General features: G+C 45.0%; 1 long non-coding RNA gene across 2 annotated transcripts; it reads right to left on the bottom strand.

The window, feature by feature from the left end:
* Positions 1 to 25,085: 25,085 nt before the first annotated feature.
* On the bottom strand, positions 25,086 to 52,797 carry LOC307070099. 2 transcript variants are annotated; one of them, XR_013811530.1, is made up of 5 exons: positions 52,473 to 52,797; positions 39,491 to 39,602; positions 28,002 to 28,132; positions 26,987 to 27,075; positions 25,086 to 25,484 (listed from the first exon to the last, which is right to left on the bottom strand). It is a non-coding gene; the product is annotated as an uncharacterized lncRNA (long non-coding RNA). The 2 variants fall into 2 exon arrangements; XR_013811531.1 differs by lacking the exon at positions 26,987 to 27,075.
* Between the last annotated feature and the right edge of the window lie 19,292 nt (positions 52,798 to 72,089).

Raw genomic sequence — 72,089 nt, 5'->3', positions numbered from 1 at the left:
GGATTCACACAGTGAGGACTCTTTTATCTGGCTTCTTTTACTCAATGTAATCATTTTGAGAGTAATTCATATTTTTGTGGCTATCAATAGTTTATCACTTTGTTTTGCTGAGTAGTGTTTCACTGTATGAGTATACCACAGTACGTTTATTCATTCGCCTGTTGATGCGTGCTTGAGGTTGTTACAATTCTGTCTATTAAAAATAAAGATGCTGTGATGATCCATGTACAAGTCTTTGTATGAACATATACTTTCATTTTTCTTGCATAAATATCTAGGTGCAGAAAGGCTGGATCATACGGTAGGTGTATGTTCAACTTATAAAGAAACAGCCAAACTGTTGACTGAAGTGACTATGCCACTTTCCTTCCCACTGGCAGTGTAAAAGACTTCCAGTTCCTACACTGCCTCACCAATACGTGGTGTGGTTGGACTTTTCTAATTTTAGACATTCAATAGGAATGTAGTGCTATCTCCTGGGGCTTTCACTTTCATTTAGCTAATAATTGATTACAGTGAGCAACTTCCTGTGCTTATTTGCATCCGTACACCTCCTTGGCAGGATCTCTTTTAAAATATTTTTACCCATACTGTTAATTTTTAAAATTTTTTCTAATTACTGAGTTTTGAGAGTTCTATATGTGTTAGAGATACAAGTCTTTTCATGTATATAATTTGTAAATATTTTTTTCCAACCTGTGGCTTTTCTTTTATTAATAATGGCTTCCAAAGATGAAACCCAATTTATCACTTTTTTTCCTTTATGGATCTTGTTTCTGGTATCATCTGTAGGAAATCTTCGCTTAACTCAAGGTCAAAAAGATTCTGTCCATGTTTTAGAGATTCATGTTTTCATCTTAATTCTTTATATGGTGTGAAGTAGGGATCAGAGGTCATTAATTTTGCATATGGCTATCTATGCACAATATCCGTGTACTACATGCTTCCAGCATCATTTGTCAAAAAGACTATCCTTTCTCCTCTAAATTGGCTTTGAACCTCTGTTGAAAATTCAATTGTCCTTATACGTGTGGATATGCTTCTGGGATCTACATTCTATTTGATTGACCTATTATATCTGACTCTTGGTTATAATATATTCTTCCACTGATTTCTTTTCACTTGCTCATGTAAATAGTCTCCCAGTAATATAGCCTTTCCATTTGACTGGACATATCTAGGTATACCTGAAATGCATTTGATAAATCGATGGAATTTGCACTCAAACTAGGGTTACTTTCCAAAAACACTTAAAATGTTGAGGTGTATAAACGATGTATTCTACAGCCTTCCTGCCTCAACCAAGTGTATGTTAACACATCCCCACAAGCTATTTTGCATGTGTATGGGGCTGTAGAGTCTGGGGAGTATGAGAGCGGTATGTGCTGTCTATCCCAAAAGATCATCATAGGAGGCAAAGGAAACATTAAGGAAATAGATAGGAATAGTCAAATGCCAAATGTCAAAATATTTCTCATGTGTTTTTAATATTTACATTGAGATAAATAAGCAAATTATAAAATACAAAACTTCAGAGAATATTTCAAAATGCTCTTTTTGGCCAGATGCAACAAGATACTAGGAATAAATAGAGGAATTTTCTGGAAACAGCTTGTCTTTCCTTTTTTTATCACCATCGAGTGATGGGGTTGTATTTTATTCAGTGTCTTGTACATGTGGGTGCGAATAAAAAGGAACTTCTCTCAAAAAGAGAAATGAGCAAAGAATATGTGTTGTCAACTTGTCTAAAGCATTTTTTCATGTTCTGACTCATTTTTCTTTGTATTGGCATTTCAAGGGATTTTGGTCTTTAATTTGACTATTCAAAAACCTTGATAACTTCAGTGAAACTCCATGAAGATAATATAAACAACTGTAATGGAAAATGAAAAGATGATAATAGCAACCAGCACTGTGATATTTCTTGTCAGTGTTCTTTACTATTTAGAATAGTAACAAATCCCATATTAATTTGTCTTTTCGAACTCTGGCCTTTACTTTGGTGGAATAAGTTCCTTTTGCTTTATTATCTGTTTGCAATTAAAAACAATTAATGACCATACTTTGATATGATCATCTTAGAGTTGTATAGAGGGAGGATAGTTATGCAACTACTTATATATCTATGGGTTCAAAGAAGTTTAAAGGCTTGTTATTTGAATCCTGTGGAATGCAGCCTCCTTTCCCAGGGGGAAATGAACATATACATGTACTTAATGTAGTTTAAAATAAAGCAACACCTGTTCGTAGAGGCACCTTCTATTCCAGGCATGTTTAGGCATAGGGAAGGGGAACAACAGCTATAAAATATAATTCTTGTCTATAAGGAGTTTACAGTTTAGGGGGGTTGAGGGCACTCAATGACTCAATGAGGATGAGCCTGATGCACGTGGCTACAAGGTCACTCTTGAATAAAGTCTGCTTTAGGAAAGACCAGCCTACTCTTATTCTGTTAACCTCTTTAATGCGGTGTCCAATAAACCTGAATATCAAGCTCAAATGCCACTTTAGAAATGTTTCCAGGGGTGCTAACAGCCAAGAAGTCAATATGATTCCTATACACTTGACACAACTCACCAGAGGTCTTGAATTCGGTGAGCATATTGACCTCTTTTAAGAAGGATCACCACTTAAACTTCGAATGCTAAACTTCTAAGAGAATGAAGTAAGTAATAAGTGATATTCAGGTTCAGAGGTGGAAGAGAAAAGAGGTCTCACCTTGAGTAGAACATTTTGTTGGATTCTCCAAAGTGGCAAACAATAAGGAGAACATTAACCAACTAAGACTCTGAATAAGTTGATAATTAAGATGAAAGCCTCAGATGGAGGTCATAATGTCCCCTAGATTTAAGGATACACTTAGGCTGAAAGGGAAACTATTGAAAAAGATATAGAAAATGCTAAATATTTCACAAAAAATTTATTAGAATAAAACTTAGCAAAGTTTGCAGAGTAAGAAATCAACATATACACATCACTTGCATTTCTGTACATTAACAATGAACAATCTGAAAAAGAAATTAGGAGAACAATTCCATTTACAATACCATCAAAAAGAAGAAAATACTTAGGAATAAGCTTAACGAAAGACATGAAAGACTTGTACACTGAAATCTACAGCATTGGGCTTCCCTGGTGGCGCAGTGGTTGAGAGTCTGCCTGCCGATGCAGGGGACGCGGGTTTGTGCCCCGGTCTGGGAAGATCCCACATGCCGCGGAGCGGCTGGGCCCGTGAGCCATGGCCACTGAGCCTGCGCGTCCGGAGCCTGTGCTCAGCAACAGGAGAGGCCACAACAGTGAGAGGCCCACGTACCACAAAAAAAAAAACCAAACAAACAAAAACTACAGCATTATTGAAAGAAATTAAGGAAGACATAAATAAATGGAAAGATACCCCATGTTCATGAACTATTGTTAAAATGTCCATATTATACAAAGCTATCTACAGATTTAATACAATGCCTATCAAAATCCCCTATTTTTGCAGAAATAGAAGAAACGACCCCAAAATTGATATGTAACCACAAAGGACCCTCAATAACCAGAGCAAACTTGAAGACCTCACACTTTCTTTTGAAATGAAGTTTTCTTGTTATTGTGGGTTAAAAATCCAAAGTCCTAAATGTCCATAAATTATCCTCCCAAATTTATATTTTGGTTCATTCTCAGTGACAGGGCTTTCGGTACCTGAGCGGCATTGAGGGCTCCTTCAATATCTGTAGCTTGGACTTCTGTCACTGACGTGGTGTGGGTATCTCAGAGCCTTGGTTGTTTTATCAGTTTATCACGTCCCTCATGAACCATGCTCAGGAAGGCCCCACGCTTGCTTGGTTTCATGCTCTGCTACTGCTGTCTTGAAATTCTTAATAATTTTATCTTTGAACTTACGTTTTGTAAGGAACGTTTATGGGACAATAAAATGTACGCATGAGCAGAGGAGACACGTGCAATATGTGTGCCTGCCACCATTCCTGCTGCCCCTGCACATATAGTTTTTACCCTGCTTATGGTGTGCTTTCCATGACATGCTGACTTGCTACCATTTGGAGTCTTACTGAGTTCCACCAGAGTTCTGTGCTACTGGTCACATCCAAGACTAAGTGAACATGTTAACAGCTTCGGGAAGCCACGCTTTCCATCTGAATATGAAATTACTTCTAACACAGAAAGGAAGCAGTTCTTTTTTAAGAAACAAGAATGTCTAAGGAATCTTATCATATCCTTTCTTACTCGTGTTACCTCCCAATATTAGCCAAACACATCTGCTGAAAAAGATGACATATATGAAAAAGAGAAGAGAGAAAAATATGCTAACGGATTCCTAATTACCCAAATGCCCCATATCTGTTTCAGTAAGTATCATTATATATTATGGAAATTTTTCTCAGTGACAGAGAAAGACATCCTGGCTGAACATCCCTCTGCCCATGACACAGAGATGATGGTCTCCAGCTACCTTGAAGGTGCTGGAGCCCACTTTACCCATCACTAATATTAATTGAGGACAAAACTTCATATTCCGTTTGCTCTGTATTTGTTACAGCACTTCTTCCCTTCATTAAAATGGATGGCCCATAATTCAGTCTGTAGTGTGTGTATCATTGGAAATTGAACAAATTTTTGTTGGTTTTATTAATGCCATAGGTTTCTAGGGAGGGTCTACTCAATAACTAAGTCTAGTTTCACAGTTACAAATAAATTATGATGTAACTTTGCATAAATTAAGTTCATCATAAAGGAAGGATACTGAGAGCTGCTACTACCCCTTCACTGAGGGGCTCTTGTAAAGCACTAAATTAAGTAACAGAGGTGTATATGAGTGCATATATTTTCTATATTTGTACACACTTAAAAAGAACTCTTACAAAATGCATTATAAAAACCTTGATGCTGTGTGTCCCTAGTTCCCAGCTCTCTCATTAAAACTATTTAAATGAACAAAATGTTATCTATTAGGATAGCTATCAGAGTACTCCAAATACTACTTCTGCCCTGAGCAGGTAGTCAACGTTAGGAATCCGGTACCATCCAGTCACCTCCCACTTCCTTCCCCAAAGGAGAGGGAGGTGAAGGTCCCACCCCATGCCATGGTGTTCTCTGCCCCAACCGCATGCTGCTCCCTGCTGCTGGAGAGGCCAACAAAAGAAGTGCTGGGTGAAGACCACCGGCCCAAATCACCAGGCTCACTGATGGCTGGGGAGGAGCTGCAGCGTGAAAAGTCTTCACACATCCCATCAAAAAGCTCCTCTTCCCTGGTATCTACCAGCAGTAGGCCCTGCAAGGGGGATTCCCCTGCCGCTTTTTCTGCCGCTGCCAGGGCTGAGGTCGCCCCCGTCAGGGATCGAGGCACTGACATGGGATCGAGGTGAGCTGCCCCTTCCTAAGCTTCCGCGCTTAGCTGCTGCCAAAAACCCAGGCACCTTGGAGAAGAACACTGACTGTCAGTGGAACAAGATCCTGAACCATATAAGGACGGTCAAGGAAGACTGCAGTGCCCCTCAGCCTGCCCCTTCTCTCTCCCCACCTGCCTCACAGACTGCAGACTCCCTGCCCACGGCCACTCACACTTTGCAGGTCCCTGCTGCTACCACCGCCTTGGCCGACCTATATTCCACGTCCCTCATCCTGTCTGCCCCTCCACCTTCCCCAACACCTAACATTGATCAGGAAACAAGATACACAGTCCCTAAGCTGCCAGTCCTGCTGATTCTCTTCCTCCTTCAGCTTCTGATCCCATTTTGGGAATTCCACTAAAGAAGAATGAAGGCCCTTTTCATTCAGTCACGGCCACACACCTCTTATTTCTGACCTCCCCACACCTCCTAGCATCCAGGCTTTCTCCTTCCAGCCACCATCCCACGAAAAGGAACCCCCAACACCCATTTGTGTAGATTCTAGCCCCCCTTTATACTTACTTACCCCTCTTCCAGTCCCTACCATCAATCCCCCTATTTTAACTGGGCGGCCAATAACTTCCATGGCAATCCCTTCCACCAGCATGGCCACGGCATCTGGAAGTTTCACCTTCCAGTCTACTGCACACTCTGATTTCTACATGACAGCCCCTTCCCAAGCTGTAATTTTTAGGTCTCTCCCAGGTTTCAGGGTGGAGCACAGGCACCCTGCAGGGGTAACAGTGTCCATCACCGCACCTCTGCCGGAGGTCCCCTAGGCCACCCCAATTTTAACCATCCTTTTGGCCCCCAAACCAACCCACAGCCCATATTTGGGACATCTCATGGGCAGCAGAGGGCCTCTCTCCCTGGTGTTCCTGTTTTCCCAAGCTGCCCATTTACAGCCTCAGCAGGAAAAGCTCTGAAAAACAACCTATGGACAACATACCTCCTTCCCAGGTTGTCATTTTTCATTTGACTCCTGTTTTCTCAGTCCCACATTTACGGCTTCAGCAAACAGAAGCTTTGACACTGAACCTACGGACAACACACCTCCTTCCCAAGCTGTCATTTTCCATCCAGCTGCTCTTTTCCCCAGCCACCCATTTAGGGCTTCAGCAGGCAGAAGCTCTGACACTGAACTTATGGACAACACACCTCATTCCCAAGCTGTCATTTTCCATTAGGATCCTGTTTTCCCCAGTTGCCCATTTACGGCTTCAGGAGGTAGAAACTCTGACACTGAACTTATGGACACCACACCCCCTTCCCAGGCTGTCATTTTCTATTCGGCTCCTATTTTCCCCAGCCCTCTATTAACAGCTTCAGCAGGCCGAAGCTTTGACACTGAAGCTATAGACAACACACTTCCTTCCAAGGCGGGCATTTTCCATTTGGCTCCTGATCACCCCTGCCCCCCATTTACGGCTTCAGCAGGCAAAAGCTCTGACACTGAACCTATGGACGACACACCTCCTTCTCAGGCTGTCTTCTTACATTGGTCTCCTGTTTCCACCAGCGCCCCTTTTCCGGGTTCAGCAGGCAGAAGCTCTGACAATGAACCTGTGGACACCAAACCTCCTTCACAGGATCTCATTTTCCATTCGTCTCTTGTTTTCCACAGACCCCCATTTACGGCTTCAGCAGGCAGAAGCTCTGAAAGGAACCAATGGACAACACACCTCCTTCCCAAGCAGTCATTTGCCATTAGGTTCCTGTTTTCTCAAGCCCCCATTTACGGCTTCAGCAGGCAGAAGCTCTGACACTGAACCTATGGAAAACACACCTCTTACCCAGGCTTTCAATTTCCATTTGGCTCCTGTTTTCCCCAGCCCCCCATTTGTGGCTTCAGCAGGCAGAAGCTCAGACAGTGAACCTATGGACAACACACCTCCTTCCAGGCTCTCATTTTCCACTCGGCTCCTGTTTCCACAAGCCCCCCATTTCTGGGTTCAGCAAGCAGAAGCTCAGACACTGAAACCATGGACAACAAACCTCCTTCCCAGGCTGTCATTTTCCATTCGGCTCCTGTTTTCCCAGTCCCCCATTTACGGCTTCAGCAGGAAAAGCTCTGACAAAGAACCTATGGACAACATACCTCCTTCCCAGGTTGTCATTTTTCATTCGACTCCTGTTTTCTCAGTCCCGCATTTATGCCTTCAGCCAACAGAAGCTTTGACACTGAACCTATGGACACCACACCTCCTTCCCAGGATGTCATTTTCATTCAGCTCCTGTTTTCCCCAGTCCCCCATTTATGCCTCCGAGGGCAGTAGCTGTGACACTGAACCTATGGACACCACACCTCCTTACAGGCTGTCATTTTCCAGTCGGCTCCTGTTTTCCCCAGCCCCCCATTTACCGCTTCAGCAGGCAGAAGTTCTGACACTGAACCTATGGAAAACACACCTCCTAGCCAGGCTATCATTTTCCAATCGTCTCCTGCTTTCACCAGACCCACCTTTAAGGATTCAGTAGGCAGAAGCTCTGACACTGAACCTACGGAAAACACACCTGCTTCCCAGGCTGTCATTTTCCATCTAGCTCCTCTTTTCCCCAGCCACCCATTTACGGCTTCAGCAGGCAGAAGCTCCCACACTGAACCTATGGACAACACACCTCATTCCCAAGCTGTTATTTTCCATTAGGTTACTGTTTACCCCAGCCTCCCATTTACGGCTTCAGCAGGCATAAGGTCTGATACTGAACCTATGGACAACACACCTCCTTCCCAGGCTGTCTTCTTACATTGGGCTCCTGTTTTCCACAGCCCCCCATTTAGGGCTACAGCAGGCAGAAGCTCTGACACTGAACCTATGGACAACACACTGCCGTCACAGGCTGTCATTTTCATTGGGCTCCTGTTTTCCCCAGCCCCCCATTTCCAACTTCAGGAGGCAGAAACTCTGACACTGAACTTATGCACACCACATCGCCTTCCCAGGCTGTCATTTTCGATTCGGCTCCTGCTTCCCCCAGCCCTCTATTTACAGCTTCAGCAGGCAGAAGTTCTGACGCTGAACCTAGAGACACCACACATCCTTCCCAGGCTGTCATTTTCCATTCGGCTCCCGTTTTCCGCAGCCCCCCATTTACAGCTTCAGCAGGAAGAAGCTCAGATACTGAACCTATGGAGAACACACCTCTTCCCAGGCTGTCACTTTCCATTCGGCTACTGTTTTCCCAGCCCCCCATTTACAGCTTCAGCAGGCAGAAGCTCTGACCATGAACCTATGGACAACACACCTGCTTCCAGGCTGTCATTTTCCATTCGGCTCCAGTTGTCCCAGTCCCCCATTTAAGGCTTAAGCAGGCAGAAGCTTTGACACTGAACCTATAGATAACACACCTCCTTCCCAGGCTGTCATTTTCCATTTGGCTCTTGTTTTCCCAATGCCCCATTTACAGATGCAAAAGGCAGAAGCTCTGACACTGAACCTATGAACACCACACCTCCTTCACAGGCTGTCATTTTCTCTTCGGCCCCTCTTTTCCCCTGGCCCCCATTTAGGCTTCAGCAGGCAGAAGGTCTGACATTAAACCTATGGAAAACACACCTCCTTCGGAGGCTGTCATTTTCCATTGGGCTCCTGTTTTCCCCAGCCCCCCATTTCCAGCTTCAGGAGGCAGAAACTCAGACACTGAACTTATGGACACCACACCCCCTTCCAAGGCTGTCATTTTCTATTCGGCTCCTATTTTCCCCAGCCCTCTATTTACAGCTTCAGCAGGCAGAAGCTCTGACACTGAAGCGATGGACAACACACATCCTTCCCAGGCGGTCATTTTCCATTGGGCTCCTGATCACCCCTGCCCCCCATCTACGGCTTCAGCAGGCAGAAGCTCTGACACTGAACCTATGGACAACACACTTCCTTCTCAGGCTATCTTCTTAGCTTGGTCTCCTGTTTCCGCCAGGCCCCCATTTCCGGCTTCAGCAGGCAGAAGCTCTGACACTGATCTATGGACAACACACCTCCTTCACAGGCTATCATTTTCCACTCGGCTCCTGTTTTCACCAGCCCTGCCTTTACGGCTTCAGCAGGCAGAAGCTCTGACACTGAACCTATGGACAACAAACCTCCTTCCCAGGCTGTCATTTTCCATTCGGCTCCTGTTTTCCTAGCCCCCCATTTACGGCTTAAGCAGGAAAAGCTCTGACAAAGAACCTATGGACAACATACCTCCTTCCCAGGTTGTCATTTTTCATTCGACTCCTGTTTTCTCAGTCCCCCATTTATGACTTCAGCCAACAGAAGCTTTGACACTGAACCTATGGACAGCATACCTCCTTCGCATGATGTCATTTTCATTCCGCTCCTGTTTTCCCCAGTCCCCCATTTATGGCTCAGAGGGTAGTAGCTGTGACACTGAACCTATGGACACCACACCTCCTTCCAGGCTGTCATTTTCCAGTCGGCTCCTGTTTTCACCAGCCCCCCATTTACCGCTTCAGCAGGCAGAAGTTCTGACACTGAACCTATGGACAACACATCTCACCTCCTAGCAAGGCTATCATTTTCCAATCGTCTCCTGTTTTCACCAGACCCACCTTTAAGGATTCAGTAGGCAGAAGTTCTGACACTGAACCTACGGAAAACACACCTCCTTCCCAAGCTGTCATTTTCCATCGAGCTCCTCTTTTCCCCAGCCACCCATTTAGGGCTTCAGCAGGCAGAAGCTCTGACACTGAACTTATGGACAACACACCTCATTCCCAAGCTGTCATTTTCCATTAGGATCCTGTTTTCCCCAGTTGCCCATTTACGGCTTCAGGAGGCAGAAACTCTGACACTGAACTTATGGACTCCACACCCCCTTCCCAGGCTGTCAGTTTCTATTCGGCTCCTATTTTCCCCAGCCCTCTATTTACAGCTTCAGCAGACCGAAGCTTTGACACTGAAGCTATAGACAACACACTTCCTTCCAAGGCGGGCATTTTCCATTTGGCTCCTGATCACCCCTGCCCCCCATTTACGGCTTCAGCAGGCAAAAGCTCTGACACTGAACCTATGGACGACACACCTCCTTCTCAGGCTGTCTTCTTACATTGGTCTCCTGTTTCCGCCAGCCCCCCTTTTCCGGGTTCAGCAGGCAGAAGCTCTGACAATGAACCTGTGGACACCAAACCTCCTTCACAGGATCTCATTTTCCATTCGTCTCTTGTTTTCCACAGACCCCCATTTACGGCTTCAGCAGGCAGAAGCTCTGAAAGGAACCAATGGACAACACACCTCCTTCCCAAGCAGTCATTTGCCATTAGGTTCCTGTTTTCTCAAGCCCCCATTTACGGCTTCAGCAGGCAGAAGCTCTGACACTGAACCTATGGAAAACACACCTCTTACCCAGGCTTTCAATCTCCATTTGGCTCCTGTTTTCCCCAGCCCCCCATTTGTGGCTTCAGCAGGCAGAAGCTCAGACAGTGAACCTATGGACAACACACCTCCTTCCAGGCTCTCATTTTCCACTCGGCTCCTGTTTCCACAAGCCCCCCCATTTCTGGGTTCAGCAAGCAGAAGCTCAGACACTGAAACCATGGACAACAAACCTCCTTCCCAGGCTGTCATTTTCCATTCGGCTCCTGTTTTCCCAGTCCCCCATTTACGGCTTCAGCAGGAAAAGCTCTGACAAAGAACCTATGGACAACATACCTCCTTCCCAGGTTGTCATTTTTCATTCGACTCCTGTATTCTCAGTCCCGCATTTATGCCTTCAGCCAACAGAAGCTTTGACACTGAACCTATGGACACCACACCTCCTTCCCAGGATGTCATTTTCATTCAGCTCCTGTTTTCCCCAGTCCCCCATTTATGGCTCCGAGGGAAGTAGCTGTGACACTGAACCTATGGACACCACACCTCCTTACAGGCTGTCATTTTCCAGTCGGCTCCTGTTTTCCCCAGCCCCCCATTTACCGCTTCAGCAGGCAGAAGTTCTGACACTGAACCTATGGAAAACACACCTCCTAGCCAGGCTATCATTTTCCAATCGTCTCCTGCTTTCACCAGACCCACCTTTAAGGATTCAGTAGGCAGAAGCTCTGACACTGAACCTACGGAAAACACACCTGCTTCCCAGGCTGTCATTTTCCATCTAGCTCCTCTTTTCCCCAGCCACCCATTTAGGGCTTCAGCAGGCAGAAGCTCTGACACTGAACCTACGGACAACACACCTCCTTCCCAGGCTGTCTTCTTACATTGGGCTCCTGTTTTCCACAGCCCCCTATTTAGGGCTACAGCAGGCAGAAGCTCTGACACTGAACCTATGGACAACACACTGCCGTCCCAGGCTGTCATTTTCATTGGGCTCCTGTTTTCCCCAGCCCCCCATTTCCAACTTCAGGAGGCAGAAACTCTGACACTGAACTTATGCACACCACATCGCCTTCCCAGGCTGTCATTTTCGATTCGGCTCCTGCTTCCCCCAGCCCTCTATTTACAGCTTCAGCAGGCAGAAGTTCTGACGCTGAACCTAGAGACACCACACATCCTTCCCAGGCTGTCATTTTCCATTCGGCTCCCATTTTCCGCAGCCCCCCATTTACAGCTTCAGCAGGAAGAAGCTCAGATACTGAACCTATGGAGAACACACCTCTTCCCAGGCTGTCACTTTCCATTCGGCTACTGTTTTCCCAGCCCCCCATTTACAGCTTCAGCAGGCAGAAGCTCTGACCATGAACCTATGGACAACACACCTGCTTCCAGGCTGTCATTTTCCATTCGGCTCCAGTTGTCCTAGTCCCCCATTTAAGGCTTAAGCAGGCAGAAGCTTTGACACTGAACCTATAGATAACACACCTCCTTCCCAGGCTGTCATTTTCCATTTGGCTCTTGTTTTCCCAATGCCCCATTTACAGCTGCAAAAGGCAGAAGCTCTGACACTGAACCTATGAACACCACACCTCCTTCACAGGCTGTCATTTTCTCTTTGGCCCCTCTTTTCCCCTGGCCCCCATTTAGGCTTCAGCAGGCAGAAGGTCTGACATTAAACCTATGGAAAACACACCTCCTTCGGAGGCTGTCATTTTCCATTGGGCTCCTGTTTCCCCCAGCCCCCCATTTCCAGCTTCAGGAGGCAGAAACTCAGACACTGAACTTATGGACACCACACCCCCTTCCAAGGCTGTCATTTTCTATTCGGCTCCTATTTTCCCCAGCCCTCTATTTACAGCTTCAGCAGGCAGAAGCTCTGACACTGAACCTATGGACAACACACTTCCTTCTCAGGCTATCTTCTTAGCTTGGTCTCCTGTTTCCGCCAGGCCCCCATTTCCGGCTTCAGCAGGCAGAAGCTCTGACACTGATCTATGGACAACACACCTCCTTCACAGGCTATCATTTTCCACTCGGCTCCTGTTTTCACCAGCCCTGCCTTTACGGATTCAGCAGGCAGAAGCTGTGACACTGAACCTATGGACAACAAACCTCCTTCCCAGGCTGTCATTTTCCATTCGGCTCCTGTTTTCCTAGCCCCCCATTTACGGCTTAAGCAGGAAAAGCTCTGACAAAGAACCTATGGACAACATACCTCCTTCCCAGGTTGTCATTTTTCATTCGACTCCTGTTTTCTCAGTCCCCCATTTATGACTTCAGCCAACAGAAGCTTTGACACTGAACCTATGGACAGCATACCTCCTTCGCATGATGTCATTTTCATTCCGCTCCTGTTTTCCCCAGTCCCCCATTTATGGCTCAGAGGGTAGTAGCTGTGACACTGAACCTATGGACACCACACCTCCTTCCAGGCTGTCATTTTCCAGTCGGCTCCTGTTTTCACCAGCCCCCCATTTACCGCTTCAGCAGGCAGAAGCTCTGACACTGAACCTACGGAAAACACACCTCCTTCCCAGGCTGTCATTTTCCATCGAGCTCCTCTTTTCCCCAGCCACCCATTTAGGGCTTCAGCAGGCAGAAGCTCTGACACTGAACTTATGGACAACACACCTCATTCCCAAGCTGTCATTTTCCATTAGGATCCTGTTTTCCCCAGTTGCCCATTTACGGCTTCAGGAGGCAGAAACTCTGACACTGAACTTATGGACTCCACACCCCCTTCCCAGGCTGTCAGTTTCTATTCGGCTCCTATTTTCCCCAGCCCTCTATTTACAGCTTCAGCAGACCGAAGCTTTGACACTGAAGCTATAGACAACACACTTCCTTCCAAGGCGGGCATTTTCCATTTGGCTCCTGATCACCCCTGCCCCCCATTTACGGCTTCAGCAGGCAAAAGCTCTGACACTGAACCTATGGACGACACACCTCCTTCTCAGGCTGTCTTCTTACATTGGTCTCCTGTTTCCGCCAGCCCCCCTTTTCCGGGTTCAGCAGGCAGAAGCTCTGACAATGAACCTGTGGACACCAAACCTCCTTCACAGGATCTCATTTTCCATTCGTCTCTTGTTTTCCACAGACCCCCATTTACGGCTTCAGCAGGCAGAAGCTCTGAAAGGAACCAATGGACAACACACCTCCTTCCCAAGCAGTCATTTGCCATTAGGTTCCTGTTTTCTCAAGCCCCCATTTACGGCTTCAGCAGGCAGAAGCTCTGACACTGAACCTATGGAAAACACACCTCTTACCCAGGCTTTCAATTTCCATTTGGCTCCTGTTTTCCCCAGCCCCCCATTTGTGGCTTCAGCAGGCAGAAGCTCAGACAGTGAACCTATGGACAACACACCTCCTTCCAGGCTCTCATTTTCCACTCGGCTCCTGTTTCCACAAGCCCCCCCATTTCTGGGTTCAGCAAGCAGAAGCTCAGACACTGAAACTATGGACAACAAACCTCCTTCCCAGGCTGTCATTTTCCATTCGGCTCCTGTTTTCCCAGTCCCCCATTTACGGCTTCAGCAGGAAAAGCTCTGACAAAGAACCTATGGACAACATACCTCCTTCCCAGGTTGTCATTTTTCATTCGACTCCTGTTTTCTCAGTCCCGCATTTATGCCTTCAGCCAACAGAAGCTTTGACACTGAACCTATGGACACCACACCTCCTTCCCAGGATGTCATTTTCATTCAGCTCCTGTTTTCCCCAGTCCCCCATTTATGGCTCCGAGGGCAGTAGCTGTGACACTGAACCTATGGACACCACACCTCCTTCCAGGCTTTCAATTTCCATTTGGCTCCTGTTTTCCCCAGCCCCCCATTTGTGGCTTCAGCAGGCAGAAGCTCAGACAGTGAACCTATGGACAACACACCTCCTTCCAGGCTCTCATTTTCCACTCGGCTCCTGTTTCCACAAGCCCCCCCATTTCTGGGTTCAGCAAGCAGAAGCTCAGACACTGGAACTATGGACAACAAACCTCCTTCCCAGGCTGTCATTTTCCATTCGGCTCCTGTTTTCCCAGTCCCCCATTTACGGCTTCAGCAGGAAAAGCACTGACAAAGAACCTATGGACAACATACCTCCTTCCCAGGTTGTCATTTTTCATTCGACTCCTGTTTTCTCAGTCCCGCATTTATGCCTTCAGCCAACAGAAGCTTTGACACTGAACCTATGGACACCACACCTCCTTCCCAGGATGTCATTTTCATTCAGCTCCTGTTTTCCCCAGTCCCCCATTTATGCCTCCGAGGGCAGTAGCTGTGACACTGAACCTATGGACACCACACCTCCTTACAGGCTGTCATTTTCCAGTCGGCTCCTGTTTTCCCCAGCCCCCCATTTACCGCTTCAGCAGGCAGAAGTTCTGACACTGAACCTATGGAAAACACACCTCCTAGCCAGGCTATCATTTTCCAATCGTCTCCTGCTTTCACCAGACCCACCTTTAAGGATTCAGTAGGCAGAAGCTCTGACACTGAACCTATGGAAAACACACCTCCTTCCCAGGCTGTCATTTTCCATCTAGCTCCTCTTTTCCCCAGCCACCCATTTAGGGCTTCAGCAGGCAGAAGCTCTGACACTGAACTTATGAACAACACACCTCATTCCCAAGCTCTCATTTTCCATTAGGATCCTGTTTTCCCCAGCTGCCCATTTACGGCTTCAGGAGGCAGAAACTCTGACACTGAACTTATGGACTCCACACCCCCTTCCCAGGCTGTCAGTTTCTATTCGGCTCCTATTTTCCCCAGCCCTCTATTTACAGCTTCAGCAGGCCGAAGCTTTGACACTGAAGCTATAGACAACACACTTCCTTCCAAGGCAGGCATTTTCCATTTGGCTCCTGATCACCCTTGCCCCCCATTTATGGCTTCAGCAGGCAAAAGCTCTGACACTGAACCTATGGACGACACACCTCCTTCTCAGGCTGTCTTCTTACATTGGTCTCCTGTTTCCACCAGCCCCCCTTTTCCGGGTTCAGCAGGCAGAAGCTCTGACAATGAACCTGTGGACACCAAACCTCCTTCACAGATCTCATTTTCCATTCGTCTCTTGTTTTCCACAGACCCCCATTTACGGCTTCAGCAGGCAGAAGCTCTGAAAGGAACCAATGGACAACACACCTCCTTCCCAAGCAGTCATTTGCCATTAGGTTCCTGTTTTCTCAAGCCCCCATTTACGGCTTCAGCAGGCAGAAGCTCTGACACTGAACCTATGGAAAACACACCTCTTACCCAGGCTTTCAATTTCCATTTGGCTCCTGTTTTCCCCAGCCCCCCATTTGTGGCTTCAGCAGGCAGAAGCTCAGACAGTGAACCTATGGACAACACACCTCCTTCCAGGCTCTCATTTTCCACTCGGCTCCTGTTTCCACAAGCCCCCCCATTTCTGGGTTCAGCAAGCAGAAGCTCAGACACTGAAACTATGGACAACAAACCTCCTTCCCAGGCTGTCATTTTCCATTCGGCTCCTGTCTTCCCAGTCCCCCATTTACGGCTTCAGCAGGAAAAGCTCTGACAAAGAACCTATGGACAACATACCTCCTTCCCAGGTTGTCATTTTTCATTTGACTCCTGTTTTCTCAGTCCCGCATTTATGCCTTCAGCCAACAGAAGCTTTGACACTGAACCTATGGACACCACACCTCCTTCCCAGGATGTCATTTTCATTCAGCTCCTGTTTTCCCCAGTCCCCCATTTATGGCTCTGAGGGCAGTAGCTGTGACACTGAACCTATGGACACCACACCTCCTTCCAGGCTGTCATTTTCCAGTCGGCTCCTGTTTTCCCCAGCCCCCCATTTACCGCTTCAGCAGGCAGAAGTTCTAACACTGAACCTATGGAAAATACACCTCCTAGCCAGGCTATCATTTTCCAATCGTCTCCTGTTTTCACCAGACCCACCTTTAAGGATTCAGTAGGCAGAAGCTCTGACACTGAACCTACGGAAAACACACCTCCTTCCCAGGCTGTCATTTTCCATCTAGCTCCTCTTTTCCCCAGCCACCCATTTAGGGCTTCAGCAGGCAGAAGCTCTCATACTGAACCTATGGACAACACACCTCATTCCCAAGCTGTCATTTTCCATTAGGGTCCAGTTTTCCCCAGCCGCCCATTTAAGGCTTCGGCAGGCAGAAGCTCTGACACTGAAACTGTGGATAACACATCTCCTTCCCAGGCTATCATTTACCACTCGGTTTCTGTTTTCCCCAACGCCGATTTACGACTTCAGCAGGCAGAAGCTCCCACATTGAACCTATGGACAACACACCTCATTCCCAAGCTGTTATTTTCCATTAGGTTACTGTTTACCCCAGCCTCCCATTTACGGCTTCAGCAGGCATAAGGTCTGATACTGAACCTATGGACAACACACCTCCTTCCCAGGCTGTCTTCTTACATTGGGCTCCTGTTTTCCACAGCCCCCCATTTAGGGCTACAGCAGGCAGAAGCTCTGACACTGAACCTATGGACAACACACTGCCCTCCCACGCTGTCATTTTCATTGGGCTCCTGTTTTCCCCAGCCCCCCATTTCCAACTTTAGGAGGCAGAAACTCTGACACTGAACTTATGCACCCCACACCGCCTTCCCAGGCTGTCATTTTCAATTCGGCTCCTGCTTCCCCCAGCCCTCTATTTACGGCTTCAGCAGTTGGAAGTTCTGACGCTGAACCTAGAGACACCACACATCCTTCCCAGGCTGTCATTTTCCATTCGGCTCCCGTTTTCCGCAGCCCCGCATTTACAACTTCAGCAGGAAGAAGCTCAGATACTGAACCTATGGAGAACACACCTCTTCCCAGGCTGCCACTTTCCATTCGGCTACTGTTTTCCCAGCCCCCCATTTACGGCTTCAACAGGCAGAATCTCTGACCATGAAACTACGGACAACACACCTGCTTCCAGGCTGTCATTTTCCATTCGGCTCCAGTTTTCCCAGTCCCCCATTTAAGGCTTAAGCAGGCAGAAGCTTTGACACTGAACCTATAGATAACACACCTCCTTCCAGGCTGTCATTTTCTAGTCGGCTCCTGTTTTCACCAGCCCCCCATTTACCGCTTCAGCAGGCAGAAGCTTTGACACTGAACCTATGGATAACACACCTCCTTCCCAGGCTGTCATTTTACATTCGGCTCCTGTTTTCCCAACGCCCCATTTACAGCTGCAAAAGGCAGAAGCTCTGACACTGAAACTATGAACACCACACCTCCTTCGCAGGCTGTCCTTTTCTCTTCGGCCCCTGTTTTCCCCTGGCCCCCATTTAGGCGTCAGCAGACAGAAGGTCTGACATTAAACCTATGGAAAACACACCTCCTTCGGAGGCTGTCATTTTCCATTGGGCTCCTGTTTTCCCCAGCCCCCCATTTCCAGCTTCAGGAGGCAGAAACTCTGACACTGAACTTATGGACACCACACCCCCTTCCCAGGCTGTCATTTTCTATTCGGCTCCTATTTTCCCCAGCACTCTATTTACAGCTTCAGCAGGCAGAGGCGCTGACACTGAAGCGATGGACAACGCACTGCCATCCCAGGCTGTCATTTTCCAATTGACTCCTGATCACCCCTGCCCCCCATTTACGGCTTCAGCAGGCAGAAGCTCTGACACTGAACCTATGGACACCACACCCCCTTCCCAGGCTGTCATTTTCTATTCGGCTCCTATTTTCCCCAGCCCTCTATTTACAGCTTCAGCAGGCAGAGGCGCTGACACTGAAGCGATGGACAACGCACTGCCATCCCAGGCTGTCATTTTCCAATTGACTCCTGATCACCCCTGCCCCCCATTTACGGCTTCAGCAGGCAGAAGCTCTGACACTGAACCTATGGACAACACACCTCCTTCTCAGGCTGTCTTCTTACATTGGTCTCCTGTTTCTGCCAGCCCCCCATTTACGGCTTCAGCAGGCAGAAACTCTGACACTGAACCTATGGACAACAAACCTCCTTCCCAGGCTGTCATTTTCCATTCGGCTCCTGTTTTCCTAGCCCCCCATTTACGGCTTCAGCAGGAAAAGCTCTGACAAAGAACCTATGGACAACATACCTCCTTCCCAGGTTGTCATTTTTCATTCGACTCCTGTTTTCTCAGTCCTGCATTTATGCCTTCAGCCAACAAAAGCTTTGACACTGAACCTATGGACACCACACCTCCTTCCCAGGATGTCATTTTCATTCAGCTCCTGTTTTCCCCAGTCCCCCATTTATGGCTCCGAGGGTAGTAGCTCTGACACTGAACCTATGGACAACACACCTCCTTCCCAGGCTGTCTTCTTACATTGGGCTCCTGTTTTCCACAGTCCCCCATTTAGGGCTTCAGCAGGCAGAAGCTCTGACACTGAACCTACGGACAACACACCGCCTTCCCAGGCTGTCATTTTCCATTAGGCTCCTGTTTTCCCCAGCCCCCCATTTCCATCTTCAGGAGGCAGAAACTCTGACACTGAACTTATGCACACCACACCCCCTTCCCAGGCTGTCATTTTCGATTTGGCTCCAGTTTCCCCCATCCCTCTATTTACGGCTTTAGCAGGCCGAAGCTCTGACACTGAAGCTATGGACAACACACTTCCTTCCCAGGCGGTCATTTTCGATTGGGCTCCTTTTCTGCCCAGCCCCCCATTTACGGCTTCAGCAGGCAGAAGCTCAGACACTGAACCTATGGACCACACACCTCTTCCCAGGCTGTCACTTTCCATTCAGCTACTGTTTTCCCAATGCCCCATTTACAGCTGCAAAAGGCAGAAGCTCTGACACTGAACCTATGAACACCACACCCCCTTCCCAGGCTGTCATTTTCGATTTGGCTCCAGTTTCCCCCATCCCTCTATTTACGGCTTTAGCAGGCCGAAGCTCTGACACTGAAGCGATGGACAACACACATCCTTCCCAGGCGGTCATTTTCCATTGGGCTCCTGATCACCCCTGCTCCCCATTTACGGCTTCAGCAGGCAGAAACTCTGACACTGAACCTATGGAAAACACCCTTCCTTCCCAGGCTGTCATTTTCCATTGGGCTCCTGTTTTCCCCAGCCCCCCATTTACCGCTTCAGCAGGCAGAAGTTCCGACACTGAACCTATGGACAACACACCTCCTTCTCAGGCTGTCATTTTCCACTGGGCTCCTGTTTTCCCCAGCCCCCCATTTACCGCTTTAGTAGGCAGAAGTTTTGACACCGAACCTATGGACAACACACCTCCTAGCCAGGCTATCATTTTCCACTCGTCTCCTGTTTTCACCAGACCCACATTTAAGGATTCAGTACGCAGAAGCTCTCACACTGAACCTATGGACAACACACCTCTTTCCCAGGCTTTCAATTTCCATTTGGCTCCTGATCACCCCTGCCCCCCATGTACGGCTTCAGCAGGCAGAAGCTCTGACACTGAACCTATAGACACCAAACCTCCTTCCCAGGCTGTCATTTTCCATTAGGGCCCTGCTTTCCCCAGCCCCCCAATTTACGGCTTCAGCAGGCAAAAGCTCTGACACTGAACCTATGGACAATACACCTCATTCTCAGGTTGTCTTCTTCCATTGGTCTCCTGTTTCCGCCAGCCCCCCATTTCTGGCTTCAGCAGGCAGAAGTTCTGACACTGAACCTACGGACAACACACCTACATCCTAGGCTGTCATTTTGCATTCGGCACCTGCTTTCCCAGCCCCCCATTTACGGCTTCAGCAGGCAGAAGCTCTGACACTGAACCTATGGACACCACACCTCCTTCACAGTACGTCATTTTCCATTCATCTCTTGTTTTCCACAGACCCCCATTTACGGCTCCAGCAGGCAGAAGCTCTGAAACGGACCTATGGACAATACACCTCCTTCCCAAGCAGTCATTTGCTATTAGGTTCCTGTTTTCTCAAGCCCCCATTCACGGCTTCAGCAGGCAGAAGCTCTCACACTGAACCTATGGACAACACACCTCTTTCCCAGGCTTTCAATTTCCATTTGGCTCCTGTTTTCCCCAGCCCCCCATTTATGGCTTCAGCGGTCAGAACCTCGACACGGAACCTATGCACAACACACCTCCTTCCCAGGGTGTCATGTTCCACTAGGCTCTTGTTTTCACCAGCCCCGCATTTACGGCTTCAGGAGGCCGAAGCTCTGACAGTGAATCTATGGACAACACACCTCCTTCAAAGGCTGTCATTGTCCATTTGGCTCCTGTTTTCCCCCGTCTACCATTTATGGTGTCAGCAGGCATGAGCTCTGAAACTGAACCTATGAACACCACACCTCCTCCACAGGCTGTCATCTTCCAGTCGGCTCCTGTTTTTCACAGTGCCCCATTTATGTCTTCAACCGGCAGAAGCTCTGACACTGAAACTACGGACAACACACCTCCTTCCCAGGCTGTCATTTAACCTTCGGCTCCTGTTTTCCTAAGCCCCCCATTTACAGCTTCAGCAGGCAGAAGCTCTGACACTGAACCTACGGACAACACACCTGCTTCCACGCTGTCGTTTTTCATTCGGCTCCTGTTTTCCCCAGACCAACATTTCCGGCTTTAGCAGGTAACGCTCTGACACTGAACCTATGGACAACACACCTCCCTCCCAGGATATCATTTTCTTTCGGCTCCTGTTTTCCCAAGCCCCACATTTATGGCTTCAGCAGGCAGAAGCTCTGACACTGAATCTATGACTATCAGCCCTCCCTCATGGCTGTCATTTTCCCTTAGGCTCCTGATTTCCCCAGCCCCCCATTTATGGCTTTAGCGGGCAGAACCTCTGACACTGAACCTATGAACAACACACCTCCTTCCCAGGCTGTCATGTTCCACTCAGCTCCTGTTCTCACCAGCCCCACATTTAAGGCTTCAGGAGGCAGAAGCTCTGACACTAACCCTATGGACAACATACCTCCTTCCCAGGTTGTCATTTTCATTCGACTCCTGTTTTCCTAGTCCCGCATTTATGCCTTCAGCCAACAGAAGCTTTGACACTGAACCTATGGACACCACACCTCCTTCCCAGGATGTCATTTTCATTCAGCTCCTGTTTTCCCCAGTCCCCCATTTTTGGCTCAGAGGGCAGTAGCTGTGACACTGAACCTATGGACACCACACCTCCTTCCAGGCTGTCATTTTCCATTGGGCTCCTGTTTTCCCCAGTCCCCCATTTACCGCTTCAGCAGGCAGAAGTTCTGACACTGAACCTATGGAAAACACACCTCCTTCCCAGGCTGTCATTTTCCAATTGTCTCCTGTTTTCACCAGACCCACCTTTAAGGATTCAGCAGGCAGAAGCTCTGACACTGAACCTATGGACAACACACCTCATTCCCAAGCTGTCATTTTCCATTAGGGTCCAGTTTTCCCCAGCCGCCCATTTAAGGCTTCGGCAGGCAGAAGCTCTGACACTGAAACTGTGGATAACATACCTCCTTCCCAGGCTATCATTTACCACTCGGTTTCTGTTTTCCCCAACGCCGACTTACGGCTTCAGCAGGCAGAAGCTCCCACACTGAACCTATGGACAACACACCTCATTCCCAAGCTGTTATTTTCCATTAGATTACTGTTTACCCCAGCCCCCCATTTATGGCTTCAGCAGGCATAAGGTCTGATACTGAACCTATGGACAACACACCTCCTTCCCAGGCTGTCTTCTTACATTGGGCTCCTGTTTTCCATAGCCCCCCATTTATGGCTTCAGCATACAGAAACTTTGACAGGGAACCTATGGACACCACACCTCCTTCCCAGGATGTCATTTTCATTCAGCTCCTGTTTTCGCCAGCCCCCCAATCATAGCTCAGAGGGCAGTAGCTGTGACACTGAAGCTATGGACACCACACCTCCTTCCAGTCTGTCATTTTCCACTCGGCTCCTATTTTCATCAGCCCCACACTTACGGATTCAGTATGCAGAAGCTCTGACACTGAACCTATGAAAAACAGACCTCTTTCTCAGGCTGTCATTTTCCATTTGGCTTCTGTATTCCCCAGCCCCCCATTTACGGCTTCAACAAGCAGAAGCTCTGACACTGAACCTATGGACACCACACCTCCTTCCTAGGCTGTCATTTTCCATTTGACGTTTGTTTTCCCCAGCCCCCCATTTACGGCTTCAGCAGGCAGAAGCTGTGACAGTGAGTCTATGGACAGCACACCTCATTTCCAAGCTGTCATTTTCCATTCGGTTCCTGTTTTCCCAGACCCCTATTTACGGCTTCAGCAGGCAGAAGCTCTGACACGGAGCCTATGGACAACTCAGCTCCTTCCCAAGCTGTGATTTTGCATTAGGTTCCTGTTTTCTCTAGCCCCCCGTTTACTGCTTCAGCAGGCAGAAGCTCTGACACTGAACCTATGGACAATACACCTGTTTCACAGGCTTTCAATTTCCATTTGGCTCTTGTTTTCCTCAGCCCCCCATTTCCTGCTTCAGCAAGCAGGAGCTCGTACACTGAACCTATGGACAACACACCTCCTTCTAAGGCTGTCATTTTCCACTGGGGTCCTGTTTTCCCCAGCCCCCCATTTTAGCTTCAGGAGGCAGAAACTCTGACACTGAGCCTATGGACAGTGTACCCCCTTCCCAGGCTGTCATTTTCTATTCGGATCCTGTTTTCCCCAGCCCTCTTTTTACAGCTTCAGCAGGCAGAAGCTCTGACACTAAACCTATGGACAACACATCTCCTTCCCAGGCTGTCATTTTCCATTCGGCTCCTGTTTTCCCAGCCCCCCACTTACGGCTTCAGCAGGCAGAAGCTCTGCCAGTGAACCTATGGACAACACACCTCCTTCCCAGGCTGTCATTTTCCATTCGGCTCCTGTTTTCCCAGCCCCCCACTTACGGCTTCAGCAGGCAGAAGCTCTGCCAGTGAACCTATGGACACCACACCTCCTTCCCAAGCTGTCATTTTCCAATCTGCCCCTGTCTCCTGGCAGAACTAACAGCCATTTCACTGGGCTGTTCCTAGTCTGGGAACACACCACCCATTGGTAGCCTCAGTCTATGCCTCAACACATTTACCTGCAATGCGACCAACAGATAGCCCAACACTTCAAGCTTCCTTGCACCCAGGTCTCCCGTCTCAGGCCAAACTGGGGCACAATGATGGGCAGAGGCCTAACGAGTATTTTCTATTGGAAAACCCAGCAGCCTCAGCACAAGATGAAGTCCTAGCCGCTCCTGCAGCCTAGCCACCGCGAGTCAGCCTCCTGCAGTCAGCTTTGCCCTCTTCCCTATTCGCCACCACCAGCAACACGCAGCGGGCCTTTGGCAAAAACCCAGGCATTCTCCCCAGGGCTGTGTCCATTGCTACTGGCTTTGGAGTTGCCACCAGGATGCCCAGTACTGGGACGGTAGCTCGCTCTTTGCCTACACCACACCGGGCCCACTGTTCATGTGACCTGCAACCCCTACGGCCGGTGGGAGCCTTGGAGTTGGTGTGTCAGCCCCAGGCCTCACTCATTCAGAGGCATCCAGACCACTTAACTTTCGGGCAGGACTAAGTGGGGCACCCAGCACCGCTTCTCTTCCTACTTTGGGCCAGACAACCTGCCATCTACCTACCACGGCAAGGCTGCTGCAGTAGGAGGGGCAGGCACCATCCCAGCATTTGGGAACATGCTGGAAAAGGGCATCGAGTGGGCCGCACGTATCTCAGAAGAATGTTTTTCTCAGGCTGATGAAGAGAAGCAACAGGACTTGCCTGTGGTGATGCCAGTTTTTGACAGAAATACCTGCAGCATCCCCAAATCCCAAGTCTCTTTCATTGACTATTTCATCACAGACATGTTTGTTGCTTGGGACACCTTTGTAGACCTGCCTGAGTTAATGCAGCATCTTGACAACAATTTTAAATACTGGAAGGGACTGGACAAACTGAAGCTGCGGAGCCTCCGCCCACCTCCTGAATAGCGGGCGACACTGCCTGGGGCCCTGACGCTGTGTCCCTCCAGTCACTTGGGATTCCTGAGGGCACAGTTTCTTGGTCCTTTCGTCCCCCGGTCTGCAGAGCCTGTAAGAGCACACAGGGACGTCGGCAACCTTCTGTAGCCACCATCTGATGCCACTGCCGTAAAGTGAGACTTAGTCCACTCAAGGTACCTGGGCCTGATGCGGGGGCTCTTCAGAAAGTCACGTGAGAACCACGGTTTGCATTTGCGTCCATTAAAACACGAGCTCGGGACTGCCCCCGCAAAGGACGGAGATGCATTTCCTGCCAGTGACAGAGAGTGTCTTGTTAAAATTTCTCTCAGTTATGTTCAGCACTTAAGAACAGCTAATGGCAATCGGATCTCTTTTCATATCATAGAAGGTGCGATCACTCACTTTGGAACACTACTGAAAGCGACTTCTCTTTTAAAATTGAACAGAAAATGCAGACAAAGAAATTTTGAAGTTGATTATTAATATCAATTATTAAAATGTTTTATTTATTTTATTAGAAGTTCAATATTTTCTATGAATTTAAAAATAATTCAAAGCCAAGGCCAACTTTAAATGCCATGACCAAATTTACATGATTCATATTCATTCAATATGCATTACTTCGTGTACAGACTTATTTTCATAATGCAAATTTAAAATATAAAATGACACGTTTTTACTGCAAAAAAAAAAAAAAAACCCACACTGGAGGCTAGATAATCCCTGATGTGTGATAAGGAACCACACTTTATGATTGTACTCTTCGATAATGCTGAAATGTCTTTTGGGGCATCTTTTTATTCAATTGAGACTTAGGCCAGTCATCTTCATACATTCCCACTACACCCAGAGAGGATGGATTTGGCATCCAGGTTCATGTGTCTGGAGAAACAAAGGAAGAGTTCGTACCTGCTCTGTAATTATGGAAAATTTAAGTTGACCTCAAATGTACCAAGCTGCTTAAAATAGCAGAAAAGATCCTCTTTAATAACTGGCTTGGCTCTGAGCTAACCCACTAAAATATCATATCACAAGAGTTATAATTGTGCCCAGTTCTGGCTGACCCTAGAGTTCTGCTGGGCCTCCACTAGGTTTCATAATGGCAAAATTCCTGAGTCTGTGGAGGGGAGAACAGAAACCCATGTGCATTATCTGGTAGGTCTGCCAGTAATAAATGCTATGGAGATTAAGCAGTATATGGTGAGATGAGATTGTGGGCAGAGTGAAGCAAGGCTTTCAACTTAAACGGTAGACAGGATATGTCTTATTGGGAAGGTGGAATCTGAACAGTCTAGAGAGAGGCAGATGAGTCAGACATCTGAGGGAAAAGCATTCCAGATCATGGGAATAACCTCTGCAAGGCCCAGAGGAAGGATGCCAGTGTCCTCAGGGAAGAGTTAGTAAATAATGTGGCTGGAATAGAGTCAGCAAGTAGGAGGGAGGGAAGGAGGAAAGGAGGACAGAGAAGATGTGTGTGGAATTCCATGCACACCATTTACTGATTGAGTGATCACAAACAGTTAATTCAACCTTCAAGTGTTTAAGTGGACTCAGTGCTTTTTCCTGTGGCCTATTGACCTCTCAAGAGTTTTGGAAGGATAAAATAATGTAGGGAAGTGACATATAAGCCATTGTTACTGTTCTTTACATAAGGATAGATGGATAGACAGGTAGATATAGATAGATACAAAGATAGATAGATACATAGATAGAGAGATGGTAGAGAGATAGAGAGAGAGAGAGATAGATACAAAGATAGATAGATACATAGATAGAGAGCTGATAGAGAGATAGCGAGAGCGAGAGCAAGAGCGAGAGCGAGAGCGAGAGCAAGAGAGAGAGAGAGAGAGAGAGAGAGACAAAGATAGATACATAGATAGATAGATAGATAGATTCCCAGATAGATACACAGATAGATAAACAGAGTTAAGGACTGAATTTCTGTGCCCACCCACCCACCAAATTCATATGTTGAAACCCTATCCCTTTATGTATGATGGAATTAGGAGGTGGGGCCTTTAGGAGGTAATTAGGTTTAGAAGAGGTCATGAGGATGAAGCTGCCATGATGTGATTAGCTCTTATAAGAAGAGGAAGACACACCAGAGTTTTCCCTCTCCACCATGTGAAGAGACAGCAAGAATGTGGCCCTCTACAAGCCAAAAAAGGAGGACTCACCAGGAACTGGATTTGCCTTGATCTTGGACTTCCCAGACTCTAGAACTGTGTGAAACTTCTGTTGTTTAAACCACTCAGTCTATGATATTTTGTTATAGCAGCCTAAGCAGACTGATACAGATAGGTAAACAGGGAGATAATGATTGATAGATGATAGATAGATAAATAGATAGATAGACAGATATACATACATACATTCATACTCACTTCAATGACAGATGGAGATACTGCACATATCTGTATGCTTAATGAATTCCTTAGAAAGCTTTCACTTGGCAATTCAGCTGGGAGATCCCCTTTTTAAAGGGAGCATAAAAGTGCTTACTTTTATGAAGTACACACGTGGAAAAATATAACTCAGCCTAAAAATGCACAGCACTGAGCCTAGTGCAACATTTATGAGATTAGACCTGTAAAAACAAAGAACACCATCACAGAAAGGCTTCCAGACTCCTCCAGGCACCCAGGCGCCTGATTCATTTACTCTGAGTTGTTTGTTGCGGTTCCAGAGGATCAAAACTCCTGCTCCCGAACCTTTTTTGTTTGTTTTCTTTTTTGAGATTCCATATATACCTGTTAGCACACGGTATTTGTTTTTCTCTTTCTGACTTACTTCACTCTATATGACAGACTCTAGGTCCATCCACCTCACTACAAATAACTCAATTTCATTTCCTTTTAAGGTTCAGTAATATTCCATTGTATATATGTGCCACATCTTCCTTATCCATTCATCTGTCGATGGACACTTAGGTTGCTTCCATGTCCCGGCTATTGTAAATAGAGCTGCAATGAACATATTGGTACATGACTCTTTTTGAATTATGGTTTTCTCAGGGCATATGCCCAGTAGTGGGATTGCTGGGGCAGGACAGGAATAAAGATGCAGACATAGAGAATGGACTTGAGGACACGGGGAGGGGGAAGGGGAAGCTGGGACAAAGTGAGAGAGTGGCATGGACATATATACACTACCAAATGTAAAATAGATAGCTAGTGGGAAGCAGCCACATAGCACAGGGACATCAGCTCAGGGTTTTCTGACCACCTAGAGGGGTGGGATAGGGAGGGTGGGAGGGAGACGCAAGAGGGAGGGGATATGGGGATATATGTATATGTATAGCTGATTCACTTTGTTATAAAACAGAAACTAACACACCATTGTAAAGCAACTATACTCCAATAAAGATGTTAAAACAAAAAACAAAAAAACTCCTGCTACCTGGCTTCAGAGAATCTCCTGCCCTTGTAGTCAGAACTGCCTCCCAGAAGCAGGGTTGATATCCAGGTTGCTTCTAATAGTTCCACACCTTCTGTCTGTGGTGCCTGGCAATATTACCAGGGAAGTTATTTCTAAATAAATAATAAAAGTATTTTTTATGAAAATAATACATCAACATGATAGCAACTCAAATAATACTGAAATTCAACCCGTCTAACCCCAGTTCCCCTCTCCAGAGACAGGTTTTCACTACTTCAATGTCACCCCCATAATTCTAAACATTATGTTTATCCTGCTATATCCATTTTAGATCCATTTTAACACCCTAACGTGAAGGAGGAAGATAAACTCCTACCCCCATTACTACTCATCACTCTTCTTTTCCAATACATCATATTCATGTCATTACTCATACTACTTCTCTTTTGTAACTTCATGTAGTTTTCCTAGCTTTATTGATGGGAGAAGTGCTAGCATAGTAGCTAAAAGCACTGGATCTGGACATGGACCACCTGGCTTGGAAGCTTTCTTCCTCAGTTAATTAGCTCTGCAATCCTGAGTAATTTATATAACCTTTCTGGGCCTCTGTTTCCTCACCAGTAAACCGAGCAAATAGATGATACCCATCACACGGAGTTGCTCATGATGATGCAAATAATAATAAGGCATTTGCAGTCTTTAGTATCCAACATGCAGAAGCTCTCCAGAAATATTAGCTATACTATCAACTTTCTTATGGTATCAACTTTCCCCCTAATCTCATCATTTTCTTTCTGCATGAGACTATTTGCGCACCCACAGCTCTCTGTCTTTCCTCTACAGTTGTACAACTCACCTTCTGTCAATACCATGTTTGTTTCATTTGTCTGTGTGGATCACATTCACATTTTCTTATGCAATCACAGCAAAGATTCCTGTGTTTTATCTACAGGTTGACAACAAGGGTTGAAAACCAAGAAGTTATATTAACTATTTAAGTTCTGCTCAGTCCTGGGGACAAGAGAATGGTAGGACTGTATTTTCTTCTCTCTAGGTATGGCACCCCTACTTCTGTCGTTATCAATTATTTAAACTCATGCTATATTTTAGTTTGCTTTTTACTTCAACTACTACCTTCTCACAAGATTTCATTACTTCTCCCAAAATTTCACCCACCTTCTTTTTTTCCTCCCTGCACTATTTGCCCATAATAAATTATTTTTTTAATTTTCAAATTCAGGATCGTTTCCTTGGCTGGGTCCCATCCTTTGCCAGAATGCTTCTCCCTCTCCTCTCAGTTTGGAAGCTGTAAGACCAAAGTAAGGATAAGATCTTAAAAGAAAGGGGACCAACTTGCTTTTAGGCTAGGCCATAAATAATGACTAATTACTAATTATGGAAAATGCATAATTCTGGCCCCATCATCCTAATTTCCTTGCTTTGTGGGAGAGCTAACCATCTGGATTTCAACTGGCACTCCAGGTTATTATGAGGCAGGTAGTCCTTATTCCATATTGAGCCAAATACTGCTCTAGGCCATCAGTGAGATTTCACCAAGGGGGCCTCATGTATCTTGGAAGATTAAAAATTTTTAAGGCACTTCAGGCTAAAACTCTGATTAGTAATAAGCAGGTATTTTCCCTGCATATGTCTCTCAAGAATTAGAAGGTGGCTTGGGGAAGATTTGAGAATTTCAGACTCACGGATGCATGTCTTTCTTGTCCTAAATATTTTCCTTTTAGAGATCCAGAAACAGCCCTTGACTGTTATGAGACTGCCCAGGCCCTCCCTGAGCCAGTCACTGCCGTGAACCCAGGTTGATGTGATGTAGTGAGGCTGCCTGACCAGCAGTTCACACTTTACCTGAGACAGACCTGGGCGTGGTCCTCTCAGCAGTCCCAGGACAGGAACTTTCTCTAATTCTTGAGAGACACATGCAGGGAAAATACCCTGCTTATTACTGACCAGAGTTTTAGCCTGAAGTAGTGCCATACAAAATTCTTAATCTTACAAGATACATGAGACCCTTGGTGAGATCTCACTGATGGCCTAAACCAGTATTTGGCTCAATATGGAATAAGGACTACCTGCCTCAGAATTACCTGGAGTACTGGTTGAAATCCAGATGGTTTTCAGATGCCCCTCCCAGGTAGGAAAACCGAGGCTCGGAGAATCCCACAGGTGCTAAGTGGTAGAGCCATAATACGCACCTCCTGGATTTGTCCAGTGCTGAGGAGCTGGGAGAGACAGAAAAACCGAACCAAACAAAACCACTCTTGAAAAGTTGTCTCTCTGAGGTAAACAGTACTTCTGTCTTAAATTCACGCTAAGTTGGAGGATCAGAGACTTTCTTAGAAGTAGGTTTTCACAAGACAGAGGACAAATGAAAGTTTATGTCTAAAGATATGGGGATTGGTTGGGGTTGGGGGGGACATTGAGATAAAGGGTTCAAAACACGAGCTCCATCAATTTCTAGTTTGCTACAGGGCTCGCCCAGGCTGTTGTATAGACACTTGGAAACACTGACTGTGGTGAAATATCTAAGCTAGCCACGTGGACAATCGCTCAAAAATACTTTTCTGTTTCCCTTGAAACACGATCTTATGGATTACACCAAATAAATATCTCAAAGTTATGACAGAAAGTTGAGTAAGTTATACTCTTGGAATTGCATTTATTATTAATAAGCACAACTGTAGTGCTTGGACTATAACAAGTACTATTCTAAGTGCTTTGCAAATATTAACTCACTTAATCCTCATAATGGCAACCCTATAGGTAGGTATTATTCGTAATATTCACCTGTTTTGGAGGAAACTGAGGCCCAGAGAGGTTGAAAAGCTTGTCTAATGCCACACAATAAGTAGGTGGCAAAAACCCAGGATTAAAACCAGACCGTCTAGACTTTCATCACTTTGCTGTGTCACCTTATTATAAGTTGTGTTTAGGGAAGGGACGAAATTGACAAGACTGAACTAAAAGGAGGAGGGAGAAATGAGAAAATGAGTGATCCTAGAAACTAAAGAGGATTTAGGCTCAGAAATTTCTAGTGATGTGACCCGGAAGAACAAGAACTTGGTGGGTATATTAACTTGGGGTAGTATCTGAATCCACTGAGAAATGGTTTTGTTTTCTTTAAAATTTAGAAAGGCCACTTGGATGAAGATTAATGAAAAAAAAAGTAGAAAGGAAAAGAAGAAGGTGCCTTAAGTGAGACATAACTTCTTCCCTCTAAGTAACAGGGGTGGGGTTCCTGTGGGAAAGGATGAAGCTCTCTCTAAAGGTTTGTCACCAGGATGAACAAGGAGAAACATGGCAACCATTGTACTGGTTTTGATGATCCCTCAAAACCACGGCTCCAGTTTCCAAGAACAACCTACGGTAGCATAACTACTGTGTGTCAGACATGCCACTAAGTGTGTTTCCAGTCACACATTTTAATTGGAGAAATAGTTCCTAGAGCTACGCATTAGTTCCCTATGGCTGCTGTAACAAATTACTACAAATGAGCTTGCGTAAAACAAAACACACTTATTTTCTTATGGTTCTGGAAGACAGAGGTCCAAAACCAGTTTCCCTGGGCTGAAACTAGGAGTTGACAGGCCCATCCATCCTCCTTCCACAGGCTCTAGGGAGAATCTGTTTCCTTGCCAGCATTCCTTGACTTCTGGCCACATCAATCCAACCCCCACTTCATCATCACATTCTCTTTGGAGTAAACATTCCCTCTGCCTCTCTCCCATGAGAACACCAGTGGTTACATTTCAGCCCATCCAGGTAGTCCAGGAAAATCTCCCCATCCCAAGACCCTTACTTTCATCCCATTGGCAAAATCCCTTCTGCCATTTAAGGTGACATTCACAGGTTCTGGGGATTAGAACGTGGACATTTGGGGGCAATGGTATTATTCAGTCTACTACAAGGTAGATACTATTATCTTTCTCAGATGCAGGAAATGAAGTTTAGGGAAGCAATCTGTCTTGGGTCTACAACTTCCAGCGTAGAGATTTAAATTCTACCAGTGAGACTTTAGGACACACTCTAAACAACTTTCATCTGTGTCCTTAACTACTGCATAATCCTTGGTTAAGAGTCACACTTAGGTATCAAGAGCCAATTGAATAAAACACTATGTACTGTCTCATCTTTCACTTTATTTACCTGGTGTATTTGTGACTCTTGCCCAGAGCAGAAGAGTTCAGAAAATTGTTATGCAGGTTTACTAAGAGAAAGCATTTACTGTTTGATGTGCACGGAGTAATGGAAGCTTTTTTAAAATAAAATATGCCACCAAATAGTGTTAGCACCATTTTAGGTATTTAAACAACCAGACAACAAGATCGAAAAGCTACAGACGCAAAGGTGTCAGGGACATGTCTAAAGGCAACCTGCCAAAAAAAGGGCTGGTACCAGATGCCAGATGCCCAGGCCTGAATTCATCCTATCCAGTCCTGATTACGCACCTGTTCAGAGGGCTTGTGGCTCATCACCCAACACCTGAGTCTTTATATCCCAGCTTCAAGACGGAAATTAGCCCAGGGATCACAGATACTGTACTAATCACTAATTCGTAATCTGCTATCCCCATCTTTGGTGGGACACAACTGGGCACGTCTAAAATCCTTTTCTGCTTGAGAAAGAGCAGAGCAGCCTTTGCTCCCCTGGCTGTGACCTACTGTGCTTTGCAAAGGTGATTTGGCAAGTGCAGCTGCAAACCCAAATCCAGTATCACACATCTATGGAAAATTCCAGTCAAGTTTTAGACACAGTCACAGTGCATTTTTCTGAGGATCAGTAATGATTTGCTGAGAATCAGTAATGCTCTCCGTATGCTATCTGACAAGGGCATGATCTCTGAGCTTACTCTACTCCCTTCGTCAGCTCCGCTCTGACACAGTCGTCCGCGGGATTCCTTAGGAGTATTGGACGTATTTAGGCAGGAGCTGCTCTTGCCTGTATCCTCTCATTTCTTAGTCAACATTTCCCAGTCGAGACTATAAATAATTCACCTTGGGTGGGTTATCAGATGCATTCTTCCCTACTCTACTCCATTTGAATCGCTGTGCTCTTTAAGTTTCACATACGTGGCATCACATATTTCCCATCACCACCATTTTCAACAGTCAGGGCTACAAAGGTAATTGGCACATTCATTAGCCTTTCCATTTCTTTCCCCCTTGATTGTTTAAGAGTGATTTGCTAAAGACTGTGCGTTTCCATGTTTTGCAAAGCTCAGTGCTACAGAGACAATATTGGATTTCTGCCCTGGAGAAACAGACATTCTGTTCATTGTTCTCCTCCTCTTTTAGAACAGAAAAGAGATTCATCTATCATCTAGTTACTCAAGGTTTCTCTACTTGCATTGCCAAGGATCTGGATAAGACTGGTAATACTCCATTGTCTGTTGGCAGGTACTTTGCATTCCATAAAATTAAATCCACACCATATGAGGACTTTAGTCTAACCTCTCCTCTATTGATTCATGAGGTCTGCCTCACTGAGAGTTCCCCTCCTCATACCATTGTGAAGAAAAGGAAATGTTGGCCAAATCCATGGTCAAATATTTATATTATGTTTCCCTGTTTGTCAGTTATCTTTATGTTTGGGTTGCCTTTTGCTGTGCAGAATTCTTTAATTTTTATGAAGTCAAATCAACTCTCCTTCTTCTTTATGATATCTCAGTTTCATGTTCTGCTTAGGGACAGACTTCCTCATAACAAGAATTTGATTTCTCATCCTATTTTACATTCTTGTAGGTATTTGTTTCTTGCAATGGAACATTACCAAATGTATGCTGCACAAGCAGCCCTCGCTCTGAACGGTTCGCCCATGCATGAATTTCAGTTACCATGATTTAGTTAAATAATCCCAGGACCCCAACAAAACCATCAAATTTCAGTTACTGCCATATTAACTGTGAGGAAGGGCATAAAGTACAAACTTCACAGCTAGTTCTTAACTCCACAAATCACCAGGGATATAACAGACGTGTATCATGATCAGTGAACCATCAGGTCACTTCTTTCAAAGTCTGTAGGTGCTTGGCCACTGTGCATGTTATTCAGTTCTCATACAGACAGCAGGATCCATGTATTGCTTCGAAATGAACCGTTTAATCTTCAAGTATTTTGGAATTTTCCAGCTTTGTTTTTGTTATTGATTTCCAGTTTCACCTCACTGCAGTCTGAGAACAGACCTTATATGATTTCTGATGTTTCAAATTTATTAGAGTGTGTTTTATGGCCCAGAATGTGGTCTGTCTTGGTGTATACTTCATGTGAGCTTGAGACAATGTGTATTCTGCTGTTGTTGGATGAAGTCGTCTGTACATGTTTATCATACCCATTTGGTCGATGGTGTTGTTAAATTCAGCTTTGTCTGTACTGACTTTCTGCCTGATAGATTTGTCCATTTATGATAGAGGGGTATAAAAATCTCCAACTATGATAGTGGATTTATCTCTTTCTCCTTGCGGTTCTATCCATTGTTGTGTCACGAATTTTGATGCTTCGGTGACAGGCACATAAACATGAAGAACTGTGATGTCTCTTGGAGAACCGACCCCTTTATCACTATGGAATGATAATGCCCTCTTTGTGCCTGATGATTTCCTTTGCTCTTAACTCTGTCTGAAATTGAGACAGCTTCTCAAACTTTCTTTTAATTAGTGTTAGCATGATGCAGCTTTCCCCAACCCTTTACTTTTAAGCTATAAGTTCCTTCATATTTAAAGCAGATTTCTTATATTTGGATCTTGTTTATCGATGCTCTGTGACAATCTCTGTCTTTTAACTGGTGTATTTACACCATTGGTATTTAGAATGATTCTTGATGTCACTGACTTAACATCCACCATATTTGTTACTGTTTCATATTTATTGCCATTGTTCTCTGTTCCTTTTTTACATTCCACTCTTTTTCTGCCACTTCTGGTTTTAATCAAACATTTTATATGACTCGCTTTTCTCTTCCTTGAAAATCCAGACACAATGTGCTGGTGAAATTCACTGCAGTCCATAGTCCTTTAGAGATGTGGTGTTATAGAAGCATACCTAGTCTTATGATTAGGTCTCAGTCTTGTAATGAGCATGTGCTCCTTAGCTATGAATGTCACAAGTGCCTCTCAGTATTTTCGCTCACCTTAGGTGAAACACAAAGGCCGGCAGGGGTCAGGGTAGGATATTTCCCTTCCCCCAGGTCAGTTAGGCTCTGATAAATCCCCATAGGTTAGGCCTCTGGTAAAACAGTTTCTCCTGAGGGCAGGCCTTATGAAGAAGAGCAGAATGCTCTGGTGTATTTCAAAATTGCTCCTTTCACCCTCCCCCTGCCAGAATTCCAAGGGGATTTTCCTTTCACCTTCACCTGGTGGTCACAACCTGGTAGAGCTCAAGAGACAAAACTCACAAAAGGATAGGGGCTTCCCTGGAGTTTTGACCTCACAGACTTTTCCACACAAGCCTCCAGCAATCTGTCAAATACAGTTCAGGTTTTCCTACCTCACTACTGCTTTCCACAGAGATTTCTGCTCTTGGGTTTCTGTTCCAGTAAGTTGTTATTCTCTGTATCTGCTCTGTGCCTCTCCAATTTGGGTCATGGTGATTTTTCCTGTGACCTCACTTCTCTAATGAATCTAAGAAGAATCGTTGATTTTTCAGTGTGTTCAGATATTTCCTGTTAGGACAGAGTGGCAACTTCTAAGCTCCTTCCATGCTGGACTCAAAACTAGAAGTCTCATAAGGTTTTTTGTTTTTTTTTTTACTTTTCTTTTTTTGCGGTACGCGGGCCTCTCACTGTTGTGGCCTCTCCCGTTGCAGAGCACAGGCTCTGGACGCGCAGGCTCAGTGGCCATGGTTCATGGGCCCAGCCGCTCCACGGCATGTGGGATCTTCCTGGACCGGGGCACGAACCCGTGTCCCCTGCATCAGCAGGTGGACTCTCAACCACTGTGCCACCAGGGAAGCCCTCTCATAAGCTTTTTACAATGGAATAAAACATGTTAATTCTCAATATTTCTAATGTTTTTTATGGCACTGTATTAACTAAATAGAAGAGTTACTAATTTTTTAAGTCTATCTGTAATTTTACAACCAACAAGAAAGTTTTTAGTGTTTTTGTCAGAAAGATTTTAAGGTCATAGAACAATAATATTTTCCCCATTGATCATCATTAAGATCAACTTTGCACAGTTCAGCTTGGATGATCATTTTTGTAGTTCCACAGTGAGGACAGCCTGTACTTTATTGACCCTATATTTTATTTCTCATATACACCTGGGTTCCTATTCTGCTTTAATAATATACTGATGTACTGTTATAGCTTATTACATTTTTTTAAACTACTGAAATCTGGAGTGTTTTGATATTGGATACGGACATTTCTTTCCTCATTCCAACTTTCCCCTACTTTAAAAAATCTGCTTTATGGCGGTAAATCCCTCTTGATCACAATGACTTTTTAAATATTTGTTGCTGGAATCTATTTGCTAATATGAGTTCGAACTTAAGATCTTAAAAGAAATGTACTTCTATTTACTTTTTGGGTAAATTTCCATATCTCATTTTTGTATTAGGACTCTTCTAGCTTTTTTAATACATTGGAAAATAACTGATGTCTTTCTAAGGTGTATATCTTTGATTATATTTTCTAATTTCATAAAGCTACTTGTATTCTCTACTCAAATTGAAGTAAATATTGGCTGCATATAACTTATCAATAATCAGCCATTTTGTCCAGATTTTCAAATGTGTTGGTAAAAAGCTACCACAGTATTCTTTTGTAATAAAAAAAAATTCTCTCTGTTTTATAACGAGTCCCATCTCTATCATATTTGCCAAATATTGCTTATTTTACTGTTCTTTCTAAAGGACAAGGTTTTGGTTTTACTTGCCAAGTTGACTGCTTTTCTTCTCTATTTTTGACTTTGCTCTTGATGAATTTTGTCCTTCCACTCTTTTGCATTTACCTTGTTCTTTTTCTACGACTCCTGTCCAATTCCTGTAGCTTCAAGAGCCATTTTCAACAACTCAACCAGCTCTGCCGGCTGTGTCGTGGCCACTTCATCATGTGCCATTAAAGCTTCATCTCCTACACTGGGTGAAGATTCAGCAGCCTTATTTTGCTTTCAAAATTGTTCTATGGCCTTGGATCCTTCTTCTTCTCCTAAATTACCACTATCATCAGGGAAAATTCTAGTGGTCCTCATGCTGCTTACAAGGCTTGCCTTTCCTCCCGTTTCATAATAAAAGAAAAAACATTTCCACCCTTTTTTTGATGTTGATGGAAAATTTAGCAACACTTCTTTGCACTGTATTCAAATCCTGAAATATAAGCAAGCCTGCATGCATACAGTTTCACTGAAATGTCATAATTTTAAACTATGTATGACCATGAACAATGTCTTTTCCAAATACTCCATGCTCCCCCTTTCTTCCTAGGTGTTCGGAGTTTTTCATTCCTACAACATCTTTTACACATGGTCAATTTGTGTCATAAGCTCTTTCTCCCTCCCACTTCTCAGTCTATATCCAAAGGAAACATCATCATTATTTGAAGAGATATCTGTACTCCCATGTTCATTGTAGCATTATTCACAAGAGCCAAGGTATGGAAACAACCTAAGTGTCCATAGTAGACTAATGGATAAAGGAAATATGGTATATATATATGCAATGGAATGTTATTCAACCTTAAGAAAGAAGAAAATCCTATCATTTAAGACAACATGGATAAAACTGGAGGACACTATGCTAAATGAAATAAGACAAGGACAAACAGTGCATGATGTCACTTATATGTGGAGTCTAAAAAAATAACTAAATAAATCAACTCTTCCTTCCCTGGACATTTTCCTCAGCAGAATCTAGCAGCCTCTACTATGAGTCTCATCTTTTTTTTTATCGTTTGTACCATATCACAACCTCAGGGAACCTATGTATTTATGGATGTATATCTACATTATAGTGCACAGTTGTTCCTTGTCTTTGTAATTCATTCCTTCCACTTCTGGCATAAGAACCTCATCCTTCCTTTGGAGAAGTCCATGTGATTCAGGTAGGCTGTGTGTCTGCTCCCTAGGCTGTTTGACTTGAGCCTGGCTAGACACAGTGTTTTACATATACTCCATATGTCTTATGCATTTGTCTCTGTTTTCCATCCTTTTCCCTCAAAATTTCAGTGTAGTTATTTTTTAAATGACATTTGTAATCCTTTCTTTTGTTTGACTAAGGTACTGTTCAACTGATCTTCTGAGTGCTTAATTTCAGCTTTTTTAATTCTACAATTTTCCTTTGATTGCATTTCACAGATCATTTTTGCTTAAACTGTATAGGTTGTCCTTTTTTTAATACATTAATCATAATTTTAAATAATAGTTTAAATAATAATTTAAGTTTAAATAATAATATAATTTACTTTCCGTATTATTTGAAGTGTACAATTTGATCTGTTACGCATCTACCACCACAATCAATTGTAAAACTTTCATCCACCCCCCAAAGAAAAAGAATCTATTATAAGTCACTCACTCCCCCACTTCTCCAAACCCTAGGCAGCCACTAATATACTTTGTCTCTACAGATTTGCCTAGTCTGGACATTGTATACAAATGGAATCATACAATTACTTAGCATGTTTTCAAGGTTCACCCATGTTGTAGCATGTATCAGTACTTGATTTCTTTTTATGGCTGAATAATATTCCATGGTGTGGATATTACTGCGTTTCATTGATCATTCACAGTAAATGGCCATTTGGGTTATTTCCACTTTGGGGCTCTTATGAATAATGCTGCTGTGGTTGGATTTACGTGCAAGTTTTGTATGCAGGTCTAGATTTGTTTTACAAATTAATAGACTATTTTGGAGCTGTTTCCAGTTTACAGAAAAATTAAGCAGAAAGGACAGAGTTCTCATACTTCCTTACCTCTCAACCCAGTTTCCCCTATTATTAACATCTTACAGTAGGGTAATATATTTGTTATAGTTAATGAACCAATTGATACATTATTACTAACTAATGTTCATGCTTTACTTGAGACTTCACTCTTTGTTTTGTACATTATATGATTTTTTTTTTTTTTTTTTGCTGTACGTGGGCCTCTCACTGCTGTGGCCTCTCCCGTTGTGGAGCACAGGCTCCAGATGTGCAGGCTCAGCGGCCATGGCTCACGGGCCCAGCCGCTCCATGGCATGTGGGATCTTCCCGGACCGGGGCACAAACCCGTGTCCCCTGCATCAGCAGGCAGACTCTCAACCACTGCGCCACCAAGGGAAGCCCCATTATATGATTTCTGACAAATGTGCAATAACCTGTATCCACCATTACAGAACCATACACAGGAATTTCTCTGCCATTAAAATTCCGGGCTTCATCCATCCTTTTCTCCCTCCCCACAACCTCTGGCAACCACTGACCTTTTGATTGTCTCCACACTTTGCCTTTTCCTAAATTTCAAATAGCTGCAATCATATAATATGCATGGAGCCTTTGCAGATTGGCATTGTTTCACTTACCAATATGCATTTAAGCTTCTTCCATGTCTTTTCATGGCTTCACAGCCTTTTCTTTTTATTGCTGAATGCTATTCCTTTGTACGGATATACCACAGTTTGTTCATCCATTCACCTATTGAAAAACATCTTGGTTGATTTCAGGTTTTGGCAATTATGAAAGAAACTGTTATAAACATCCATGTGCAGGTTTTTATGCAGACATAACTTTTCAGTTCCCATGGGTAAATACCAAAGAGCATGATTACTAGATCACTGTATGGTAAAGGTACGTTTATTTTGTAAGAAACTGCCAAGTATCCCGCTAGCCACAAATGAGAATTCCAATTATTCTGCATCATCACCAACTTCGGTATTTCAGTTTTGGGATTTTAGCCATTTAAATAGGTGTGTAGTGGTATCTCATTATTGTTCTAATTCAAAATTCACTAATGACATGGAATGTGTAGCATCTTTTCATATGCTTATTTGCCATGTGTCTATTTTCTTTGTTTAACCATAGTAGTTTTGTTGTTGTTGCTGTTTTTTAACCAAGGCCTGCTAACTCTTGTCCTCCTGTGTCTCTTTATATTGTCTTTTTTCTTTCTTTCTTTTTTCTTTTTTTGAACTTTTCATCATTTAGTCTTTTTCCTGGTATGTCCAATTATTTTTATATTAAAATTGGGCTTAATTTAACTTATTTTAGGAAACTATAAAGATACCTCCACATTCTGGATGTTGTTATCTTTCTCTTGAAAAGATTTACTTTGGCCCATGGCAGACAGTTACTATAGGGACTGGTAACCTTAGTCCATTCTCAGTTTGAGCTCATTCACAGCCGTTTTTCAGTCTGTGTAAAGGTTGGTCTATTTCTGTCTTGTCCTTCCTCTACGGGTGTTGCCCTTTGGGATTACCATGTGAAAGTTTGCATTCTCCCTATTCCCAACTACCCTTGTATTTGTTAGGCTTTAAATGTAATGGTTCCCGCAGCCCTGTGAGACTAAAGATACACTTAGCTTGTCATTCCATTAGTTGTTGCCTTTAGCTTGAGCTGTTGCCCTTTGGCTTCTGTGGTCAGAGTCTTTTGAACTCCATGGTTTTTCAGCTCCTAGGCTGTAAGATTTGAATCAGCAAATGCCCAAAGGAGAAAAGCTGCACCAAATGTCAAGCTTGCATCTGTGTTTCCCTTCTCTCCACAACTTGGCCCACATGTCTTGGTGTCTCTAACATTCAGATGCCAGCGAACAGATGTTTTCTTACTTTATCCAGCTTTTCTAAAATTTCTTTAGACTTCACCTGATCTTATGTTATTATTGAACTATCATCTCAATTACCCCTAGGAAGAAAATTTACAATTTTATGTTTTATTTTTTCATTTTCTATATTACCTCAGTTACTGTAGAGACCTTTTACCTGATTGTTCAGTCTAGTTCCTGTGTTACCAGTAAGATGGAGATAAGGTGGAGGCTAAGAAGACTGGGGGGAAATCACTGATGAATGATATGTCTCGTTCTTTTTGTTTTTCCTCTCCTTATTTATTACTCTGGCAGCCTACATCTGCCTTTCTTCATTTGACCCAGTTGCCCAAATAAGAAACCCACTCTGGCAAAGACCTGACTTTACTCTCATCAATGTCTGCATGTTAGGATTAGCTAGATGATGAACACCATGCCAAAGTTCTTTGTGTGAGACTTTTGCAGACTTTTGTTAGCCCTTTAGTTTGCCTCTTGCCAACGCTGCTCAGATTGTTGAGGTTTTCTAAGATTCTGTAGGTCAAACCTCTCTACCTGCATACCAGATGAGCCCTTCCCTCTTTTCTGACCTCACTTGTGGGAGGTTAGCCCCCGGTTTTTCTTTTTCCCCATCCAATCATAATTGTTCATGAATTCCAAAAAGCCCTCAAAGTATCTGTCGTCCCTTTCTCTCTTCTCTTTTTTATCAACACTGTTAAATATTAACCATATATTTGCATACCTCTTTCTTACTTACAGTGGAATACTGGTAGGCTCGATCATTAAGTCTGAGCCCCACCAAACTAGGACTCATACAACACTCTCCTCCAGGCCAAAACTTTTGATATCCACTGTTTTTTTTAATACTATCTTATATGTATCTAAATTTGTAATGATTTAGTTAATTCCTGAGTTATGTGACAATAAGAAATCAGTCAAATTAGCACTACAGAAAGTGCAGCTTAGACCTAAGGACCAGAACCAAGGACCACAAAAACCTGTGAACCAATAAGTTTCACTTGTACTTTATGTTTAACAACTGCTGAGGGTGAATGGGAAGTGAGGGAAAAAGAGTTTAACTTCACATCACAGAAACTTGCACTAAAATGAAGAGGAAAATGACCCAGTTCCTGGTTCAAGTCACTATAATCTGCTTCAATAAATAATAACAGCACACAAGGAAAACAAACACTCTATGATAGGAACAATGGATAATTAATTACCAGATCAGGGAGGACAGATTACACTTGCTATGGGATTTCATTAAAGAAGGATTCCAAAAAGTACTGGCTTCTTCTGAGAAGACTTCTCAGAACAGGTAGCATTTAAACTGAGTCTTGAACAAGTATATAGAGGGTAGGGAACAGGCCTTCCGGGCAGGGAACAGGCACAGTGTCAGGAATGGCACAAAGGCCTTATGGAATAGGGGACAAAACTGGCTGAACACAGGAGTGCTACGTGTTGGGGAATATGGGGGAAGGCTGGCTGAGGTTGGTTAAATGAAACATAATTAGACGGAAGAGAAAGTAGGTGGAAAGACACATGGAAGACTGTGGAAAGCCCCTAAAGATGGAGGTCAGCATAATAATATGAAGAACTCAGTGGTACTTTGACACTGTATGAATGTCTAGGTTTAAAAAATCAGGAAAACATAATAAAAGAATAAACTACTGATATAATGATATGTAACCAGAGGCCAGATACCAAAGAATACACACTGTGTCTTTCCATGTATGTCATATATGGTGATAGAGGTCAGCTTAGGTGTTGCCCTGGGAGAGAATGGAACAGAGAACCGTGTAGGGTGTTAGAAATATTTTATAATATCTTGATCTGGTGTTGGATACATGGGTGCATAGAGATGTAAAAATTCAGTTATTAGCAATGCAGTTAACCTACTAGAGTTTTTTTTTAATGTATGCGTACATTAAAAAAAACTCTAGTAGGTTAATTAGGCTGTCAGTTGTATGAAGTAAATTTTGGTCAAGGTAGCCAAGGCAGTAATGCAGTAATAAGTTATAAATGTGCTCACTGTGCTCTAGAATGTCACAATTGGAATACAAGAAATATGTGTAAGAAAAAAGACAAATATTCAATATTGATGGTTGGATGAGCTGAATAAATTAGATCACTCTACTTTCAATTTAAGAACTTGGCCAGTGTTTGGATACCTTTGAACAAAGAAAAAAAGAAATACAATTCTTATTACGCATATGCTATGTATCAATCCCTGACTTATATTTTGACACATATAAACATGGGAAATATTGCACCTTGTAACTGAGACAATGAAGATGAGTGAGGTAGCTGGTTTTGACACTAGAGGCTGAGAAAACCATCAGCTCATAATCGTAAGAAGTCTTAAGTCCGAGGAAAAGAATCAAGAGGAAATAGTGGTAAGTGCCAGGAGCTTCTGGAAACTACATCAGAGATGAAGACCCCAGGATTGTTGAGCTTTCTAAGAGTCCTAATGACTCAGGTAAAAACAGAAGGCTTAAAACTGAATCCTGGGGATATATGTATGCATACAGCTGATTCACTTTGTTATACAGCAGGAACTAACACAACACTATAAAGCAATTATACTCCAATAAAGATGTAAAAAACAAAACAAAAAAACTGACTCCTGCAAAGTAACAATTGTTAGGACAAACAGTAAAGAATTCTAAGAAAAATAATCACATGCCTGTCCCAACAGAGAAATATCCTAAGCTCCATCTCACCATTTCTCCGATTGGCCTTTCACAAAATACAGTCCCATCAGCTGAATATAGGTTTGTCAAGTAACTGTGAGTAAGACTGAATTAAACAAAAATAAATCAATTCCTTCCTCCAAAACTTTTCAGAGTATGTAATGTAACAAAGTGAAACTTGAATTTCATGTCGGGATGTAGAGTACAGCTCTTCCCAAATGCTTCTGTCTTGTAACTACATTAACATCATCTAAAACCAGTGTTCTGCAGGACAGAGATTGTGAAACACTGCTCTCACCATGTAAGATATCAAGTCTTTCTGAAAATCCATTCTTCCTTCTGCCCTTTCTCGTGTTGTCCCTGTCACCTGGAATGTCTGTCCTAAGCTCCACCTGCCAAAACCCTACCCATTTTTAGGATCCAAGAGATAATAAAAGGCTCACATTACTGAAAGGCAGAGAAAGAAATCCCTTCCTAGGGATCTACATTTCCTTCCTAGGGAAAAGAAAAATTGTAAAGTATACCACAGTGACCTTAAGTCTATGAATGTAACTATGTTGTGTTACTTTGAGTTCTGTAAAAGTCAATGTGCTACAATATACATGGATATGAATGTTTGATCGCTTACAAGTAGAACTTGCTGATAACTTTCATCATGAGCGAGGTTAATGATTAAGGGAGCCATTGTATTTGGCTCAGCCCTTATAACTAGGGAATATTAAAACTGGAAAGGTCCCTAGATATTAGCAAATCTATCCACCTCATATTCTAAGTAAGGAAACTGAGACCTTCATAGATTGGATATTTATATTAACAAAGGAAAAGGATATAAGATTGGCAGAACTACCTTTTAGATTAAGAATTTTGAGATTTTTATAGACTACTAGGACATTATGTCCACTGATATTGAGACAATGTGTTTCTTAGTCATCATTTTCTATTGCACTGACCAAGCGAGGTGGCAGTCAGTAGTTGTACAAAGGGAAAAAGAAAACTTTAGGAACTCCCAATTTATATACGCAGGGAAATTCATCATTCATGTTATTTAAGCTAACTGGATGCAGTTTATCAGCTACATTGAGGAATGGTGAAGTGAAGTGTCTATACAATTAACATGTTAGTTTGTGTCATGACCTCCCTGTTGTTCAAGTGAGTTAACGGTTAGCACTCAACTAGGCACTTAAGAGTCCATTATAAATCTGGACTAAACGTTTATTTGTGGCATCTTTATTCTTCTTTGGTGCCCTTAGGCAGAATTAGCCCTTTTATGTTTTGATAAATTCAAGTATTAAACAGGGCTAAGGTTTCACAAGTTCTTTGGCCTAAACATGGGGGTAAGGGAGACCAATGAGCTGGAGTACTTCTAGATTTAAGAATGGTCAGATTGAGGAAGAAGAGTCTTATGCCAGAGGTGAAAGAAGACTGATTATAATTACCTATTTTTAAAAATTCCAACCTTTTTCAATGTTCTAAAGTGATCAGGAAATACATGGGTATGCTAGGAAGTAAGGGAGTCAAGCAACAATATTCTCTAAGAGTTTGTGGATGGCAATGAAGAGGAAAGGAAGATAGAGACAATCCTAGAAAAGGTTTTGGTTGGCCATAATAATGAAGTCAGAAGGAGAAGAAGAAGGAGAAGAAGAAGAAGAAGAATGACACATGCAATGGGAAGGAGAAAGCAAGAATAGAGAAGCAAAAGGGAGAGTAGAAAAATGAGACAAATGTGGAGAAGGAAATGAGGAAGAAAACTGGTGAAAGAAGGAAGCACTGATGGTAGACCACTTGACACTCAAACATTAACACGATGCACATTTAAGATGTGTCATCAATGGCCATGGTCATTACCCTCAAATAGTTTACAGTACGTGTTTCAGAGACATTTATAAATTGAAAATGCCATTAAAATAAGTGCCAGGGTATAAGTATTCATGGAATTGTATGGGAGAATAAAAAGCCCCCCGTCAAAGAGCCTTCTGAGACATCAGAAAAAAAGGAAAAACCTAAAAAGCATAAGACTCTTGCGATTTTCATTTCCAATGACACATCCCAATCTTGATGATCAATCAGCGATTTAAATACCAACTATAAACCCAGTATTTTATGAGCTGCTATGCAGTATACTACACTAGAGCAATAGAACAGAGAGGACCTCAAACCCTCTGTTCCCTCAAATTGAAAGGCACGCTTCCTGACCCCTCCAGACCACTACTGGACACAGGGAACACACACTAATGTTTCAGGACCCCAACCAGCAGTCACCTGCTTTGTGATTACTTCCATGACACACCCTCACCAACACCACTGACTTTCCTGCTCCTACGGGACATGACATATATTTCCTATTTTAACACATACCACAATGCATTATGATTGCAGGTAGATGTTCTAACAACTTGAAAGAGAATGATGACTTTTTTCTCTTTACATCTCGTTATTTCCCTACTCATAATATTTCTTGAAGAGAAACCATAAAAATATAAACAAACACAAAAAACAGATAATATACAAAACGTGTGCTTTGCACCTTAACACAAACTTAAGTAAAATTAGTTCTGACAGTATCCGGCATGACAAACTTCCATGGTACAAATGAGAATGGACCAAGGTTTGAGCAGGTACAGGAGACAATCCAGGCATGAACACCACAAAGGAAAGGTAGACAGGAAGTAACATGGTGTGTAGGAAATCACGAGGCCAGTCTGATGGGAAGAGACTTAAACAAGACTGAAACTCACTTTCTAAACCTCCATCTCCAACTGGACAATTCGCAAGACACAGGTGCACCAAAGTGGCCCAATATTCAATCCCTTTAATGGCGAGGAACAGTTTAAAATTTTATGGCTTTAGTTTGCCAAAAAGCAACTATCAAATGTTGGCAGGACACAATGAAGGCTTACCTTTGTTAACATAGTTAAGTCTCTCTCTCTCACAACTAGCCCACTTGGATCCACGTTCCTTAGCACACCCGACGCACTTACACAGCATTGATGAGCTTTACACAACTGGAAGGTCACATCTTTATTTCTTATTGCAGGAACACAACATCTGGAAACTTTATTTCTATTGGAAGCTAAAGCAAAATTATTGTAAAGTGAGTCATTTAAACCATACATTTTATCACCGTTAAAATGCATCTGCTCTGTGCTAAGGATTAGAAATGACTCCTGTCCTTAAAGCCTCATTAAGGACGAAGATCTATAAACTCAACATTTCAATCACATGAGATAAAGAACCATAACCTTTAAGCACAGAAGTGCCTATGGAGGCCAAAAGTTATAGCTAAGTGACGGCTTCATGATAACCCTGAAGTACAGTCGAGAAAGATGAGGCTATGCAGAGGTGGAGTAGAAGGTGCATTAACTGCAGAGGGAACATCTGTGAAAAGACACTCGAGCCTGACACCTGCTGGGCACTGTAAATACTGCAGGTGGGGATGACTAAAGACCAGGGGTCCAAGTGTGAGAAGAGACAGAAATAAAAATAGAGATGTTGGCCCAAGCAAGCCTGGGAGAGAGCATGGCTTGTATCCCACAGGTGATGAGGCCTGGGGCTACCACTGGCTGAGTAAGGGTGCCTCCGCTGATTAGAAAAAGGCGCCCCGCTGCTGAAGGACCAATTAGATAAAGGGAGTGATCACAAAAAGCTCCCCTTCCTCAGGGCCAAAGAGCCCCAGGAGGCTTGGCGAAGCACAGTTCAGATTACAGGCCTCTGTGCAGAGCACATGCTGCGCGGCTAGTATGCACTAACTCTGTGTGGGCAAGCCATTAGCAGCATTATTTTAGGCATATCTTGTCATGTTAGAAGATCACTCAACCCGAGTAGGCAGATGAACTTAGAGGCACTGAGACCAGGGGCCGCAAAACCACCCAGCAGTTTCTACCATAGTCGGGGCAAAATGTAATGTGGATGAAGAAGCAAATTTAGGAGGAGGCCAAAATTTACAAGATAGACCCACTGGATGCAAGACATAAAGAAAGTTCAGTGAAGGAACTCTGAAGAGAATGGGCTCTGCATTTTTCTTACAATCAATGTAAAATATTAGGCAAAATTAAGTACAGTGGCTTTTAAGGTCCCTTCCAGCTCTAATTTCTTTTGATTTCTAACTTATTACTCTGGTTAAGTAAAGTCCCTTCAGAGGTACAGAACAGTTCCTACACCTGAATGGGATGCAAAGAATAATCTGACTTCTCTTCACCAGGGGATGAGTTGAACTGTCCTTGCAGAAGAGGTAACACATGGTGAGAACCCCAGATCCTAGAAAAGGGCCAGGTACACGATGAGTACTCAGCTTTTTGAAAACAAATGAACAATCATTTCCTCTCCTACATCTTCACACCCTTTCTCTGCTGGCTGCTTTCTTTCAGCTTATAAACTTCCTCAATATACCCACTTCAAAAGCCCTCAGACCTATGATTCTTTGGATCTTGTTGTGGGTAACCTAAGTCTCTCCCATGCCTTCAAACACCTCTCCTCACCAAAAGCCCAGATCTGAACCTTGGGCCCAGACCTGTCTACCAGGCCCCTCTAAAGCACTGAAGATGAAGTAAGATCCTCTCCCCACCCCCAATCCCTTCCTACTGTGCTCTGTATCTCTCAAAAAGATGCAGCTGTAAACTGTCACCCACGCTTGCTGCCCTCCCTTTTCTAACTGGTCACCAGGCCTCACCCATTCTCTCTCAGATCTGCAAAATCCAGTCCCACCTTTTATAACTTAAGTGGGAACCTTAGATTACAATTCACCCTGCACCCAATCAAGTGCCTTGCACATGGAGGTCCGAGTGAGTCTCTAAACCACAAGTCCATCTCACTGTTCTTTAGGGTTTCCCACAGCCTTCAGGATAAACATCTAAACTTCTGACAGGACAAACAAGGCCCCCTTCTCTTGGGCCCCACTAAGTTTCCAGTATCAACTCTCATTTCTTTCCCAAACCCTGAGTTCCAGTCCTATACCTTAGTTTTGCCATATTTTCTTATATTTCTCAAACTTTGACACACACTGCTCCCTCCTGCCACCCCAGGACCATCTACAAATCCTTAGAAAGGATGGCACCTCCTCCAAGAAGCCTACCCTGAACTTTCCCTTCCAAGATTCTGTGCTCTGCAAAGGGGAAAGATCGGGGGGAGGAATCCATTAGGAGTTTGGCATTAACATATACACACGACTCTGTATCAAATAGATAATCAACAAGGACCTACTGCATAGCACAGGGAACTCTACTCCATAGCCTGTAACAAACTGTGCGGGAAAAGAATCTGAAAAAGAATGGATATATGAATAACTAAACCACTTTGCTGTACACCTGAAACTAACACAATATTGTACATCAACTAACCTCCAATATAAAATAATAATTAAATTTAAAAAAAAGATTCTATGCTCTGCAGCACCAGAACTCACTTCTTCCACAGCACTGACTACTGTGCTTGTGTTTACCTGCCGCCCAGTAGAAGGGGAGATTACCTAGGGCAGAAGCATCGTCTCCAGCAGCCCTTGGTTCTGACAACTCATTCAAGTGCCAGGCTACTTTACACACATAACCTGCTTAATTACTTCTAAGAACCCACAGAAAGAGTGGTTTTTAATGTCATTTTACAAGTGTGGGGATTGCAGTTCAAAAGTAACCTGTCCAGGCCACAGACAGCATAAGCCCTGGAATTCAAACCCTAAGCTGCCTTCACACCAGTGCTCTTTCCACTATATGATACGACTACTGAAAAACAGATTTTTTTTCCTGAACCCTGTTTTAATGGAAAGGAAATGAAGCTGGGATATATCAATTTCCTAATCGCTTTGGCGTGTACCAGGCAAAGTCGTTCAACAGACCAGGTAACATCTGTGGAACAATTAACGATGCTCCAAACTGTCCTAAGTGTTCTACATTGTAGGGTCTACAAACATTAACACAGTGCGACCTTGTAACCTCCAGAGAGAGTGAGTCCTGTTCAGCCCATGCTAGAGATGAGAACACTGAGACCTAGAAGCCTTAAGGCACTCGGCCGGGGTCACCGAGCCGGCAGGAGTCCTAGGCCGCACGCCCCATCTAGCGCACACACACCCGGGCACTGGGCACCGGTTCTAGTGCCCACCCTCCACCTTGCACCATCTAAAACCCCGCTTCGCAGCGCCCACATGAGAGCCCCTGGAAGCGGGAAGTACAAAGCTGTCTCAAACAGATGAACCAGTTTGCAGGGCAGAAGTTGAGACACAGATGTAGAGAACAAACGTATGGACACCAAGGGAGGAAAGCCGCGGGGGGGTGGGGATGGTGGTGTGCTGAGCTGGACGAGTCGGATTGACATGTATACACTGATGTGTATAAAATTGATGACTAAGAAGAACATGCTGTATAAAAAAATAAAGTAAAATTCAAAAATCAAAAGAAAGAAGAATACTGTCTACTGTCCTCCACGCCCCCTGGAACACTCACTGTAAATATCCAGGAGGTGCTTGCAGAATGAATGAATCAATGAACAAACAAGCTCACTCATTTCAAACGTGCAGTCACATACGTAATCTGACCTTCCGAGAAGTTAAGCTTCTGGAAGGAGCCCATTTTCTTAATGTATTCAGCATCGAGTCATCACAGAATATGAACTCTTATAAAGTACTGCCTCCTCACTTCCCATCAGAGAGCAAAATTCCTCAGCAGGGAAATGGGAGGGTAGCAGACATTACCCGCAAACTTTAGGAAGGCTGCGGCTCGCTGAGCACTTCACTAGGGCCCCTGACCGCCTGCCTGGTAGTAGGACAGACACACCAGGAACGGCTGCTGACCGGCAGAAAGAGCGCCCGGCCACGCAGGCAGCACACCCCGCACCCTGCCAAGCGAGGTCCGGCCAGCAAGGGAAAGACGCTCTCCACTGCAGAACCGCCCACCACTAGAAAGCCAGGTCCTGCCAGGGCCTGGACACACGAGGCCTTCCTTACAAGGGTTACAAATCTGTGGCCTTGCTCTGCCTCGAATAAAAGACAGTGACGGGGACAACGTGACCATCTCCAGATGAACTTCCAACTTCGTTTCAAGTGCCTGGGTGCTGGGTCACAGTGGATTTCTAAACTCTTCCAATATTCAAAAATATCAATTTCTAAGATGCAGGAGGGTTGTTAAACATACACTTAGCACAGACCCCAGTCCCACTCCTGAGTATTTTCTCAAGTGAGGTAAAAACCCAAGTTCACATGGAAAACTGCCCTGGGATGTTTACAGCAGCTTTATTCCTGATCCCCTCAAAAGTGGAAACATCCCACAAGTCCTGCCACCCGCAGGCGAATGGACAAACAGAAAATGGAATACAACACAGCCAGAAAAAGGAGTGGCTTCTCATACCCGCAACAACAGGGATGACGGACTTCCCTGGTGGTCCAGTGGCTAAGACTCCGCGCTCCCAATGCAGGGGGCCCGGGGTCCATCCCTGCTCAGGGAACTAGATCCCCCACGCCGTAACTAAAACATACTGCACGCGGCAATGAAGATCCCATGTGCCGCAACGAAGACCCGGCACAGCCAAGTAAATAACTAACTAAATAAATATTTAAAACAACAACAACAAAAAAACAAACCCGGGAGGAATCTCGCATAGGTTTTGCTGAGCCAAAGCAGCCAGAATCAAAAAGCTACATGCTGTTGTTCCGTTTATCTGACTTTCTGGAAAAGCCAAAACCTTAGGGACAGAGAGGAGATTAGTGGCCAAGAGGCTAGAGGGTCACCCTGGCGCCAAAGGGCAGCAAATGGGATGACAGGATTGCTCTGCCGCCTGATGGCGATCAAAACTACAACTGTGCACTACAAGTGAACTATGCTTCACGGCTACTAAGGACACACAAATTATTACATTTTGAAAAATGCGCCGGCCAGCCATCCCGTGCATGACAAGTGCAGTAAGAGGGGCGGGGAGGCGAGGCAAGTGGATCAGCTGGAGTTCTGAAGGTTCTCCCCACTTTCAGTTTCCCTCCCCTGGCATGTCTCCCCGCCCGGCCCACTGCTGCTCAGGCCGCCCAACCGGGCCACCCGGAGTTACCCAACCGGAAAAGCCAGAGCCCAGGCTCAGCCACGCCTCCAGGCACAGGAAGGGCAAAAATAGAAAGCGCCAGTGCGCAGTGGAGGGCTGGAAACCCTCGGACCTCAGATAACTGCGGAGAACCGGGCCTCGGAGTCAACATCGGCTCCCAGGCGGTCCCAGCGTCCCAACCCCGACCCCGGTCGCAACACAGTTTCCACAAAACTGACACACGCGGAGCCCGCGCGAGGGGCGGGTCGCGCGGGCTTCCCCGCCGGGTCGCCTGGAGGCCGGTCCCCCGCAAGCTGAGCGCACGAAAGGGCGCCCCAAAGGCGCCGGCCCAAGGCGCCCGCTGCGCTTTCCCTCCGGAAGGTGGGCTGCGGGGCCCAAGCGTAAACCCTGAGACAAGGTACACGCACACCACGCCGCCACAGGGGACGAGAGGCCGGGCGCCCACCTGGCCGGACACCCTGCATTTCTGGAATCACCGGACTTCTGTGTAAATTTCCCTTTGGCGTGTCATTTTCCAAAGGCCACTCAAGATCAGGGGACGGAACGCCTCCTCTCCAAGTGTCCTGCCAGCCCACCCACTCAACATCAGAGGGACAAAATGCCTAACTAAAACAAAACAAAACAGAAACACAAAAAACTGGAGAGAGGGAGGAAAGGGTGCCCTCAAAAATAAAAAAAACCTAAGCACGTTGACAGCGCTAAGAATAAACTACCAGGAAACAGAATCCCTACATGTCAGATCCTGAAGTACAGAAGGGCAAGCCCGCCGGCAGTCCAGGCCCGGGGGGACCTGGGTCCCCAGCCCTGCAGAGCCAACCGCAGACCGGCTCGGGCGCCCCTCGGAAGCGCGGGGTCCCCGCGCCCGAGTCTGCGCCCCCGGCCGGCGCCGGCTCCCCTCTGCCCACCCTGCGCGCGGGGGCTGGAAACGGCCGCGGAGAACCACGGCGCGGGGGGAAGGGGGGCTCCAAAGAAGGTCTGGCGACTCGAGTCGCTCCGTTTCTCGGTGGGCTCAGCGCGCGCCGTGGGGGAAGAGGGGCGGGGGTCCGGGAGGAGGGGACGGGTGGCACTTACGTAGACCTGCAGCGGCCACAGGCAGACGGCGGGCTCGGCCCCCACGAGCGACTCCAGCCTCAGCTCCAGCTTCTCCCCTATGTCTTCGCGCGCGGCCCCCGCACCGTGCTAGTCTGGCGGTTGGGGGAGGGGCGCGGCGCCGCCGGTGAGGGCGGGGCAAACGGGCAGGCGGGCGGCTGAGGGGAGGGGGCCTGGCCTGGGCCTCAGCCGCCACCGCCGCCGCGCTCCCGTCCGGCCCCCGGTTCCCTCTTTGTGGTCACAGGCCTGGGGCCTCCAGCGCTGCTGCGAACTCGGGCCGGCGTGAGGCGAGCACAGTGAGCCGGGGGCTGGGGCGAACCACTCACGGCACGCGCGGCCCACCCCGTGAACTCGCCCGCTCTCGCGACGCACGCACGCACGCACGCACGTCTTCGGCTGACCCCGGCCACCCCCAGCGGCCCGAAGTGGGGACCCGAGGAGAGCCCTCGGGGCCTGGGGTGGCGGGTTCGACTCCCGCCCTTGACGTACCGTGACACACACACACACACCCCTCCCCCCCAATAAGAAGACTATAATTCCTCATTAAATATGACAGCCGGAATCCCGGCTTCTGTTCACAAAAATGCCGTGTATTTAGCCTATGCTAGGCACCAGACCGCGGACGCTCAGTACTGGCAAAAAAGGAAATGCCCTGCCCTCATGGCACTGCCATTTTAATTGGAATAGTAGTGACAATGGTCAAGGGAGAAAATAAAGTGTCATCATCGCCACGGGGATGGTTAATCTCATGTGCGCACTGCGTGGGGCCCCGGCAACCACAAACATTATTCCAGATGTGGCCAGGAAGGTATTTTTCAGAAGAGATTAACACTGAAATTGCTCCATTTTGCGTAAAGGAGATTGTCAGTGCCGCGGCGTGGGTGGGCCTCGTCCATCAGTTGAAGGACTGGAGAGAAAAATGAGGTTCCCTAGAAAGAGGGAACTGTTCCTCCAATGGCCTTGGGACATCAGCTCTTCCCTGTGTCTCCAGCCCAGAGTCCTGCCCTGACTTGCCTGCCTCACGGTCACGAGTCAACTCCTTAAAACAAAACTATATATGTAAAAATACTGAATATATACAAGCCTATTAATTTGTATATGTGTGTATACATATTATATATGTATACACATGTTTATATGTGCGTGCATTTGTAGTATATGTGTAAGTACTATATACAGTATACATACAAGCCTATATGTGTGTGTATATATTGTATGCATGTATGTGTATATATATAGTATACATATTATAAATGTGAACATGCTGTATATATACACACACCATATATTGATATATGGGTGTGTGTATATATACAGTATATGTACACTGTATGTATGTATGTATACAGTGTATATTTATATATAGGTGTGTATATATGTTGTATACCTGTATGTGTATACGTTGTATAGGTATTATATGTATATATGTATATACTATATATAGACACACTTGTGTATGTATTTATGTGTATTTACATGCACATATTTACATATAGGTGTGTATGTGTGTGTATACATTGTGTATATGTATGTGTATATATCTTATATATATATGTATATATACGATGAATTTATATATACAGTACATATATATTTTTATGCTACATGCTTTTATATGTAGGTGTATATGTGTCTATATGTACGTGTATGTATTGCATATATTATATATGTATGCATACTATATATATATACACACCTAAATATCTTTGTATGTGTGTATATATGTATGATATATATGTACCTAGGTGTCTATTGCATGTTATACGTATGTGTACATACTGTATATATATAAACTATGCATTTTATGTGTGTATGTATAGTGTATATGTATGTGTGTATTGTATATGTGTATATGTGTGTATACATACTGTATATATACAAACTGTGCATTTTATATGTGTGTATATATGTGTGTGTGTTGTATATACTATATGTGTATAAGTCTGTATGCATACTGCATATATACACAGCTGTATATTTTTGTATGCATGTACATATGTACATGTGTGTGTATATATACACACATAAACCCTATGGATTCTGTTTGTCTGGAGAACCCTCACTGATACGGACACTTCTGACAATTGAGCACCTGCCCTTTGCCAGCCAGGGAGCCAAACACTTGTCTTTTCGGTGTCTGCCTTAAGTGTCACAAGTCCCGGGAGGGAAGGTGATGCCGCTCCTACCAGTTGAGGTGCCTCAGGGTCAGAGAGGTGCACAGCGCGGGGGGCTGGAGCCTGGTGGAGCCCAGGTGGAGTTCTAGCAGCAGTACAGCCTAGCAGTCCCACTTCCCTGGGTGCTTCTCACAAAGACGCCGAGGGAGAGACGGGGTCTGAAGGAGGGGATGAGGAAGCTTCCGTGGGTCCGCAAGCCCAGACCAAGGCTGACTCGTCAAGGGTGTTAGAGGTCAGGACTGTGGTCACCCTGGGGGTGGGGTTACACAGAGCCATTCCCATTCTGGAAAAGTATCCATTCTGCTCTTGTTTGTATGTTTACCCCCCTCCCCCAAATCTTTTAAAAACAGATTCTCTTGGCTGCTGGGAGCACACACGGGGAAGTTGTGTGTGAGAGGGTGCAGTCCAGGGGACAGGGAGGATAAGACCCCCACCCTTAGGGCCAGGAGTGGCTCAGCTTTGTGAGCTAAGGATGGCCCGCGAGGTCCCAGAGAGAAGGGTCCCTACTCCGTCCCTGCTCCGTGCACCCCATTCCCAGCCTGAGAAGCCTAGAGCCACCCACACACACACACACCAGGGAGGAGAGCCAGTCACCCTGGCTCACAGGCTGCGGCTCCAAGACTCCTGGCACTAGGAGCTCAGCTTTCATGCCCTAGGACAGGGCCAGAGCTGTTGTCTCCGGAAACCCTCTGTCTCTCGCCCGCCCTCCCTCCCTCCCTCCTCCGCCTCTTCCCCTCCCGCTCCAGCTGGCCTGCCCTCCACCCTGCATTTCTACACAGGATGCCTCACAGACAGCTGCTCCCTGTGTCCACCCACCACCATTCGATGGATGACAAAGCAAGCCCTGGGGACTTCCCTGGAGGTCCAGCGATTAAGACTCCGAGTTTCCACTGCAGGGGGCGCGGGTTCGATCCCTGGGCAGGGAAATAAAATCCCACATGCCGCACGGCACGGCCAAAAAAATAAATGAATAAAAAATAAAGTTATAGTGATGAAACAGCCATAGTGGTGCTAGGATGGGACATATAGCTCTATGGTATAGAATAAAGGTCCAGAAACAGATATATGAGAACTTGATATGACAGAAAGTGGGGAAATTAAGGAGTTTTCAATAAATGACATTAGGACAATTGCATATCCATGTGGGAAAAAGTAAGTTAGAAAAAAAAAAGCAAGCCCTGGTCAGGTGTGACCTTGGGCCCAGGGTCATTGGCACACATTGTCCTGTGGGATGTTCTTCCTTAGACTCCTCCCTCCCTCCTATGCCACTTTCCCTGCCAGGTAAAGAACTCTGCCTGGTCAATAAGACCCTAGAGGTCCTTGGCCATTGCTATTGCAGTTGGAATTGTTACTGTGTTTACATAGGGTGACCAACACCCACCCCCAGTTTGCCCAGGACCGCTCAGGTTTGAGCGCTGGAACTGTGGGGAAACCCTCATTCCCGGGGAACCCCAGAAGGCTGGTCAGCCTATTTAGGACGGATCTCTCACTTGATCTCCCAACCCCCGAGAGCCAGAAGGGGAATCTCCCCCCTCCTTCCATTGTAACCTTCATTCATTCATCCACCCATCCCTTTATTCAACTCCTTTATTCAGCAAGTATTTATGAAGCATCTACTACACATCAGACACTCTTCTAGGTGCTGGGGACAGTAAACTGAGAAGGTGTGATTTATTACATAGGGATGATGTCTCGGAGACCACTGCAGGGCAGGGGAGCTGGGAAAGGGAAGGGGCAGTTCTAAATGCAGGCTCTGACGGGATTGGGGCAGACCTTGCCCTGGGACAGGCTGGTTGCTTCAACACAGCTGTCCTCACCCAGGGCCATCCTGCCCCCGCCTCACCCAGTTCTTTGGTCATGTCTGGGGAAAATCTGTGGTGGTCACAACTGGGTGGGAGGGGCCCCTGGAATCAAATGGGTGGGGCCAGGGATGCTGCTGAACCCCACACAGTGCCCAGAAGGGGCCCCCAGCAGAGGATGACCCGCCCCAAATAACCCCAGTGCCGTGGGGGAGACCCTGCACTAATATTCAGACCCGCTGGTGCCCCTAGATTCCTGCACAGGCAGGGACTCTAACTGGGTCATCTCTGTATCACGAGGTGACCTAGAGTGGGGCAGCCAGGAGGGCTGAGTATCGGGGGTGAAATGACAAATTTCTGTGCCCACTCTCCCCGCCGCACCCCAGGGCCGATGGCCTCTATCTCCTCCCTGTGCAGGTAGCTTTTCCCTGAGCCATTTCTTCTTGTCAAGGTCCCTGTCGCAGGTTGGGTTCCCCAAAGATGACGTTGAGAGCAAGGATTGGAGTGCAGGTGGTTGATGTGAGACATGAAGACAACAGATACAGCTGCCATAGGGTCCCGCAATTCCACTCCTGGGCATAGATCCGGAAAAAACTCTAATTCAAAAATATACGTACACCCCTGGGATTTCCCTGGTGGTCCAGTGGTTAAGACTCCGTGCTTCCAGTGCAGGGAGCATGGGTTCCATCTCTGGCCAGGGAACTAAGATCCCACATGCCGTGTGAGAAAAAAAAAAAAAAAAAAAGAAAGAAAGAAAGAAAGAGAGAAAGAAAGAAAAAGAAAGAAAGAAAGAAAGAAAGAAAAGATACATACACCCTAATGTTCATTGCAGCACTATTTACAATAGCCAAGATGGGGAAGCTACCTAAATGTTCACTGATGGATGAATGGATAAAGAAGATATGGTACATATATACAATGGAATATTATTCAGCCATAAAAAGAATGAAATAATGCTATTTGCAGCAATGTCATGGATGGACCTAGAGATTATCATACTAAGCAGTGTGAAGTACCTGGGGCAGCCACTCAGAGCAAAGCGGCCACCAACCCTGCTGCAGCTGCCCGAACAGAGAGTGGAGGGCGAGGGAAAAATACGTTGGCTTCTCCCATCCCCCTGCCCTCCAACCTCTGGCCAATGTTTTCCACTGGCTGAACCTACCTGGAAAAGAGTTGGCGAGGAAATCTGGGCGATGGGGTTTGCAGGATCAGCCCTGTGACACGGAGCAGAGCAGTGGAAAGACAGGGAGCCAGTCTGAGGCAAACAGGCAAATGGCAGCGCAGTACCCACTGCTCCCTACCTCTCCTGTGCCACTGAGTGGAACCATCTTCATGCGCGAGCTTTCTCTTCCCTCATCTCCCACATCTACCCATCCATCCTCTAAGGAGCTCATCCATTCCTCTCTTCCTCACAGCCACCGCCATCACTCACTATCGTTACTGCAGCAAGCACCGCTCTGCCTTCTCCTGTCTCCAGACTCCCTCTTCTAATCAGTCACTACACTCCAGCCAGAAGGATTTTTCTCAGATGCCTATCTTACGTCACTCTGCCGCTTCGAGTCCTACAATGGCTGGCCCGTTGTGCTTAGGAACCAGTCCACATTCCATGGCAGGACTTCATCACGTCTCCAGTCTCCCCTCCCCTGACATACGCTTCCATCCTCCACATTCCCACATCCTGAACCTCAGGCCCCTGAATTTCCTGGGGAGGCTCTCAAGTCAGGGCCTTCACACGTGCTATTCGCTGTCTTCACAGAGCCCTCCCCTATCCTGCACCTCTTTGGACTTAAGCCCGCTCATGTTGGCCTCAATGGCAGTACTTCTAGGAAGACGTCCCTGGTCCTCCTCACCTGTGTTCCCTTGCACCCAAGACTTTCCCCGGTGGTAGGGGTATCAGATTTAACAAATAAACCATGCAAGTTTAACCGGGTGTCCTGTATTTTATCTGCAACCCTACCTGATAGGCACTTGTTTCAGAGTATGACAATTGCATGTTGACATTTTAATTTCCCTACTAGGCTCCAAATCGCTTAAGGATAATGATCTTGTCAATACGATTCCCCATTTTGCTAACTAACTAGGTAAGGTTGGATGAATGGATCAGTGACTTGTGGATGGGAGCTTTTACTTGAAATCGTATAGAACTAGACTTCAGCCCTAAACAGGAGAGATGCTTAAGAGACTAAAGGGAGGCTAATGACAATTACTCACCCAAGTGGAGGCTCCTAGGTTAGTTCTGGGCCAGCCTCTCAGGGTGTAAGAGAAGAACTTGGAGGTGGAAACTGTACACTAAAGGGAAATGACCAGAAGGTATGACTGGAAATGATTATGTAAAGCTTTCAGGCTGCACAAAGCTAACAGACTAACTTCAGCTGGTTTGGGGATTGCTCTGGCTCAGTTCTGAGTCCTGCACACAGCTGGAAAGTTTATGCTCCTGCTGCTGGGGTTAAAACAGTGGAAAAGGCCAGAAGGGTGATGCCAAAGATCATCGTACTCTTTTGACCTCGCGATGGTCTTCTAATAGAAAGCTTAAATCTTGCTATTTTCAGACCCGGTACCCAAGGGCAAGTACGTAACAAATATGAAAAAAGTGAGAAAGGTGGAAGAAAGGCAAATTAGAGCCCACCATCTGAAGAGGCAGCCTCTACTGGCTGCAGACAAACCTCCATGCTGCAATGCAGGCCCAAATTTTCTCCCCCTTCAAGAAAACACGGGAATCAAGATGTTAATGCTTCATCTCATGATTTTTTTTAACATGCCCATTAAGTCAATAAGTATTAAATGGTTCAAAAAGAACACAACTATAAGTTTATTACTCTGTGCGGGCTTCCAACACTTTATGTGGAATCAACATGTGTCTCCAGGCTGAGATTCCCCTCAACTTGCAAACCTCAGGCAGATGCTGATTCAAATCCCAGAAGCCTCTAGTTGAAAATCAATGTCTGAGATGCTCTGTGGAATCTAGGGAAGCATTTGCTAATTTGCTCTGGGGCGAAATCTTCTATCAGTATCAATCAGGCATGAATGTAGATAATTTTCCCACGCTATCAATATAGTCATCTATATGTTTAGTCAACATTTATTGACTATCGCATGGGGAGGTTTGGTGGTCAGTAAACAGTGGAAAGAGGCCCAGAAAAAAAGGGGGTACACTCAGGCTTGAAATCCACCAGGTACACGCCTCTGCTGCCATACCAGTTATTTACATACTTATCTACTACTTCCATCCTAGTTGGTTAACAGTCTCTGCCCCAGCCCTAGCCCTGTGGGCCTCAGACCCCAGCAGTAGGCCACTCATCTGTGGCCACCTACGGCAAGGTGGTGCTTTCCTGGAGTCATCCTCCTTTGGCCACTTGTAATTTGGCCCTCTTTAGGGTACCATACTAGTTGTTCAATATTTTGAGCATCACACACCAACTCTCCAAAGAGAAAGTAAAGTGATAAAGGTTCCCCCAAATGCTCACGTGGCTTTTGTCTCTCCCTAACCTCTTTTCTTGATTAACTCCTGCGCAACCATTCAGATATCAACTCAAATGTCACTTCCCATTTCGCTGTCTGGACCGTGTCTCCCTGACATTTATTCTCGCAGCTCTGTTCTTTCACTTCATATCTTGTATCCATTTGCTTATTTGTCTGCCTCCCTGATGAAGCTGTAAACTCCATAAGGGCAACAAAAAGCAGAACTTATTTGGCAAACTGCACAGGCTTCTATATGGTTTACGTGGGATTGGCCACCTACCCAGCTCCAAAGATGGGTCCTGTTGTATTCCAGCCAGTTAGCATGTCCCTTCCTCCAGGTCCTACTCATTGGCACAGGAACGAGAACCTGATCTAAGGCAGCCCAAGCAGAGTGAGGCTGGACACTCTGGCGAGGAAAGTAGAGCTACAGACCCATTCTGAAGAGGCAATGTCACCAATGTGGTTATCATGAAGCATGACACGAAGGAGGACAAAGACGCAGAGTCCCAGAAAGATGGCTCCAAAAGATACACAACATGGGCCTCTCGAGTAAACCAGATCTGGGCTGGCCCTTGTGTTTGGACTGTTCAGTTACATCAACCAGTAATTTTTTTCTTTTTTTTTTTTTGCTTTAGCCAGTTGGGATGAAGGTTTCTATGTATTGTGACCAACAAAATCCTAACTGATATATCTTGTCCCTGTATCCACAAGAACCTTGCTCATGAAAGACACCATATCTTGAACAATATGCCATTGGGAGAACTGGAGATGGCTTAATGGGGGAGGTGACTGGGTAACATCAGCTGGAGCCTTAATTTGAACATACTTCTTTAGAAAATATGTTAGACTGCCCAAGATTTAAATTCATCAGAAATTCAGGAGTATTTTCCCCGGTGTGTTTTACAGCAGAATTGTTCCTACCTGAGGTTATTAACCTGCTCACCTGTCATTTCCTAAGAACTCCTAAAGATTTCTGCTTCAAATCCTGGACTTTCAACCTACAGAACCTATGGTTTTAAATTGGGGGAAGGGAACAGGAAAGAATGATTCAGCCTCTAGCCGCTTTTTACTCTGCTGGATAAGATCATTAATATTTTCCCCCCAGAATGACCTGTGACTTACTACATTTCTTACATTTCAACTTCAAGTTTCATTGCTCTGGATGCCTACAGCTTTTCACCTGGCTAGATGGAAGCCAAGATTTTACTTTTCTCTTGGGGGCTATTCTGCTGGGCTAGAGTCATTAGAAGCAACTTTAACTTCAGGTTATTATAAATATCACATCTTTTAAAGCATAATCAGGCTATGTGGTTCATGATCTGGTTATTAGATTAAAGGTCTGTGTGGCCAAAGGGCTGTACTTCTACAACTATTGAGAAATAAACAACCTTGACTAGTCAGGGAAGGAAAAGTCTGCAAGTCGGTCCCCATAGCCTGATCAGGGGATTCTTTTCCTCCTTCCCTGATTCACCAGAAAGCACACTTGCTCATACTGTTCACATTCTCAAAGTATGTTTGTTACTCTCAGAGCTCCTGGGATACATATCCTCCAACGGTTGCCTTTTGTCAATGAACTGTTCTGCACAGCTCCGCTGCTTATATTTTTTTTCCTTTGGGAGAGAGAAGAGTGGCTTGTAAAACTACTAGTGGAAAATAAGCATTAAGAATCACTTCACCTTCTTCATCAAATAAATCCACCTCAATTACTGGTTCTATGAACCAGTATGTAATTCAAAAGTTTGATGAAGAACAGAATACTTTGAGTCTCAAAATATCCCTCCATAAATTACTTATTAACTACAAAGAGACAAATAATAACTTCACAGTGGAGAAAGTGCGGGGGCACCACCTTAACCAAGATGCTAAATGAGACAGATGACCATCAAGGGGCTCCTGTAAGGATGCACAGAGAGACACACCGTCACCTCTGTGGAACCCCATCCAAAGCACAGAACATGAAAGAACCATGAGGAAACAGGACAAACCCAGAATCAGGATCATTCTACACAACAACCAGCCTATACTCGTCACAAACTCTCATAATATGAGGAACAAAGAGGCTGAAGAATTATTTCATACTTAGACCAAAGTGACATGAGAACTAAGTGCAATGCATGATTGTAGACTGGTTCCTGGCCTGAAAAATTTAGCCATTAAGGATGTTACTGGAATAACTGGCAAAATTTGAATATGGATGGTAGATCAGTCAACAGTATCAATGTTAAATTTCTGACTTAGACCACTGTGCTGTGGTTTGGTAAGAAAATGTTGTTTCGCTTAGGAAGTAATCACTACTTCCAGGGAAAAGGGCAAAATGTGTCCTTACCCTTAAGCGGTTCAGGAGAAAAAAAACATGTATATATGGAAAGACAGTGAATGCCAAAGCAAATAAAGCTAAATATTAATAACTGGTGAATCTAGGTAAAGCACATACAAGAGTTCTTTGCACTAATCTTGCAACTTTTCTTTAAGTTTGAAATTATATCCATAACTATATATCTACATCTAGATAGATATATAAAAATCAACACACACAATTCAAAATAAAATGCATCAACCTAAAATTCAGCCTATTCTTCAGGTATTGTTGGCAATCTGAAGAGAAACAAAGGCTAGGATACCAAAAGGGATTGGGTCAGTAGATTCATTCATTAGGACCCTGAGTACATTTCTACTAACTTAAATTATGCTTTCATTTGAATCAAACATTTTGGACTGCCTTCAACTTAGTACCAATTACATATAAACACTCAAAGTATGAATTCCATACTTTTCCCCAAGTGAGGCACAAGGCTGTCAGTATTCTCGTGTGCTAACAAGTAAGCAAGGCCAATTTCTATAACCTAACTATAGGACTTCTGGGTACGTAAACTTTTTCTCATATGCCCAGTTCCCTATTTTCTTAGAAAATCCAATTTGCTCTGGGATTTCAAATACCACAGGCTCTTGTTTTTGTCACAACAAATGAACTATTTTATTCTGTAGATTCTTAAAAAGAAATTCAATGAATCTTTGCTCACTGCTAGCTTTTCGAGATCTCTCCCAATATCTCTTTGATCAAGCTTTCCTACCCACTCTGGAATAATCCAGGGGTAATGAGAACTTCTTACCTTCTTTAGCCCAAAAGGAGCCAATTCATCACAAGCTGTCATGGATTCTGATTCTAAATTACCAAGAGCCCCATTACTAACAGAGGCAGGGAATCTTCTTTGCAATTAAAGTGATTGATTTCTTTGCAGACGCAGTAGCATTTCACTTTTTAATTATGTTCATTCGCATCAAATGTGAGAAAATTCTTCCTCATTTTATTTTCCATCCAAAGGACACGATACAACAAACATTAATCCCAGAGTGATACAAGGCCAGACCTGCAAGGGCCTTAGGCAGAGCTGGACATCTATCAATGGGTCTTGTCCATTTTACAGGGTCTTAGTGGCTCCTTAAGCTCTAAAGGGGAGAAAAGGGACTAATTATTTGTTACATCACATACTTCACCTAAGGGCTGGCCAAACCTTCCAGCATCTGCTAAGTTGTGAAGAGACAGCATTAGATGTTTAGATAAACATAGACTAGTGCCGAACAGAACAATTTTGTTTCTCGTGCAGGAAAAGAACAGAGCCACAGTGCTGGGGATAAAGCAGTGTGTGCAGGTAAACATAAGCAACGTGGGAACAAATCTGTTTTTTCTCACTTAGGTGGTATTAACATGGTTATGTGTTGTCAAATTTTGAAAGAGATAAATAAACAAAAACAGTTTGGGAGAAGAAGGACACTCCGGAGGATCTGAAGGAACGTGAGGCCACCAAGGCTTACACAGATTTCCCAAGGCCTGAAAGACACCTGTCTGTCCACTTTGCTTTTAACCTTAAAGACTGGCCAGTTGTGGCTCCCGCAGCCTGTAGACCCGGGGCCTGCATCCTTATCTCCCCTTCCCCACTCTCCACGTGGTCAGCAGACTGGCGTCCGTTCACTCACTTGAGACATTCAAAGGTCAAGGTTTTCGCTCAATGAGTATCTTCCAGCGATCTGTGCTCCAGACAACAGTGACTACCCTTTGTCCTGGTATGAATGCAGTTGCTCGCCGTTTTCCAAACACTTTCACACATATGTAAAGAAGAGTCTGGGAGCCCTCCAAGATTTTAAATTTTAGTTAAAAATGAAATTATATAGTAAGCTTTTGAAAAATTAAAACATCCACGTATGTGAGATTGTACCTCTGCCTTTCCTGCAGGCTGTTTGCAAAATTCAGGAAGCCCTGCCTTTCCATTCATTAAACACATAGTCGTTGAGCACCTCCTAAGGGCAAGGCAGGATGCCAGGTGATGGAGGTGGAGAAACAGGGCTTGTTCCTTGCTCCGATGGGGAAGGCACGTAAGCAGACACCCTCGGCACAGGAAAACACAGAATGGAGGTGCTGTGATGGGATAAAAGGGTCACGCTTATAAGAACAAAGGAAAAGCGCATCCTTCCAATGCAGGAGACACAAACAAGCTCAGGAGGTTGGCAGGTGTCTTGAAGGAACATCAGTCTTGCTGAGGGGGGGCAGAAACTCCAGGCTTACCCGACGTAGCACGGGCATATACGCTCGCCACATCCCAAGAACCAGAAACACAAGAAAGAAGAAGCCAGACCAGACACCACAAAGCTGTGACCGTTGGGCTCAGAAGTCTGGGATTTTTATGAACCAAGGAGGAGCATGAAGGGGAAGTGACGGTCCAGCTGGCGGTGCTGGTAGGGGCAGGTGGGGGCAGATGAGGCTGCTGAAATGATCCGCTGAGGGCTGACAGAGCTGGCTGTGGCAATGGGAATGGAAATAAGTGGAGATTCAAGAGATCTGGGGCCGGTACAAACCACAGGGACTTGGAACCATCATATGAATGGATGAGGAAGTAGGCAAAATAGACTCTGAGCACTATTATATGTGAACACTTGGATGGCGTCCATGGACTGGCTGGCTTTTGCTGTTGAAACATTTACTGTGTTTAAACAGTCACATCCTGCACTGAGCCCTTGTTTTAAGCTCTTCAAACATCCCTGAGATAAGTGGGGGAGTTGTTTCAATCCTCCTTTTTATACATGAGAGAACCATGACTGGCAAGGTTTAGCCCTAAGCAGGAAACCCAACTAACCCAACTAATTGGTGCAGAGCTGGGACGAAAGATCAGTGTAGTCCTCATTACACAATCCAGCGAAACACAAAGATGGCTCAAAACTGTCCTAGTGGCATGTTTCCAGCCTAAGTGGGACAAAGTTCATACAACTTTATATCGTGAGCTGTGTTGTAAGGTGGTTTGTTGATAATGTCCATTCCAAAAGCCAACGGAAAGCTACCAGTACGCTGAATCATTAAAAACATGGAGGTACAGGACTCAAGTCTTACACGTTTCTGAAAAAAATACCCTTCACAGATGCTATTTTTAGCAAGTTTTCCCAGCATAAAGTTTTTAAAAGAACAATCTGTCTAAAAAGCATGTAAAGAAATTCATTGACAAAGGTTTAGATGTTTTAGGACTTTAATGTCCTTCACACGGTCAACATAAAACACTGACAATGGATGAACAATAGGGGAAAAGACTATTCAGCAAAGATCTTCCTTCTTCGGCATCACTGGTCAAACACCAGAAGGAGAACGATCACGTGAAGCAACAGTAAGGGAATTTAACACAGATTTTTAGTTTAACAGCATAACTGAAAAACAAAACCAACCAATCAACCAACCGATCTTCTACCCACTGAAAGGAAAGGAAAAGTGAATCAGGGAGCTTCCAAACCTTGTGAAGCAGCTTAAACAGGGAGGGGGAGGGGGAAGGGGAGGCGCACGACCGTTGAGAACCTAACGCTCTAATGCACAAGGTCAAGGATCCTAACAAATTCTCAAAGTCTCAACATATACCAACAAGAACCGTATTAATAGAAATATAAAGGCACAGAGATATAAATGCATAGAGATATAAACTATTTGGTAGTAAAAACAGACCTTGCTATATAAACATATAGTAAGTCACTTCTATCGCTTTATGAGAATAGCCGTATAAAGAAAGAATCCAGAAGACCCCACTGCTGTCATCTTGCAAAGGATCAAAATTCAGCACCTAGAGGGCCCCACCCACCCTCCATGCTGTGTGTCTGTGTTTCTCTAAAAATAATAACCTGCAATTGGTATATAATTAAACCCATAGGCAGCTTTGAATATGAGATCTAGGCAGAAAAAGTAGCAGCAAAGACAACAGTAGCTGGAATTTGGTAGAAAAGTAAGAGAAGACTTTTTAAAAGCTTCCAGTTCAAGTCAGAATTAAGGTTAAGTTTCAACAGCTTGGGATAGCTGTGGATGCTTTTCTGTTCTCTGAAAAAAGAAGAAAATCTATCATAAGTATGTTCATTCGAAAAAAATACTGTTTTTTTTAGCCATGCCCAGGTGACTTCCAATTTTGTACACTGTTCAAGGGCAGAGTGTATATTAGTTAGGATGTGCTCATAGCTGGTGCATCTCCAAAAAATGCTTCATGAAGGCTGCCAGCTTCTGACATCTTCGATGGTGACAGCATTATACAGAGAGGCCTGAATGCCTCCAACGGACCCAGAAGAATCACCGATGCAGCCGTTAAGAACAGGAGCATCTGGTTGAGCATCAGGATGACCCTCCTTCCCGTCACCAGCTCCTGAGAGAGTCACGGCACCTGAGGCCGTCGTGTCCAACCTCCCACCTGAAAGCCCCTGCAGGTGGCCAGGAGCGTCACACAGCTCAGTCATTAGAAAATTCCTTTCCAACGGCAGTGAAGGACCGTCACGCTCACAGGTAACCTAGGTTAGCTCAACTCTTCAATGAGCCTGCTGTGCAGGGGGCAGGGAGCGGGCAGCTATTCTCATGCGTGAAAACATACATCTTCCATGGAGCTCACAGAATTAACTACTCTCTCTGATGTTCAGGGGAGCAACAGTGTCTGTTCTTACACTGAACAGGCTTGTGCCAGCTGCACTAGAGATGGGATGGCACCCTTTGTGCTGTCAGAGCAGAGATTTTCAAAGGAAATTTTGACCAAAGCTCCTAGAAGGTGTGGCCCCCCCACCCCGTGCTCTCGGCCGTGGAATCGTGCTAAGGGGCCTGTAAGCAGCAGCAGGAGCACCCCCGTAACAAACGGTCTTTCCCAACTAGTTACAATAACTGCTACTCCAGGATGGACAGGCTCCTAGATGTGTCTCCTTCAGCGTCTGAAAACTAAACCAATTCTCTGACAAGCTTCTGGATGGGACACGTACTCACCACCTATGCCCTTTCAGGGAGATCATACTGAGTTCAAGAGCTTTGTCGAGAAATCTTTTTTCTAAAGCATCATCTCCTTTGGTGGTGCCAATGCGGAATGGAATATTCATCTTGCTTCTATTCTGGGCCTGCACTGGACATCTGAAAAACATGTTTTTTCTTCCAGCTATTTTTCTGCAATGTGCAACTGCCATTAACAAAGCAACAGAAAAGTTTTAAAAACCATTTTCCAGATGCAAACAAGAGATTAAAAAAAAGATCTGTGCCAGGACATTTATCATTTACTTAGGGAGATCACTCTTGCATATGGAACAGTGAGTTAACATTCTCTTATACGACTCATACTTAATTTCCAAGAGCCTCAGTTTCCTCATCTGAATATTAGCAATAATAATAATATCTCCATTTCATACTAGTTATGACAGTTCAGTGGTACAACATAGATGAAGCTTTCAACCCATGGCAGCCACACAGCAATGTGAATGACCCTTTCTCTACAAGGCTGCAGAGAAAAAACATAAGTTGGTCCGAATAGTGGCGGGAAGATTTAAAAATAATGAGCAGCAGCTTTCAAAGCACTTAAAACACTGTATTGTCCCAAGCTGTGTGACCTTGAACAAGTTACTAAATCTTTCTGTTGTGCCTCTCTGATGTGAGGACTAAATGGCCACAAATTCTCTGCAGCCCTCCCAGCAAGAGGTGGGGTCTAGTGCTCCACACCTTTTGAATCTGGGCTGGCCTTGTGGACTTGCTTTGACCAAGAGACTGCAACAAGAGTGATGCTGTGCAACTTCCAAGCTGAGGCCTCAAGGGGCATGAGGCTTCTATACCTGCCCTCTTAAAACATCACTGCCATGGAAGCAAGCCCGAGCTAGCCTGCTGGAAATAACAGGCCCAGCGCACAGCCAGCACCAGCTGCCAGACAGATGAGGGGGGCCATTTAGACTCTAGGTGGATCACCAGATGACTTTGGTTGAGTAAGTGATCTCAGATGAGACCAGCAGAAGAAACCACCCCACTGAGCCCAGCCCCACCTGCTGACTGAAAAGAATCCTGAGCAAAAGAAATGGCTGTGGTTTTCAGTCACAGTCTTGAAGTGTTCTATGATGCAAAAGTAGATAACTGATAGAATTTAGAACAGCACCTGGAACACATTCAATGCTATGTAAATATCGATTGAAGTCAACAGAGCTGTCTTTTCATTCTCCGCACCTTGCACAGGGATCATACAGACTCTCAAAAATGAATGGGTCACGTTTCATCTAGGATACGTTAGTATTGGACTTCAGTTTCTGATTTGGAGAGTGAGCAAGCCAAAATTATCTTCCGCTGACAACCAAAGGAGACAAACAGAAGAAGAGCTGACATGCTATTCTGGATTACAAGGAAAATATGTCATAACTCTCTCAATTTTCTCAAGCACATCCTATTCTATTCTTCCACTTCTACAGGGTGGGATTCGTTAAAAGTAAACAGCAAAGAAAAGCAGTGTGAGGAAGCCCCCATTAAAAGCTATGCTCGGCCCTCAGGGCACACACATAATTCCTGTTAAAGTTAATAGGAGTCAAGTGCACATCGACAGACAGAAGAGACGCAAGCAGGGAAACCAAGTATCTGGTAATAGGCTTTGAGCCTGAATTCCGGGCCCCCCTTTGCACAGGTAGTAGGTATCCTGGTTGACATTGACGTTAAAAATGTAGTGTCTACCCTCTTTGATATTCTGCTGCCTCAGGCTCCCCAGGTGACAGTCCAATTATAGAGCTGGAGCAGCAAAAAGGACACGTGATTTAAGGGGAAAAATATTAAAAGGGGGAAGAATTAAGAACCTGGATTTACAAAGAATCTGTATTTACAGTCGTCCCCCACACATTTACCCATCCTACTGTGAATGTAGGTGGTATCCTGACAGCAACAATGTCATAACAACTAGAAATTGAAGATTAAATTTGCACGGTGCCTGAGAATGTCCCTGCTGTGGGGCTGAGGGAAGGAAGAAAAAGATGAAGGGGAATCAGCTGCTCCCAACCTAGCAAGATGGCTGTGGAGGGAATTCAGATTCCACAGGATAAGCGCTGTGGAAGCACAGAGCTGAGCAAGTACCTCTGCCCAAGGGAAGGTTGAAGGTTTCAGCGGAAGGGAGGTGGGAAGGGTCAGGACAGGGGGAGACGAAGGAAGGGCATCTGGCAGACAGCTGTCTCTGCCAAGGCACGGGGGACCGCAGCAAGTTCTCTGCAGCACCTGAGGTGCTGGGTGCCTGGCTGGGGGCAGGACTGCAGACCGCAGAGGGCCCTGCAGACACGCTCTCCTGGGAACTGGATCCATCGGATCCTGGAGCACGAGGAGCAATCAGGTCTGCACAACAAGGAGTTCTGCGTTGTAGAAAAAGCACTAGGACACAGGGGCTGGAGGGTGGGGACACTGGGGGAGAGGCCTGCTAGAAAGCTCCCACAAAGAACTTTCTAGGTCAACAGAATTAGGGCTCGTGATCAAGACAGGGACACTGGGGAGTTTCAAGCATGGGCAGTAAATGAAAATGCCAATAAGGACCCAACGGTCATATAAATGAGTATAACAGGCCCAACATGACAGGCTCAGCACAAACCCCCTACGTTACCTGTTAACTCTGAGGGCCCATTCCTTACTTCCACAGAGAAACAGTCTCCCTTTTGCTTGAAACATACGGCCCTCCCAGTCTGTTTCTCCCACTTTCAGAGACACGGGGATTATGAAATAAGACATCTGGATTTAAATCATCTTCTCATGTTCCAGTAAGGGCTCAAATTGTGTGTTTTAAACCCTGTGAGCCACACCGAGCACTGCCGTGGGCTGTGCTGGGCCACGACTCCCAGGAGTTATCACTAAATCCCACAGCAGGGGCAGGGCCTGTGGCCGAATGAGTTGGGGGCAGGGAGAAGGTGCCAGGCTGACAGAGCGCTAGCAGGGGGCCGGGTGGGTGTGGAAGCAGCAGGTAATCCTGGGACTACAAAGCTTCCAGGACAGAGTCTGAGCAGCACTCCCCAGGGAGTCTAGGACGGAAGCTGATAAGGATGGTTGTGACTGGAAAAGCGGTGCCACAGTCAGTCATAGACATTTAGGAAATCCTGAATTAACAGGGCTACACAGGTTTCTTGACTCAACTTCCTAGAGCGTCTCAAGAGCTCCGGTGAATCGTGAACTCCCAAGAGGACAATTCATACAGGAACAGAGTTTTCCCCAAATGCATGTGGCTGAAAAACCCACTGCATCTCTGGGATGAGTATTCTAGAATGCCCACTGAGAAACCCCTGGACTTCCCAAGGTACCAGAGGGGTGTGTGTGAGGGGAAAGGCACCACCTCAGCGCGAAACAGCATCTCACAAAGGTGGTGACGGTTAGTAGGGCGCAAGAAAACCGCAGGCAGCTGGCAAGCGATGACAAGACGCTCGTTTCAGTGGTGTCTGCTCCAAAAGACAAACCAGAAACAAGAAGGGCGCGAAGAGTGCATCCTGAGGTGAGAGAAGCCCACAAAACAGTCACTAGGCCTCTCCTGACTGCCTAACTTTTAAATAAAAAATTAACTCTAAATTTGCACACGATTAGGAAAACTAGAGTAAAACTATAAAGATCTATTCCCTTCCATAGACGTGGTTGCCATTAACAGTCTTTTGTGCATTTTCAGGATCAGATACACAAATGTGTATACGTGTATATATGCGTGTTTCCGTATGTATATATATACATATATAGTATTTACAGATACAAACACTGTGGGTTTCTAAGTGGAATCATAGAAATGTCCTTTTCTACACCTGCTCTTTTTCCTTTTGACCTCATGACGTATCAGGTCATCTTCCCAGTTTGCTCACAGACCTTCCCCGTTCTCCACACACACGTTACTCCATACCACGGATGGATCCTAATTTCCTTCATCAGACCCCTCCTGAAGGACATCCGGGTTGTCTCTAGATTTTCCCCATTATGTAAGTATCCCTCATTGGACTTGCGGGTGCCTGATTTTATGCACACTTCTGTGCAAGACGGAGTACTGGCAGAGGGCAGGTGCCTAGAAGTAAAAGTCTTTGGTCAAAGAGCAAGAGAGTTTTGAACTTTCATGGATGCTGCAAACCTCACTCCAAAATTGAACACATTTATTATACTTAACATAGGCAAAGTGTGTTTGTTCCCTCGTCTACACCAGATGTTATCAGTCTTTAGAATTTCTGCCCATCAGAGGGGAAGAAAATACCATGGTTTTAATCTGCATTTCCTAAAGAAGTTGGCCCCTCTTCAACTGTCTAGTAGCCAGCTGTGTTTCTTCTGAGTTGTTTGCTCATACAGGTAGAAACCACCCCCTGCCTTCTTAAAATTTGCTTATCCTTTTTCATTTATTTGTGGGTTCTTCTCTATATCAACAGTAACCTTTATATGTTAATACACTACCCAACTTTGGTGTCTGTCATTTTGTTTTGTTTACATCTTGAACTGTAGAAAAGTTTTAAATTTTCATGGAATTAAATATCTTTTACTTTATGGCTTCTGAGTTTTATGGCTTACTTAGGAAGGCTTCTGTACTCCCTACACTTACACAGAAATTCTCCCCTGTATTTTATATTTGCTTCTTGCATTTAGTTGCCTTTGCATCTTTTTGACTGACTAGAATTTGTGTATGCTATGATGCAAATATCTAATTTCTGTTTTTTTTTTAAATGAATTATCAATGCTTCAATCAATCAATTAGACAAAAAGTCAAGTTAGACTGTAAAATTGTCTAAGTTAAAATACAGTTCTCAAGTAAACAGGGACCTGTTTCTGGACTTTTCCTCCGATCTCTGTTTCCCTCTGCCAGTGGCTTTATATATTAATAGATCGTATGTTAACATTACATTTTATTAATGTTAACATATATGTTTAAAATGTTTCATCTATC

The sequence above is a fragment of the Hyperoodon ampullatus genome, assembly GCF_949752795.1.
Source record: "Hyperoodon ampullatus genome assembly, contig: scaffold_410, whole genome shotgun sequence".
Lineage (NCBI taxonomy): Eukaryota > Metazoa > Chordata > Mammalia > Artiodactyla > Ziphiidae > Hyperoodon > Hyperoodon ampullatus.
This window is presented reverse-complemented; position numbering and strand designations above follow the sequence as displayed.